This window comes from Notothenia coriiceps, unplaced genomic scaffold (assembly GCF_000735185.1).
Source record: "Notothenia coriiceps isolate Sejong01 unplaced genomic scaffold, NC01 NC01_scaffold00000339, whole genome shotgun sequence".
In the NCBI taxonomy this organism is placed as follows: Eukaryota; Metazoa; Chordata; class Actinopteri; order Perciformes; family Nototheniidae; genus Notothenia; species Notothenia coriiceps.
Genome location: NW_011333040.1, coordinates 19,842,983 through 19,905,521, shown reverse-complemented (window position 1 = coordinate 19,905,521; position 62,539 = coordinate 19,842,983). Strand labels below are relative to the sequence as shown.

The 62,539-nt window shown below is 40.3% G+C and overlaps 5 protein-coding genes across 7 annotated transcripts; 1 reads left to right on the top strand and 4 right to left on the bottom strand.

Moving 5' to 3' along the window:
* Positions 1-4,208: 4,208 nt before the first annotated feature.
* On the bottom strand, positions 4,209-11,332 carry LOC104952066 (interleukin-12 receptor subunit beta-2-like). The gene is made up of 10 exons (XM_010778825.1): positions 11,187-11,332; positions 10,785-10,907; positions 10,128-10,388; positions 9,198-9,321; positions 8,922-9,112; positions 8,024-8,166; positions 7,390-7,525; positions 5,437-5,510; positions 4,730-4,937; positions 4,209-4,408 (listed from the first exon to the last, which is right to left on the bottom strand). The coding sequence occupies exons 2-10, from the start codon at positions 10,855-10,857 to the stop codon at positions 4,209-4,211; spliced, it is 1,410 nt and encodes a 469-aa protein (XP_010777127.1). The 5' UTR covers positions 10,858-10,907; positions 11,187-11,332.
* Positions 11,333-16,977: 5,645 nt separating this feature from the next.
* On the top strand, positions 16,978-21,788 carry LOC104952055 (interleukin-12 receptor subunit beta-2-like). The gene is made up of 7 exons (XM_010778814.1): positions 16,978-16,981; positions 17,442-17,543; positions 17,643-17,795; positions 18,523-18,654; positions 19,655-19,751; positions 19,925-20,012; positions 20,536-21,788. The coding sequence occupies exons 1-7, from the start codon at positions 16,978-16,980 to the stop codon at positions 20,947-20,949; spliced, it is 990 nt and encodes a 329-aa protein (XP_010777116.1). The 3' UTR covers positions 20,950-21,788.
* A 1,522-nt stretch (positions 21,789-23,310) lies between these two features.
* serbp1a (SERPINE1 mRNA binding protein 1a) lies at positions 23,311-29,411 on the bottom strand. 3 transcript variants are annotated; one of them, XM_010774437.1, is made up of 9 exons: positions 29,043-29,411; positions 27,440-27,623; positions 26,779-26,931; positions 26,588-26,659; positions 26,049-26,123; positions 25,730-25,901; positions 25,243-25,287; positions 24,898-25,125; positions 23,311-24,647 (listed from the first exon to the last, which is right to left on the bottom strand). In XM_010774437.1, exons 1-9 carry the CDS (start codon positions 29,299-29,301, stop codon positions 24,591-24,593), a joined length of 1,245 nt encoding a protein of 414 aa, XP_010772739.1. In that variant the 5' UTR covers positions 29,302-29,411; the 3' UTR covers positions 23,311-24,590. The 3 variants fall into 3 exon arrangements, with proteins under 3 accessions (XP_010772739.1, XP_010772746.1, XP_010772755.1); XM_010774444.1 differs by having other exon boundaries at positions 26,588-26,656; XM_010774453.1 differs by having other exon boundaries at positions 25,730-25,898; positions 26,588-26,656.
* A 3,455-nt stretch (positions 29,412-32,866) lies between these two features.
* Positions 32,867-36,757, bottom strand: hsd17b7 (hydroxysteroid (17-beta) dehydrogenase 7). The gene is made up of 9 exons (XM_010774425.1): positions 36,600-36,757; positions 35,984-36,187; positions 35,458-35,550; positions 35,189-35,303; positions 33,917-34,111; positions 33,689-33,802; positions 33,540-33,596; positions 33,365-33,463; positions 32,867-33,276 (listed from the first exon to the last, which is right to left on the bottom strand). The coding sequence occupies exons 1-9, from the start codon at positions 36,632-36,634 to the stop codon at positions 33,181-33,183; spliced, it is 1,008 nt and encodes a 335-aa protein (XP_010772727.1). The 5' UTR covers positions 36,635-36,757; the 3' UTR covers positions 32,867-33,180.
* A 133-nt stretch (positions 36,758-36,890) lies between these two features.
* ddr2a (discoidin domain receptor tyrosine kinase 2a) lies at positions 36,891-48,023 on the bottom strand. The gene is made up of 15 exons (XM_010778804.1): positions 48,019-48,023; positions 47,231-47,462; positions 46,788-46,935; positions 45,256-45,358; positions 44,193-44,376; positions 43,443-43,683; positions 43,127-43,192; positions 42,322-42,458; positions 42,008-42,218; positions 40,705-40,937; positions 40,484-40,611; positions 40,157-40,354; positions 39,830-40,064; positions 39,038-39,187; positions 36,891-38,958 (listed from the first exon to the last, which is right to left on the bottom strand). Exons 1-15 carry the CDS (start codon positions 48,021-48,023, stop codon positions 38,827-38,829), a joined length of 2,403 nt encoding a protein of 800 aa, XP_010777106.1. The 3' UTR covers positions 36,891-38,826.
* Positions 48,024-62,539: the final 14,516 nt, after the last annotated feature.

Here is a 62,539-nt window from a genome sequence, read left to right as displayed (position 1 = left end):
TTAGTGGGTATCTGTCTTGCGAGAGTTCTCAAAAATTACTAGAATAGAAATATGTCTAAGACCTTTAATACGACACGAACACGAAAATCTAAAAGCGAGGACGACGAAAACCTGTGGTAACGGAGAGAGAGAAGGAGCGGACAACTTGACACACAACCTTGAAGGTGCGCAGAGAGAGAGAGTGTTGTTGTTAGCCGGCGCGCCGTGTGCGGCTGCGCTACTACCTGGAAATTAAGGGTGTGTGTCAAAGTTCCGCACTATTTTATTAAAACGCACCAGTGACCACATGTTTCGTCGTCTGTTTAATGTTTCTGTTCGTGTCGTCGTTAAAGCTTAGACATTAATTCTATTGCGAGTAATTTTGAGAAACCTCTCGTCTAAAGACACGATACCGCACTAAATTTTGGTCTGACTTTGAAGAGACTTACGTCAAATGGTTTGTTCCCAACGCTGACGCAACGCGATTGTGTGGGGGTGAAAGAGATCCTGAAATCTGTATGCATCTTTTCATCCAGTTTCAACACTCCTTGTCTACTATTCCAAGACAAAAAACTTATTCCCGCGTTATGTCGCACCAAATTTTTTCCGACACTTGCGTCCACTTCTCTGATGAAATGAGTTGTCAATGTTTAGTACTGGGTGTATCATCATTGTGTTGGCGGAAAGTTCGTCAGAGGTTATTTATTGACTATTGAACTGTATCTGGAAGTTGTCAGAAGTATATTATTTTGTTAAACTTAATGCTTGTGGTCTGTAAGTCAGGATCTATCAGAAAGGAAATGAGAGATTATGGGTGGACAATATGTGTTGTACCAAAAGATAACGCCAGGGTCAGGTCTGGGTAGACTCGAGCTAGGTATCACCGGGAACCCCTTGGTGAGGTGGTGTCGGCGGATGACGTCGCGTCCCGAAGAAGGTCCTCTCCACTGTGACTCCAACATGACGTTAAAACACCGGTAGAACCTCCCTCTAGATTTCGACGTCGAAGTGATTTTTCTCTCTTTTGTACGGCGGGGCAGGAATGAAGGCTAGGGGCTAGGACTATAAGATGGGGGAGTTAGGAGTTTCGGGTAAACCACAGTTTCTCTAAAAATGACCAATAGTAATCCGGTCCTCTTTTCCCTCTTTTCCATGAGAAGCTTCATTTTATCTAATAAGAATGGAAGAGCGGTCGTTCTTCAATGGTGTTCGAAGGTGATTTTCTCTCTTTGTACGTCGGAGTCATTAATGAGCGGAGGGCAGAGCTATAAATGGTTGAGGCAGGGTGTGCGGCCGAGCCGAGAAACGCCTATTAATGAATATGTTCCGAAGGAACAATAATGCAAGACCATTAAGTCTACATTGGATAACCACCTCCCCTGTGGAAACCTCAAAACGTCGGTAGTGACTGTAAGTGTAAGCGCGGTCTTTCCTGGCTTTATTGAAGACCGAAGCCGCGGATTGGCAATACTACAAGACGAGGTCTCAAACCCGACATTTGAGCACTGGAGGACAACTTTTCTCTAAAAGGGAAACCGCTGTCTTTACGAGCGAGACGTCAGTCTCCTACGAAATCATTCACCTCAATAAATGCAATGTAGTATTTGTCATAATTCATTGTTGGTACTCCAGTACGACGAAGCGAGAAGGGTCAGAAATGACTGCCGAGTGTGTGAGTGTGTTTTTCTCTCGTACAGTCTATACTCGGTGAGTAAAGGGACAAGTCGAGGAGAAAGGAACATGTGACTTTGAGCGAGTCGCAAAAGTGAGTAGGAGGGAGTAACCAGAGTACGCTAGCAATGTTGACGCGAGAGCACACACAGTATACACCAAACTCTCACCCTCGCTACACGTCACACAACACACTCCCACACTTCCCACAGTGGCGTAGTGCACCAGTTCCCCAACTGAAAATCACACATCGTCCTTCATGCCCTTCTAATGTTTCACAATGATACCGTTGTGTGGACTGTGGGGTGGCGTTCGTGTACTCGTGCTCTCCCTAGAGACTTGTGACGACATGTCAGAAGTACTCTAGGAGAGGCACGAATCAGGACCGCACCCACAGTCCACAACAACGGGTATCATTTGTGAAACATGAGAAGGCATGAAGGACGTGGTTGATTTTCCAGTTGGAACTGTGACTACGCCACTGTGAGTGTGGGAGTGTGAACGGGTAGGTGAGAGTGGGTGATACCTGTGGGGTGATTAAATTACTACTTCTGTTACTCTCTACTTCACTATTGACTGCACAAAGTCAACATGTCTTTCTCCTCGACTTTTTTCTTTTGTTACTTTTACACGTATAGACTGGTACGAGAGAAACACACCCTAAAACTCGGCAGCAATTTCGTTACCTTTTAGTTCTTCGTGTACTGGGAGTACAACGACAGATGAATATGAAATCATTACTACAAATTTGCATTATTAGTCGAAGATTCGTAGGAGACTGACGCCTCGACTCCGTAAAGACGACGGTTTCCTTTTAGGAAACGTATGTCTCAGCTCGAAATTCGGTCCCGGCGCTATTGGGGCGCGGCGCCCGCGGGGGCGCAGGTCGTGAGACCCGTCTTGTAGTGATTGCAAGCGCGCGCTTCTTCGGTCCTCAATAATTCCAGGGAAAAAGACACGCGCTTACACTTCACAGTCACACCCGAACGTTCGAGGTTTTCCCAGCAGGCGGAGGCGCGGTTATATATGTATGACTTTATGTGTCTTGTCCATTATTTTGTCCTTTACCGAAACATATTTTTCCATTATAGGGTTCTTCCCCGCCTCGAGAAAACCGACTGCCGTCACGAACCAGTCGTGGCGTAGTCATTTTCATGAGCTCCGACGTACACAAGGACGAAAATACTTCGCAACACATTGAAGAACGACACGAAATACACATTTTACTATGCTTATTAGATAAAAAATGAAGTTTATGGAAAAAGAGTAAAGGGACCGATTCTACTATTGTCACTTTTTAGAGAAACTGTGCGTTTCCCGAAACTTCTAAACTCCATTTATAGTCGTACGTAGTCATTTATGACTCCGACCGTACAAAGGAGGAGGAAAATCACTTCGACCGTCGTAAATCTAGGGGAGGTCTACACCCGTGTTTCAACGTCTGTTGGAGTCACAGTCGGGAGAGGACCTTCTTCGGATGCCCGACGCACTCCGCCAGACACCACCTCACCAAAGGCGGTTCCCCGGTGTACTACCTCCGAGTCTACCCAGCCCTGACCGGCGTACTTTGGTACAACAATATTCGTCCACCCATAATCGTGCTTCAATTTCCTTTTATGATTCCAGATATGATTTTTCTGTACAGCACACAAAGCATGTAACGTTTCACCACAGAATAATTACTTCCGACACTTCGCAGATACAGTTCAATGTAGTATTAAAATCACTCTGACGACTTTTCCGGCAGAAATGGATGATAGACCCACGTACATTAAATTGAAACTATTTATAGGTAAGAGAGTGGACGCTAAGGTCGAAAAAATTTGTGCGACTATCACGTCGGAGAATAGTTTTTTGCTCTTGCGAACCTTAGTAGAGACAAGAGGAGGTGAAATCTCGATAAAGATGGATACAGATTTTCACGGATCTCTTTCACCACAATCGCCGTGACGCAGCCGTGAACAAAAGATTTGACGTATACGTCCTTCTTCAGAAGTCAGACCAGAAATTAGTGCGGTATGTGCGTGTCTTTGACCGAGAGGGTTCTCAAAAATTACTAAATAGAATTAATGTCTAAGACCTTAAGACGACACGAACACGAAAATCTAAAACAGACGAGCGAAAAACTGTGTAACTGGGGGTGCGTTTTTAAAAAATAGTGCGAACTTGGGACACACAACCTTAATTTTCCAGCGTAGACTGAAACTTCTCTGATATGCAGTTTAAAACAAGGTGCGACTGCAGTTGCGCTAACACCACTTTCTCTAGGACTTTAGACATAGGTAGAAATAGGTCTAAAGTTGGAGAGAACAGAATGATCAAGGTTCTGTTTTTTGATAAGAGGCTGCACTACAGCGTGTTTAAAAAAGGCTGGAACGCAGGTGAGAGAGATATTTATCAAAGTTAAAATACATGACCCAATAGTAGTAAAAACGCCTTTCAGCAGTCTCATAAATATGATAACTTGACATAGACCTTCACAGCTTCATTAATAAACACCACTTTGAATGTACGAAACACACGACATTCAGTATAGACCTAGTATTTCCTTTAACTCTCTAATACCCACCTGTTATAACAACATGGTTTTCATTGCGGCCCAGTCCGACCCATCTGAGCTCCATCATGTGGCCCTTGGGGAACCACTCCACCACAGACCGCCTCACTGCAGCGTAGGGCTTCTTCCAGGAGAGGGTGACACTGAGGTTGTCTGCAACTTTGTGCACATCTTGGAGGGGATCTAAATGCTGCAGCTTCACTAAAAGAGAGAAACATGCAGCCTCAGTATTACTGATGCATCTGATATTTACCTCAAATCTCAAAGCCCATTTGGTGTCAAAGAGATTTTTCACTGGTTATCATTAGGCCAGGAGAAAAGGAGAAAAGGTATTTGAAGTAAAAAATAGATTATTCTATCATTTTACACATAAAGCACAGCAGAAGTTACACAAGCTTCACTAAAAGAGAGAAACATGCAGCCTCAGTATTACTGATGCGTCTGATATTTACAACACTGCTCACCAAAAGAGGCTGGCTTCTTGCGGATAATTACTTATACAAGGCATTCCTTTGTTATTACCTTTTGTGTATTCAGATGTAATATAGGCCGGAGGGGACGACCCTTTGGAGTTGCAAGCCCACACTGACACTTCACATTCGGCACAGAAAGGGACCGAATAACTCCTGGCTTCGGCGCTAACGTTAGTGATGTTCTGCCCAGAGTTTGGGCTGTAAACTCGGACTCTGTATGAAAGGATTTTCCCTTTGGCAGCAGAAATGCTCAGCTCCTGCAGTCAGAGGATGTTTAGAAGTGAGTTATTACGTTTAACATCATACAAAGTATAAGTAACAACAACATGAGGGTCATGTGCTTTTGATTTTCCAGTCTTTACTGACGGCTCAAAATCACCACACAAAGAGAGCATGTCAGATATGCACATCATTTCTGTTCAGCTCCTCTTTTCTTGTAAACTGAAACTGTCAGGTTTCACTCATCTCTCGTTGTCTTCATGCGATGTTAAATGAGTGTGTGTGTGTCCATATGTGGTTGAGAGTGGGGATGTGCAAGTGTGTGTGTGAGGGTGTGAGGGTGTCACCGCATCAGTGGTCAAGGGTTGACCTTTAGTGTGTGCAGGAAGTACGGGAAGATTACAAAGTGTTACTATGGCAACAACACCTGACACCCACGCAGACCTGAAGCACGAGAGGGATCTCATGAAACTGTACAGCAGTGTTCATGTGCATTCACAATCATATCAACTCACTTCGATAACATGTAAAACATACCTTCCAATAAACTGTCAGGGATCTAAAGTCAGAGGCCGGTTCAGCATACCACACATCCAACTCTTTGGCAGGAGCTAAAAACAAAAAACAATCTGTCACTGGACCATAAAACTAAAAGCATTCATAAAAAGGTTAATATTTGAGTCTTTGAATTTCCGAACGACTGTTTTTTTCAATGGCAAAGTTAAAGACATGTTTAGGATTTCTCAACGACTTCTTTAAAAGTTCCCAACTATAACTTTGCAGCTCTGTCACATTTTCCTACGTTAGCTGAAGTCAGACAACAATGAGTTACACTTCCAAGAAACCTCCATATCTATACACACTGTTGCCCATAAAGTTGGAATCATTTGGTTTACAGAAACATTCCTCTTTTTATTCCTATTTACACACACAATCATTTCATGAGAAGAGGTAACCAATATTTTATTCCAACTTTATGGGCAACAGTGTATAAAATAGAGAATCAAATACTTGAAGATAGCTTAAAGGGCCCCTATTTTGGTAGTTTACAAGTTCAAATGTATATTTTGAACATCTATGACATTGAACATCTAGATAACTCTCCTCAAACTAATCTATTACATTTTCTGCTGTTGGAGATTTAAAGCTGCATGTTCATGGGAGGCTAAAGTAGGAGTTAAACTTCAATGATGTCTAATAATTGAGTCTTAAAATACGTAACCTCCCGTTCATCAAATCCCAAAGCCCATTTTGTGTCAAAGAGATTTCTCACTGGTTATCATTAGGCCAGGAGTAAAGGAGAAAAGGTATTTTAAGCAAAATATCAATAGACTATTCTATAATTTTTACACATAAAGCAGTTGTGGGGAAATGCTTTTATTACTTTCCCAATAAATGTAATTGTTTAGAGGAGTAGATTAGCTTCCTTCTTTATTTTTTAAATCTCTGTAAGATGATTGCACATCAAGAAAAATAGCAATATAGTGTAATCATTTGTTCAATACATGCTTAAACAAAGAAAATGTTAATACCTTTTACCAAAAATGTAACTGCATTTGTTTCTACCTCGACCTCTGCAGCTGTTAGAAAGCTGATGGCTTGTAACTGCTGCACATTCATATCTCATACATCAGACCTTCATATCTTCACACCATCAGTATTAAAAGTGTTGAACGATATTTCCAAGGAAGCATCACTCCCCTTATTGCTACTTCACTTTCCTTTGCTCTTGCTTAATGTTACTACTTCTGTAAGCCACCGCCTATACTGTGTTATCGATAATGAATGGTTTTGCTCAACACACACAAACCCATAAGGACTGTTTCAGTGGCTTATAGGTATCCTGCAGACAGTGAGTGGTGACCTGATAACTGCCTCAAAAAACCCAAAGAAACGGAAACATCATCTGATAGCTTTCATAGATAAAGTGCCACAGAGAGACTGTAAATAATCCGTTCGGATATAATTGCTTGCACACAGACAGAAACAGAGGTTCTTTCATTCAGGAAGTGCAAAAGTAATCAGCAGGTTAGTGTAGTGAAAACAGGCCACTTCAACTTTAACCCCCAAAAGTTTCTAAATGATACATTTGTGGGCGCTCCTGTCGCAAAAGACAACCGGATTGCTTTCGGTTTCCCTCAGAGCCTAGCAACCACCAACAACACACTGCATTCATTTTTATAAATGTTTTCCACATCATTTCTGTTCCTGAGCATTATAACTGTAAATAAGTCACATTGATACTCTTTGATCACTAACCAAAGTGCTATCCTCTTCCTGTTTTGACTGCACAATGGTTGACGTACTTCCTTTGTGCCTTAACTCAAGCCTTCTATTTCCCAGGATATTGTACCAAGTGTCAGACAGAAGTGCATTGTGAAGGTGATGCTTACAGGCAAACAATCTACCCTGATTATTACATTTTGAAATCAACTTTACTCCACAATAAATGAAAGCAAACAGGTTTTCTTCTGCCAGTGCTCTGCTTACCTTCCTCTTCAGTCCAGTTGGAAATGCTAGCGCTCCACAGACTCCACAGGCCGGTGCTGAATTTGGATCTAACTCTGAAGTGGTACAACGTGTAAGGCTCCAGAGAGGCAACCTGCACTGATCTCATCTGCACACCCTGTGAGCAAAAACACATGTGGTTTTAATCTTATTGTAATTGATATCAACTCACTCATCTATGTTCCAATAAAGATTTCTCGCTGCCATGAAGTACCATTTAGGGTCATACTGCAAAAACACCAAATAGATTCAAATGTTGTTTGTTTTTAAACATTTGGCAACATTATAAGTGTACTGTACCTTTGTGCACATCCACCTGACACATATGTTTATTTTATATCTTTGAATTAGCAGAAGAGCTATGAGTTCTCAGCATGCAGTGACTTTATGTCTTCAAAGACTTTGAGAAATCTTCCTCAGCAAACATCTTATTGAAAGTCCGTACATTTTCAAAATCTGCTCTAATCTGAACAGTTATAAGGCTTCAAGGTTCAAGGTTCTTTATTGTCAAACTAACATAGCTACAGAGTAATTATGTCGTTGACAATCTTAGGTCACAGGCTTCTCCAACAATGCAACACAATAATACAGATAAGCAGACAATATGACTTCTCACTGAGTGTGGAGAAGATGTCCATGTCTGTGTGTCCGCTCTGTATTGGATCTCCAGGTGCTGAGTCATCACAGGCTGCTCCACTGTGATGATGCACTCTTGGGAAGAGCAATCCGGTTGGCGAAGAACAGGAGTCGATGGCATCTCTGCTCAGATTAACACAGAATGATCAGATAAATTAGACAAATTAAGACAGCCTTATAATACCAGTACATCAGCAACAGACTTCAACTAACTTACAAATGTCATAGTATTTAATCACATAAAAAATCATGTTAAGTCAGACTATGCAGAAAAAAATTGTTATGTAAAAGGTCCTATAAAAAGTCCAGAACCAGAGCTAGCACCTCGTTTGTTTATGCCTATGCAAACCAGTCAAGATGCAGATACATCTATTCCTGTCCAAAATATATTTGTTCAGGATTTTATCCTATTTATAAATTGTCATAATAAGCATATTAGTTTTTTAGTCCAAGTGGACTTTGTTAAAAAAAGGTCCACTTAGTTATCGCATTTATGAGGATTGCACTACTTGAATATTGGCACAGACTTATGGAAAACTCACACAAAATGTAAATAAAGCCTTAACATTTTTAACGTTTGATTTCTTTAAAATCTGAAGTGATGAAAAGATACGATTCATCAGCTCAAACTACCATAAGACGCATTGATTGCCTAGTTCAAAGAAGGGTGGAGGGAGTTTATAAACTATCATAACCTTGAAGATAAGTGCATCAAAGAAGGACATATTACAAAGAAGCTTTTAAGTTCCAATCATTGAGTCTTTATCTCTTAAAAGCAACTAGAACTGTCATGAGAAATAACACGCTATTTATGCAGAAGTTGCCAAGAACATCTCCAAATACTTGGCTGTATGAATGAAAATATGCTGGTGTCTTACTAATGTCACTCAGTGTGTAGTTCTTGTGGATGGAAGTTGCAGAGCCCAATGCATTTTTGGCGTGGACCCACACAGCGATCATCAGGACGGAGCGGGGCACACGGACGCTAGCTGACCCATCAGTTTTTGCCTTACTGGGGAAGCTGTCCAGCATTGGTGCATGTGTATGCTTTTTTGATAAAATTCTCATCCTGAAACACACAAAGCCACATTTTATTTGACTGTAGATCCACCAGTATGATATTATTGTTGTACTTCTAAATCAGTTGAACTCACCCCAGTGTTAAATTATTCTCCAGAAAAGTATCCCGTCCTCTGTCCCAACTGCAGGACACATCTCCACTATCACTATTATTTACTTTGTAGGTGCATGAAATGTTTTTAGGGCACTCTGGTGGATCTGATGGACAAACAGGACGTACAATTAAGTGTTGAGCATAGAACATGAACCCATTACTGTAGGACTGTCAAATAATGAAGTCATATTATATTTGAAAACAGTGGTACATGAAGGAACACACATTTTGAGTATTTATGTTGATAACATTGTGTGCATGTTTGGTGTAAGACAACTGCTATGCTGCATGTGTCAAGCTTGTTTTTAGTCCTCATTTAGCAAAAGGTCTGTGGTCAGAACTTATCACATTTTAATCTTTGACACTTCGCTGCGCCTTGCTTGCAAAATGCGAACCGTTTAGGAAAAAGCAGAACCAACCCTACCCCTTTTTTTAACAGCTCTTGTAGCTTGAAAAGTTACAGTAATGTCTTAAGATATGAAAGCCTCATCTCTAAGCCCCATTCAGGGTCACATTCCCTGCAGGATTTCTGTGTAAATTCACAGAGTTTTGAATAAGAATAAAGTATAAATGTGTAAAATCATCACAATAATCAGTCATTTCATTTGAGGTAAAATAGCATGACATTCCCTAAATATGCTAACTTTACTGCAGTTAACGTCAGTATTATCGTTATTAAAAGAAAATTAGACTATAATAAGCAAAGTTGTTTAAATCTCCTTATGGATTTTAGTGTAATGCATCTCAATTTGTAAAACCAAGCTTCTGGTAAAACCTCTAATAGGGGAGGTATCCTAATTTACATTTTGGATTCTTAACTCCCCGCCCTTTTTTCATTATGTACATATTTGCAAATAAACTAAACTTGTTTCAGAAAGGGATGCTTTTCCTGCTTTTCCTCCTTACTCACATCCAGTTGAGAAGTCCTGTCCACAGGAGTCACAGCTAGAGGAAAGACACTTACAGCTATATGTTTTCTTCTCCGTTATGTTAACCACGTCGTAATATATAGTTGTAGAATTCAATACTTTGTGGGGCAGTGGTGCGTTATTTTGGCCGTAGAAGTTTTTTTTTCTGCAGGTAACCGTTAAACTGGTGCAGTAAATCCTAAAACTGGAGCCTAGCCGCACATCAATTCCAGCACTGGACGTGAGGTTACAGCACCTTGTACCTGAAAGTAGAAATGTTAACTTTGATTAACTTCATGTTCATAAAATATAGTGATGAGAAGTTAAGAAAGCCACTGATCATGGATTTGTTGAATTTGGAACAGATAAGGAAGAGTATTTCTGCATATATGCCTTTCACATAAACCTCATGCAGATGCAAGTTTTACAAAACACACACACACACACACACACACACACACACACACACACACACACACACACACACACACACACACACACACACACACACACACACACACACATGATTTAAAGTTTTTTTATAGAAAGGATCTTAGTTTTTTATAGCTTTTAACTCCATAACATATTTAGAATGTACATTGAAATGTTACGTGAAAACGAAATGTTAGAAAATGATTTGCACAATAGTCTGAATTTACCCTCGCATAGCTGCACAGTCAACACAGTGACAGCAGTGAGGATGGTCCATGTGTGGGACAGTGTCGCCATCATTAACTGCTTTCTTTATGTCTTTTACATTGCCGTGAGGACTGCTAAGTTACCTTAAAACATAAAAAACACACAACATATATGAGGTCTATCATGATTTAGGATAGAGCAGTTTTAAAGTTATTTACTGAGGAATAATGATTGATAGTAATGATCCAATGTTTTACTCAGTAAAATACATTTGCTTCTTTATGATCATCCTGGTCTCTGGCGCTTATATAGTTACTGTAAAAGCATATTAAAGAGTTCAGGCAGAGCCCTATAGCGACACATATGGCAGCTGCATGCAGTCAATAATGCCGGACGGTAATCAAACAGAAAGTCATACTCACCAAGGCATCACATCTCAGCATCATATCAACCTTTATTGCCAAAGGAGCCTTTCAAAGCCATATCATTAAGTCTTCCTCACATATTTCATCAGAGCAGAGTGTCCAAACTGTGGTGAGCTGACGGCAGACACTCCGTGGTGACTGACTGCTGCCTCTGGTGTGTAGTGACACACTTCACTCACACACATCAGTCACACACTACTTCACCAAGGAAACTAGACTCAAAAAGGCTGTGCAGATTCAGGAGATTCATCGTTAGGTAAAAGCAATAGTGGAAAAGAGGTGGAAGAAGTACTCAGGTGGAAGAAGTACTCAGATGTTGTAGGTAAAAGTAAAAGTAACAGAGTGTAGGAGTACTCTGTTAAGGGAAAGTCCTGCTTTCAAAATGTTACAGAAGTAAAAGTACAAAAGTATTAGCATCTCAATATACTTAAAAAAACAAAAGTAAAAGTACTCATTGTGTAGAACACCATATGATTTGATAACAATTATTAATGCATTTAAGTTTATCAAAGCTGGTAAAGGTGGAGCTAATTTTAATTACCGTGTGGGATAGCTTGTGAATTTACTCCAGGTGTAACTCAAGTCTTATTTAAGTGTCGTTTATATTTCACATAATTAATCAAAATCTGCTAAGTAACTAAAAGTATTACATAAATATAGTGCAGTAAAAGTACACTAATTACCTTTGAATTGTAATAGGGTAAAGGAACAAAGAAGCAAAAGTCAATTACAAGTCTATCAAATGTTCAGTAAAGTACATGAGAAAAAATACTTTACACCACTGGTTACTAAAGAGCTCTCCTGAACTTGACTAGTACTTATGTTGCAGTCATTGCAACTATATACTCAATTACATATTTGAAGCACATAATGTAGGCTACCTGTCTAACAGCTTTGGTCGCTATTTACTTTTCAGATCACAATGTCTTCATACCCTTCCTGTCCAGTAAAGACCATTAATCTACAGATTGGGTGATTTCAGATTAACAGAAGGATCAAGTGGTCATCATCACCACAAGCCTTTAACAACTCCAGCAGTAACGTCACACACATTAATAATCTAAACACATCACACGTCTTAGTAAAACACTGACAGGGAACATTTTACTGCAACATTACTTTGACTATTAATGCTTAAAGTATATTATTTTACTGCTAATTCTTATTTACTTTGACTTTAAATGTGTTGAATACTTCTTTCATCACTTGGCACTACAATGACAGATTATTATTTCCTGTAATTTTCCAACGTCTGGACATTGAAATAAATAACGTAGTCTTTAGGTTTTCTCCAGCATTTTCAAAGCTTCCTTATAAATCTGTCCATGAATCACTACCAAAATGAAGAAGACGGGGATTCAGGTTTAATCCCATAAATGCCTGATTCCCACATGGAAGATTGAGAGGATTTATTTGTATTCTGACCTGAGGAGGAAAGTCTGCAGGTTGATGTTCATAATCACTTTTAGAGTCTGACACCTGTGAGAGGTGGAGCTGCTGAGCACAACAAGCTGCAAGATGCATTTTCATCATCACATTTTCCACGCCAACCAAAGTCTCTCTCTCCATCGTATCTTTGTATGATATATTTTGGGGACTTTCCCTTAAAACTGCACTAACCACCTTAAGGTGTATAAGCACAATACTAGTTTATAATAATGTATCGACTGCAGTGTTGCACACAAAGCATCAGAAAAAGGGATGAGAGAATACTTTTTTAGATGCAGCCCCCTGAATATATACTTATTCTTAAACTTCTCTTAGGGAACAAAAGACCCCTGAAATTTTACATTTTCAATAAGGAAGTGAAACAACTCTCAGGAAGTGTTAAAAAAACGGTGTTTGACTGCAGGTGGTACATGTGAAATGTTCAGGGGCACATTTTAATACCGCAAAACTGAGCCATTATATGTAACAGGAAAACCCCACAACTGACTTTTGTCTGGATGTGTTTTGGAAAGAGTTAAACTCAGTGTCACTTCAGCGTCGGATCATTAACAATGGCTAACAATAGAATCATACAGTGGTCACACCTTAATACTGAAATAAAACAAACACGTTCAGTAGTAAATAGAGATCAGCTGTGTATGACTTAATTGTGACATGTGCAGGATGAGTTACATCTCTATAATTACAGCTGTGTATTTACGTAACATGCGGTTCAAAATGCTGTGACCATGGTTCTATTAATTACTTATAAATAATGTATTAATTGTACAGCTGAAAAAACACATTTTGGTTGCCAGGTTGTGCAAAGTGCACTTGGCAGGGCGACCAGACCACAATATATTCAATTATATCTTAAAATAGCAGACTTCAATAATGATTATAGAGAATAAAAAATTACTTAATAACGTTCATAATTGATAACTATGTACTGTCTTTGTAGTAAGTCAGGAAAAAAAACTATTCTTTTTTTTTTTTTAAATAGTCAACTGAGATGAAAAATAAATGGAGAAATATTGTAATTTTCTCATAGACTTCTATACAAACAGACCTCATATTGCAACCAGTGGAGTCGCCCCCTGTTGGCCATTAGAGGAATGCAAGTTTTAGGGATTCCTATTGAGGCTTGACAAAATAAACTTTTCTTATTCATTTATTTACTTAGTTTTGAACAGAGCTGCTCATTACATTACATTTAGCTGACACTTTTATCCAAAGCGACTTACAATAAGTGCATTCGACCAAGAAGATACACACTTGAAGAAAACAGAATCATATAAGTACATCAGGTTTCATAGAGCCAAAACATTTCAAGTGCTACTGAACTGGCTTTAGATAAGCCAGTCCATTGTTAGTATAAGTGCTTTGTTAGTATATAAGTACATCGCTCATCATTACAGATCACCTGAAACATGATTAAACAAAGGGATAGTTGTCTTCACTTCAAGTAAAGTGGTGCTTGAACATAATGCTTTCTTAAAAATCAGTTAAGTAGTGCAGATTGTCCTGTGTGTGTCGTTCCCATTGGCCCTGATATCTATGACAGTGTGTCGCAGCGTGCAGGGCTGCTCACGGCAGCTCCTTGAGGGAAATAACCACCAGTCAGGGTTATCTCATCTGTAGACTGAGATAAACAAGTGTCCGTAGTGTGAGGAGTCATTTTTTCACTTTCTTGTAAATCAAGGGTTGACTCTCCTTCCACATTGTTCTCAGTCCCCCTCCTCCCCAGTAAAAAGCCTTCATTCAAGACATTTGTTTTTTCAGGAGTTTTGGGCCACAAAAGAGCACCAACTGAGCTGAGATTCGGCTCCAGAGGTGGATCAGTGGGCTCCACTTCCACTCTGGACAGAAAGCCTCCAAGTAATCCTTCAAACACACAACTGTCTTCATCTAAACTTGATGATATGGCCCTTTGCTCTTCCTCTGTCTCCTTTACCTCCTCTTGTTGTGGAGTCAATGTGGCAATCTGGGGTTTGTAGCCATGCTCCTGCTGGCTGTCAAAAAGCACTGTCCCGCGGTCTGACATTAGCACGGGTGTGTCCTCTGTGGGTTCTCCTGATGTATCCTGGGATGATTCGACGTGGATGGTGGGATACACGTCGTCCCTCTCCTCGTGATAGATAAAACTGATGGCCGACAGCGGAGGGTCGTCTTGAGTGGAGGAAAAGGAAGGTTCACTTCCAAACTCCTGTGACGAAAACAACAACAACAAAAGTAAAGCCATAGAAAGATTTAAAATGATGAATATACTGCAATCATGTTGTCCAAGCGTGTGTTATCAAATGTCTGGTGTTCATTTCAAGCAGCAAGTGGCACGTTGTCAGAGTGAAGCAGAAAATTACAACAATATGAATAACTAGAGAATGCAATTCCTGAAGAAATTGCTAGTGGGAATGCTTTATGCTGAAAGGCTGAAGCTAAACTGCTATGCTGAAATGTAATGTGTAAGAAGAAAGTGAATAATTTAGATTGAAATGATACATGAACACTGGGGGCTTGAATGTGTGATAAGAGAAGAAAATAAAGTAAAAAGGCTTGGAAAAGCAGCAGAATATTTGAACTGCAAACTTTTGAACTAACTTGATGGCGAATGATCTGTCGCCATGCCAACGGCATTTGATGACATCCCATAATACGCTTAGATGCACTGATGGCTGCATCGTTACCAAACCTGTGAAGTTTTGGGCCGTTTGGTTTTCACTGAAGTTATGAGAAAACCGTGTTTCATGGTGAGCATTGTGTTGCCATGGCAACGGCATTTGAAGAAATCTCAAAACTGTCCTGTAGATGTCTTCACGGCTGGACTGTTTAGCACACAGGTGAATTGTGAGCACTTTTTGAACATTTTCATAGGAGTTATAGCCACATCGTCTTTTATGGCGAGGGATGCGTTTCCATGGAAACGGNTTAATTCTTTAATTTAATAATCTTGCTGGGAGATTTCAACGCACATGTGGGCAATGATGGAGACACTTGGAGGGGAGTGATTGGGAGGAACGGCCCCCCTGATCAGGGGGGCCGTTCCTCCCAATCACTCCCCTCCAAGTGTCTCCATCATTGCCCACATGTGCGTTGAAATCTCCCAGCAAGATTATTAAATTAAAGAATTAAAGGTAATGTCCTAAAATGATTTCAATCATATATGTCAGAAAGGACCTTTTCTGTGCATCTTGGCCAGTATTCTTCAGCTGTAGCCCCACTGGGATATGGGGCCGCTCAAGGTTCTATCCTTGGCCCCATTCTGTTCAGTCTGTATTTACTACCTCTGGGGTCAATTTTTTAAAAGCATAACATTTCGTAACATTGCTTTGCAGATGATTTGCAGGTATACCTGCCTATAAAAGCAAAAAAGGAATCTAGGATTACCTTGCTTAGCTGTCTGAAAGACATACAGTCATGGATGGAAATCAACTTCTTGACTCTCAACGAAAACAAGACAGAGATTTTAATATTTGGACAGTCTGAACCCCTGGATGGCTTTAATAGTGTACTCGGCCCCTTAGCCTCCTACAGCCGTCCCTCTGTCAGAAATCTTGGAGTTATCTTTGACAAACAAACAAATAAGCTCAGTTGTCAAGACAAACTTCTTCCAGCTGCGGCTTCTGGGGAAGGTAAAAGCCTATCTTCCTAGTAAGGATTTTGAACAGCTAATCAACCTATTTATAACGTCTCGTTTAGACTATTGTAACTCCGTCGCCTGCAGCTGGTCCAAAATGCGGCTGCACGCCTTCTTACTGGGAAAAGACGTTATGAGCACATCACACCCGTTTTGGCAGATCTTCATTGGCTTCCTGTCAGTTACAGGATCCAGTTCAAGTACTTACTTGTTGTTTTTAAATCATTGCATGGACTGGCACCACGTTACCTGTCTGAGTTGTTCCACCCCCATGCTCCAGCTAGAGCATTGCGATCAGCTCAGCAAAATATGTTGGTGGTTCCTCGGTGCAGGAAAAAAAAACGAGGTCACAGGGCTTTCAGTGTTGCAGCTCCCAGACTGTGGAACAGCCTCCCAGTACATATCCAGACTGCTGAGTCTATTGAACTTTTAAAATCTCAGCTAAAAACTCACCTCTTTGCACTGGCGTTTAATACTAGTTGAACATTACATTTTTACATTTGTATGTGTTTTTTATATTTTTATATTTATTGTGCTTTTTATCATGTTTTTAATTATTGTTCTATTATTGTACTCCCATTTTGTTATTTAATATTGTAGTTATTGCCTGTACAGCATTTTGGTCCACTGAAGGTTGTTTTAAATGTGCTATATAAATAAATAAAGATTGAGATTATGACACTGAAAAAACTTCAGAGAAAAATCCTACATTTAGAAATACCATATATGGGTAAAATGGTTGTTTTTAAATAATGAACCGTTTCAGTGTTACATTTTTTTTTTAAAGGCTAAATGCCAGCTCATATTGATAAAAGGAGTATTTTTTTTTCAAAGATAAAACCTTGTTGTTAAATGTTGAAGCTTTTTCAAAAAATGCTGAAATTGTAACGCTCTGGAATTATTGGAGATATTTGGAACAAACAAGTCAGAATCAAACACACAGCCTCCAATATAATCTAAATCTACAATTACTATAATACTAATATTAGTTCAGAATATATATAGCCTTTATTTGCAACTGTGAGAATTACAGGTGAAAAAAAAGCAAGGGAATGAATGAAAAGGTTTCCAATATAAACATAACGTTATGAATGAGCTTTAAGCTACGCAGTACAGCCCCAGTAAACACTACTCTATGTACCTCCACTGTATTTTCCTCTGTTGCTATATCTATGTCTTTCTTTACGCAGATGTCAAGCCATTTGAGTGCTACGAGGGAGCAGTGTATGTTTTCTATAATGAGAGCTCAGTGAGAAGGACCAGATTTACAGGGGTCACTACTCTGGAATCAGGTAAAGTCTAAGTGTTACATAAGTGCAGAAACATATCTGGCAGAAAAGAAAGCTAGTAAAACAGTTTTTTTAAGTGTTTCTTTCTGCGTGTGTTTGCAGCCCCAGCAGCTGTTCCATCAGTCCAGGAGAAGGTTGAGGGGAAGCAGGTGAGAGTGACCTGGGCAGAGATTCCCAGGGGTCAGCGCGGAGGTTGTCTCACAAACTACAACATCTATTTAGAGAACCATGACAACCGAGGACACAGGAAGCATTGTAAGAACCATTTATCTGTACTGAGAAGCCTGGTACATTTAGGTGATGCTGTTTTGTTTTGTTTTTTTAAGCATTCTTTTTAATTCATTATTGTGGTTTTAACTATTTGAAGAAATAGCTACTGAATAAAATGAAAATAAAGTAAACAGATAACAAAGACAAAGAAACAACTGTGTGTATCTGAAAAGGTCCTGTCTGAATTCGGTTTCTACAATTTAATAAATGTAAAAAATGTAATATTATATTATAAGTGTGAACAAATAGTGGGAAACTCACAGTGCGGATGGTGTTGTATATCATACAATACAATATAATACAGCTTTATTTATAAAGCACTTTAAAACCTCCAGACCAAAGTGCTGTACAGTCAAACATACAAAACATCACACAGCACAGCTCACACGCAATAAAACAAGTACAAGTAAAAACAATAGACAATTTAAAAGCAATAAAAGCAACAATCTAAAAGATGTCAATATGCTAAGGAGAAGAGGTGGGTTTTAAGAAGCGATTTAAAGGCAGACAGTGTGGAGGCCTGTCTGATATGTAACATTTGTGATATTGGGCTATATAAATAAACATTGATTGATTGATATGCATAGGCAGATCATTCCACAGTGTGGGATCATTTCTTCTCTTCTCTCATCCAAATGTTAGCATGTAGTCTTTGATACAGCCAATCACGTGTAACTTCCCTCTGCTGTGTGCATGTGAATGTGTGTTGCAGACTCCATAGAGGCATCGCAGCGTGAGCACGTCATCAAGGACCTGTCTTCACCCCGCTACACACTGTGGATGACGGCCTCCACCGCTAAAGGAGAAGGACCTGTAGGGCCACCGATAACGTTCTTCCTGCAGCGTAAGTTCCTTTATAAGTTTTATTTAAAGAAAAATTGTGACATTTTGGAGGCTATGCTTATTTGCTTTATTGCCTAGACGAGTAACATAAGAAGACGATCAATACTACTGTTTTGTCTGTACTGTAAATTAAAAGTTCAAGTCCTGGTTACAGTCACAATTCGAGAGCCATTATTATTCCAATACGGGGTTAAGAGAGGAAATTCAAATAATACGTGGTGCCCATGTGACCACACTAAAGGAATGCAGTAAGTGGAAACCTAATGGCATGCTTGAACACAATTGTATACAAAACAAACCCTAAACTCATATACATAATTCATTAATGAGACCACATGCCGCAACAAAAATATTGTATAATGTCCTCCCTTCAAAATGCAACAATAGAAAAAGCTATATAAATCAGGATGAAACAATTCTTTGCAAACAAAATCCTTAAGGAATCAGCACTCACCACAAAATCTATCTAGCCTCGGCTTGATTTGTTGCCAAATCTTTGTTGTCCCAAGTACTCACTGGTTTCGCTGTGGTTTATTTTCCAAGGAAGGGCTTCCCAAGTCCAACCTAACTTCTTCGTCTCTCCTCACAAACAAAACCAATTATTTTCTCCCCAAACAGCGTCACCATGGCAACACTTTTACCATTAAACCCTCTATTGTTTGCTGTTGTACAGATAAGCAGCATGGTAAAAACACAGATGGACAGCGTAAACTATAGTGTGACAAGTGGATATTTAGAAATCATAAATATGCTTATACTACTTATAAAGAAGATAGCAGTGTAATTTTGACCAACTCTTGTAGTTTAAGCAGTTTGGTGAATTGTACGTGTTGTTTCCCAGCTATTATTTAGTCGTTGCCTTTTCTTCATCACTAATGACTAGTGAATTTAGACTTATTGGACACAGTGGTCGGTTCTTCACATTGCATCTTTAACTGACTGTACCATATAAGTGAATTGTATGTACTGCTATCTTACTTCTCCCTGTTTCACTGTTGCAGAGGAGAGCCAACTCTCCCCTCTACTGGTGTGTGCAGTGGCCGCCCCGATCGTAGTAGTCCTGGTGTGTCTGTACCACAGCTCAGCAGTCAAGCAGAGGTATGTGAGCAACAGCAGCTCTAAAGGGATATTTCTAAGCGGTTTTGCAGAAAATACACAATGGTTGTCATAAATGATAAATACAAAAATCAATGATGAAGCTAGAAAAAGAATAATTGAATATATGCCATTACATTTTCCATGCCATATTGTTCTCCACCCTCTCTCTTTAGGTTGTGGGTGTATTTCCAGTGCCTCATGCTCGACGTTGTGCCAGATCCTGCTAACAGCAAGTGGGCAAAAGAGTGTATTCAGGATAAGGTAAATGTTTAGAAGTGGAAAAAATACACAATACTATAACAAGCCAGAGGTGTTAGGTAACTTAGTTCATTTACATGTACTTCAGATGAGTATTTCCATTTGCTGCTACTTTGTACTTCTACCCTACTCCAATTCAAAGGTTAATAGTGTACTTTTACTTCCACTTTCCATACCCTAGCTACTTTTCTATTTTTATGAGTGATTTGAATTATAATCAACACTTAAATAAGACTTAAGGTACACCTGAAGTAACATTCATAAGCTAACCTTCAGCATGAAGTGATTCAAACTTTTACTTGTAACAAAGTATTCCTACTCTCTGCTAGTTCTACCTCTTTTTTTTAATCTTTTTTTTTAATATATTCTATTGAGCATTAAAGCTCCCCCCCCCCCCCCCCGCATCCCCAGCCCGCCTCGACTGCTAGTTCTACTTCTAGCAAGTACACAATCTGAGTATTTCGCCCACCTCTGTAAAAAGCTGATCATTGTTCATAGTTTAAGCCTCTTTCTCCCTTCAAAACAGGGCAAGATGAACCTCCAGCTGCAGCTGAGTAACTCCAGTGGAGCAGAGGAGGAAGAGGAGCCCATCCTGGTGGACGTGGAGGAGCTTCCTCGTCCCACCAGCCCGAGTCCTGAGACGGAGACGGTCACAGTCCTCTATCCTCGGACCACCTACATCAAGAGCTTCTCCCACGACTCAGACAGCTCCGACCTGCGGCAGACGTCCATGGACACCAACAGCACCGTCGACTACATCTCATCACACGGAGCGGGAATAATGGATGAGGAGGATGAGGAGGATGAGGAGGAAGAGGAAATGCTGGGTTTCTTCCCCAGTCACAACATCTTCATCGAGCCGCTGGAGTTTGGAGGGAAGTTGACTTTGAATGCGGTCAAAATCGACTGCGGTGACTTCTTTCAGAACAGTGCGTGTTGACCTGAAACCAAAACTCTTTGGTGAGATGAGTGAAAGCCATCTTTAGAGGAAGAGGATGGCTACACAAAAAGACATTGGTCACAATGACCGGAGCTGGTGACCAAGTTCCTCTTTATTCCTGTTCCCGTGTCTATGTTGTCACACATCTTGTTGTGATGTGCATGAACTACCTCCTTGCTTGTTGAAATCAGAAGAAGCTTTCAATAGTCTTTCATTATGTTTCAACAGTAATACTTTTTATTTTCATTTCGTGCATTACCATGGATTTGTCTTAAGAGCTTTGGACACACCGTCACCAACACTTGCGAGTGTAACAATCCATCGATCTGGATCCATATACTGTATAATAACTCACTGATTTACAATACAAAAAAAATCATTTTAACGGCATAACTGAGTTTACACTGGTTGAGGAATTTCAGAGCATTGCCTGTTTTTCTCTCGACGCCTGATGTATTTGTTCCTAGTGTTAATAAATATGGTAAAATGGCACAGTGATAATCTTAAATTAATATTAAGAATATGAATGGTATTTTGTGTTTGATATAAATAATCTGGTTCTGATAAATGATAAAATAATGCCTCATGCTTTTGTCTTTTCTCCCCTTCTTGATGTTTCCCAGCATTTGAATTTCCCAAATTCCTCTGACACAATCACCCCAAAACCATACCAAATATGACACACCTCGTTTTATTTATTGGACTTTCTATTTAATAAGAATTGAATAAGAACTACTCCCCTTCTGAAGCAGTAGGTCAGTGTGTTTGATTTCTACACAGTGAATTTACCATCTCAGTCTGTTCTTGGGAATCAAACTCTCCCTTCCAGTCCGCTAGTCATGGGTTAATAAAAGAAAATAACAAAATGTCTACTATACAAAAATCTAACTGTAGTGCTTTTTGTTCCTCACCTAGATCTGTGTGTAAAGACAAGTAACACTCCTGCATGCCCATTCAAACACAATTTTCAAACACCACAAACTAGTGTATGTAATCTGCCCGTCCTGAGTCCTGTTCCCTTGTGAATAATGTTTTAAATCAAGTGATGCCTGGTATCTGACAAAACAAACAGAAGTGTCTTTTTTTTCCTTTCTCGTATCAACACCCTCTGATAGTTGACCTGCAGTAAGCAGAGCTGCCAGTAAAGCCCCTGTCACACTGTCCCGAAATTGACACCCGATGGACACACGATTAAGGAAATGTTCAAATTCGGCTCTGATCGTAAACATCGGGCCATTCGTGAGGGCATCTTAAGCCATCGTATGACCGCCGGTGGAGTTTCTCAGGCTCCGGCAGCAACTTCGGGAGCGGTGGCAACATCTTTGGCAAGCCAAAGATGGCTTAAGATGCCCTCACGAATGTCCCGATGTTGTTACGATCAGAGCTGAATTTGAACATTTCCTTTATCGTGTGTCCATCGGGTTGTTTTATTGCACAACAAAATCATGTAAACATATTATGTAAATAACCCAATTTGTGTTCTGTGAAAATGAAAAGGATATATTATTTTGAAGGAGAGTTGACAGGAAGTTGTTGTTGCTATGGAAACAACATTACGGAGAAAACTTAATATCTTCTACATATAAAGACGGATAAAGTAAAGAACAAAGTCTGAAAATATCAGTACATCATAGTACTTTAACATAATCGTTTTTGTTACTTTAGTTGCAGTTGTATGTCTTAAATGTAATGTAAATGTTGCCTTCGTGTGTGGTTCGGGTCATCTTCGTGCGAAATTCACAATTCCATGTGTCCATCGGGTGTCAATTTCGGGGCAGTGTGACAGGGGCTTAAAGGGCCAATACAAAACTATTGACATTCAAAGGGAACAAGACTTGCCTGGACAGCAGGAAGTGAATGCTACATATGATAAGTGGGTTAGGTCTTGTGTCAATCAAATGAAGTGCTTTCTGGAGCTGCAAGAAATCTAGGAGATGGTAAGAATCATTACCGTGGGTCAAGTTGGGCAGTCCTAGACCGGGTAGGATTTGTCATAAGACTGGGGTCCCATGGCTGGACTAACACTTCCTCTCTTTGGGAACACCGCCGGCTTGGGCCTTGTAAATGTTCAACGAGAGCTTAAGATGCTCATTTCACAAAGGTTTTGAAGACAAGCAATAGAAAACTGCAAATCAAAAAGAAAAATGGCAGTACTGCTATTTTTGGTTTTAAATGAAAAACAAATAACAGTGACTGGGTCTACTGGTTTACAGGCTACAAGAAGGAACTACGACATAAGAGTGAGAGATACGTTTAATCTGTTTGTATAGTAGTAAAGTGTGGTTGTAAGCAAAATCAAAAAAGGTAAGTACTGTACAGTGTTTGCATGTATTGAGGCAGGATTAAATGAGTGACAATGCAAAAGATTTACCGACCATCTTTATTTACCGACAGAGGTCTCTAATAGCAGGGCTAGAATTCACACATTTGTAGAGCACTTCAGTTGTTCCACACAATGAACGACTGTATTTCTTTCAGAGCAATTATGCAGTGGTGCCACAGTGGAAGCTACAGGGCAAGTCAACAGTGGAGGAAAAGATATGCACAGTACAGGCTGCAAAAACAAACTGAAACTGGGCTGAGGGATGCTTGGAGTGGAGTGTGTAAACAGTCGGACAAGGTCTGAAGGCTTCCAGAAGACTACAGCCGCGTCTCAACTGTGTAAAGACACTTCCTCTACGTATCACTCTTTAAAGTAAAACAAAAAAGGCATTCATTGACTTGCACATGGCTGTAACCAAAGATGAAATGGGCAGGTAGGAACAGATATTAAGATGGTGACTAGTGCCCCGAAAACCTCAGAAATCGGAAAGCATGGAATAACTTTGGGCTTCAAATTGATCCGTCTGACATCTCAGGATCAATGCAAATTTGGGAGAGTAATCAGCAATGTGTTCCTCAAGAATGACCAAATATTCCTCCATTAGAACATCAGTACAAAAGAACCTTAATACAGATTTAGGCGTCATTTCCTCGATGCAATCAAATGTGGTTAGCAACGCTCGATCAAAGATCAAGGTGTGTCCTGTTTGCACCGTATGAAAATAGTCAAGATTTACAGGTCAAACATCATAGAAGAATAGACCTCCTGTATAAAATATAAAACAATATCCCAGTGCTAAAGAAAAAAAAATTCATATCCGTGAAGCTCTAACTTCATCAGAAAGACTTGGTGTGGCAGAGCTTATGAGCTTGGGTTGGAGCCCTACAGTGCCTATTTTAAAGCGAGCAAGCGATGGCTCACACCAAGCGAAAAACACCCTTCTTATGCTTACATTTCGAAATGCATATATTCAAGCAGCAATTACAAATATTCATCAATGGACAATGCATAACCTCTGAAAAAAATACTGTATGAAAACATCCCTGCTACTTTGTTTCCAAGTACAAAACCTCTACCAATAAGTTGCTCCAGAGTAGCAAGAAGTCCTTTTCTTTTTTTGTTTTTTTTTTGTTAATTTCTGTTTTTTTTTCCATCTTCGTTTTGTTTTTATTGGGTAAAACTCAGTCCTCACTTTGAGTGCCATAGTTAATGACAGTCTTCTCCATCATTTTACTTTGCTGAAGGATCCAGGAACATGCAAGCCTCGTAGTGGAGGTGCTCAGGGGGCTCCTGTGGGCCTGAGGGGCCGCAGCCGGGCTTAAGCCAGAGCTGGGAAGGCTTCTGGGTCGTCCACGTTGGGCACAGACGCAGATGACTGAGGAAAAGCAAACAAAACAGAAGTTAGAAAATTGAAACATTTAAAGATGTACCTCAAGAGTATGAAGGGGATGAGAGGAGTTTCAGGTCGTGGGCTGACTGATCAAATTCAAAATTAGTCAATTTTTGTTTTGTTGGCAACTTTGTCTTTTAATCTTACATAAACTAAACACACAATGCATTTTTAATGGAAGTACTTTAGGTGCTAATGACATGTCAGACCAGCTGAGAGCTAGAAGGTTATCTACCTTGTCAGTCCTTCCTCCGCGGATTGGCCTGGGGGCCTCGGCTCCAGGAGGGGGAGGGCCGGGGGGTCCGCCGGGCCCGCCGCGTCCACGACCGCCCCGACCACCACCACCACCACCACCACGTGGTCCACCGCGTCCGCGGCTTGGGCGTCCCAGATCTCCGAAATTGATCTCCAGCTGGGACGTGATGTCATTGGCTGGCTTCCGGAAGTGGTGCTCATCATCGAGCTGAATTAGAAAGCAAGTGAAAAGACAATTTATGACTTAAATGTTTTGTAGGTTTAAATGTTTTGTTTATTTTGTTCGCATTTGATTAGCAATCAGATAATGGACTAAAGATTTTACCTTGAGCTCCTCAATTTCAGGGTCAATAACCTCCTCTTTCTTTTCCTGTGATGGAGAAAAGAAACACATTAACAAATCTAACAGGCAAAATAAAGTTTGAAATATATGATCATAAATCAATAACAATGTAAAACTCCATATACATTTTCTGCACGACATCGCTGTCAAGTATACTTGAGCAAACCAAAAAAAGGTCAAATCAAGTTACACCAAGTTCTGTGGCATGATAGAAGCATGGGGCTATAAACGAGCTTTTGCTCTTTTATTTATCAGTTAATCGAGTGATGCTCCTGCAACGTCCGAACCCTTGGTGTATCATTTATTAATAAATATAGTCTCTATGAAATGACTACATCGTAGAGCCTGTTTTTCTAAACGGATGTCTTGTTGCATTATTAAAAAACAAACTGTCTCAGTCTACTTAACTCAACAGCTAAATTGAATGTGACATATTGTGTTGAGAATGAGCAGAGGGGGCTTGACTCACTTCTGCCTTGGACTTGTGCAGCACGAAGCCTTTGTTCCAATCAGCGCCCTCGTTGGCCTTGCGGATGTTGAACTCCACCTTGGCTCGCTCCTTGTCCTGCACGGCCTTCCATTCGTCCAGAGTCATCTCCTTGGGGCCTTCTTCCTTCACTTCCTCAACCTCATTCTCCCTTCAACACAAACAGACGCACAGTGTCACAGCGTTAATGTCTAATACAAGTCAGGGTTGGTGGATTGCTTGGAACACAAGTAGTGTTGAAATGTATCTCATGAAAACCTTTATCAATTACAGTAAAACTACAACAAAACCAAGAACTTACTTGTTCTCAGAGTCAGCAGGTGGATGTTCCTCGCCTTCAGGGTTCTCCTCAGTGACGTTTGATTGGTCGAGCTCGCTGTGAAGGAAAACAAATGTCATACGGTTTAGTACTGAGAATGGAAGTACTATAAATTACTTTTTTGTGCTCAACTGGATCCTTCTTGCCATCTTCATGTATGATGTGTCATAATATAATCAACGTTTAACTAAAACCATTATAATATTCTGAGTTTGGACTGGTGGCAGGAGAACTACCCATTCACTTTTGAGTGGAACAAAACTAAAACAAAATGTCCCCATGTGATTATCAAAATAAAGTATTTTTAATCAATTACTTATAAGTAAATAGTATCTTTTACTATTTAGCTTTTTAGAGTGTTTATTTTCCCATTCAAATAATTGTTGAAAGGATAATTTGCCTCCAAATACAACAACGACAAGTGGGTTTGTCTAAAACAAACATGACAGAAGGATATTTCTGCAGGTGCTCACTCAGGAAGTGTTATGGTTGCTGATTATGTTGCGTGCGTGACAACTTACTTAACATCATCCTTGACGGTGCCCCAGTTGTGAGATCCACTTCCTCCACGCTTCTCCTCACCTTTCAGACTACTGAGAGAAAATGAGCTTTAGCCAGGGTCGTGACACATTTACTGCATGCTTTCACACAACCTCTTTAACAAACATGTTTTAAGGGGGTTATATCTAAGAGTGGGTAGATCTAAAAGTACCTAGTTCGGTCACTGCCACTGTGTCGGTCAAATTCACGTTTTCCTCGGGAGTCAAAGCCATCGGTGCGACCCATGCCTCTGCCTCTGCTGCCGCCACGGGGGGCCCCTCTTGGTCCGCCGCCGCGTCCTCGCATCGGCCGATCACCAATGGGTCTAAGAAGAACAGACATGGTCAAAATTAAAACAAGCACAGGTTTCTCAAACCAATTGAAGTTAAATCTATGGAGGGTCCTTCACAGGCTTCCTTTTCATCCTTGAAGTATCAAAGTGGACAAAGAATGACAGCAGGAAACCTAAATGCATTCAACAGGTGCTATTCATTGACAGTTAGTTAGGATAAGTCCGCCTAAAACTTGATCTTGGCCTTTAACTTCACCTAGGCTGACTGATGTTTAAAATTGGTCATAATCTACACTTTCTCATTTAGATCTACAGAAGTAAACTGATAAGATGAAGAGCCACATGTGCCTATTAGTTTAAGGGAAAAATCTAACATACTAAGCCTTATCATTGTTAGCAACGCCTTAACAGCTACCCCGCCCCATAGTGCGTTCTACTATTGCCTCATGTTGAGCTAGAATAGCAAAAAGTAGTGGTAAATGTAATCTTCTCCTCTCATATATTTCAATCAATATGTCTGTTGATAAGAGTATAAACTCACTTTTCCACTGAGAATTCGCCTCCCTCTGGCTTCTCTCCAGCATCACCAGCAGGCCTCTCGAAGCGGCGTGGGGGCCGCCTGTCCACAGGCCTTCTGTCTGTGGGGGGGCGCCCCTCTCCCTGACCGACCTGGGGTCTGAAGCCTTCACCCTCCGGCTTGCGGCCCATTCTCCTGATCGCAGGACCTAGGATTGACCACAACAGGAGGATTAGAGGACCAATAGCACTGATAGAACAGGACCCACTGCAGAGCCCCAGACAAGAGAAAGGAGAGGGGGCGATTGTTCTGTTTAAATGGAGCAAATAATTTCAAATCATGTGCAGAGTTAAAGAGCTAAAACAGTCGCTAGTAGCCATTTATTAAAATACTGATTAACCTCATGTTGGTCTGAAAAAAATAAGATTATTAAAAGTAAACATTAAAAACAATTGAGTTTACAAAAAAATTAATAGAGGCAGAGTCTTACTTTATAATGAAAAAAGTCAGGACAATAATCGTTCATTATTGCCTTTTCTAAAAAGTATGCAGATCAGTTAAAAATCACCCTCCAACTGTGAGTGAAATTAATGCCTACACAGTGTGTACCCCCCATGACACATGGTTGATGGCCACTGTCCCAGTGTGACACAACAAGTCCCACCCATTGCCTAAATCACCAGCTACAAAAATAGACACTCTACTACACAGCAGCAGCTGGGGCACCATAGTCTGCGCACCTGTCTCATCTTCTCTTAGTAAAAGGATATGAGCAAGCTCGGCAGATTTACGTGATGATAATGGTCAACTTACTGCCTGTGCGTGGGTACCTGGATGCTTCAATCCAGCATGCTAAATCTAGAGGTCAAATTAAATATGACAGCCAGCAGAGATTTTGTATTTCTTTGTGTAAGAAATAAGAAATTAAGTGATTTGAGTTTGGATGACCGCATGCACTGAGCGTGTATTATGCGCTAATGGGAAGTAGCATTTTGAGACTGTGCTTTATTCAACACGCCCCACTACAACCACGAGGTTCATCACCGTGAAGGCGCTGCTGCTCCTAATGTGACAAATACACCTGCAAACACACCACGATAAAATCAACGCATTCAAACCACATTCATTTGATTAGTCGTTCTTCCATGTGGCACATTTTAAATCAACCACTTTAATTAATAATTTAAAAAATGCAATAAAAAAAGTCCCACTTTTTTGTTGATGCTAATTACAGGTAACCGAAGCAGCACTTTTGCGCGCTGAAAATCATGACTTTGAGAAATTACAAACACCTTTAGGAGACTTTCTATAGTAAGCCAGGCTTTCGGGTTCTGCCTGTCCAACAAGGCCGATGGGGGTTGGGGACAAGCCAAAACAAGTTGGCCTGCAAACTGTTTATCTCCGGATCGGTGGAGCACCACGCACCACACTAATTTACACGTTTTAATGGATGTCACCTTGCAGCCACTGACAGCAAACAGCGACACAAAAGCAGCCATGCGGACCTCATGTCATGGGGGCTTATGAACCGCTGCTAGCTAGTAAGCAAGCCACTTAGCATGTTAGCCTAAAACCCTTTACCTGCAGCCTGGCTAATTTAGACCTAAAATGCAGAAATATATCTCACCATCTTTCTTAAGTGGGACAGGTGCCTGGCTCTCCTCCTTCTTATCACCCAATGGGACTTTTCTGTCTTTTTGGGACTCCTTTTTCGGCTGCTTGGCAGCCTGGGCTGCTGAAGTCTTGGCGGCACCAGGAACAGGAGCCTCCTTCTTCTTTGCTTCGGCTTGCTTTAGCAGCTCGAAAGGATCCGACTCATCGTCAAATAACTGGTCGAACCGATTGGCAATGGCACAGCCAAAACCTTCTTGCATTTGTCCGGGCATGATGGAGCCCCTTCAGCAGGATTTTACTCCGATTCTACGAGGCTTGGTGCGAACACTTCGCTAGATGAAGCCACAAGATGGCTGGGAAAAGGACCTTCTTCTCTTCCGGCGCGGTAGACATCCGGGACCTCGGGGTTAGCGCGGGTGGGGTGTGTAGTTTTTTTAGACTTGAGCGGCAGTTGACGTAGTAGCGCAGTCAACCAATTTAGAACTACACTACCCACAATGCTACTTTCTCCAGTGTTGCTACCCTCTGTAAAAGACAAGCATGGGTGCTCCCACACACACAGTGTTGTTTTGATTGCTCAGGAAAAAAACTCCCCAGGCCTCAAAACTGTGGATTACAACATTTTGACAGTTTTGAACTACAGAGGGGTTTACTGCTGCGTCACATAGGATTTATACTAACATAAATATCCTTATAAACCTCCAATATATACACAGGTGCATCTGTTTGCAGCAAATATGTTTTAGTTAAAAGGGAGGAGAGGAAAGGTAAACTTATCATTTATTTACTACTGACAAAATCTTTAGTAAAACTCATCAAAGAGTGACAAACTCTATACTCCTGGTCTGTTCAGTCATTTCAATTTGGCTCAGAACAAGTATTCACACTACTCTGAGCTGGGGCCCTCTTTAAACATTGCATGTGTTGCTATAGTGTAAACAATATTTCACACTTGTACTTTGTTATTTAGCACCTCTCCTCAGGGCAATAAAACCTGATGCCTAACAAATGTAGTTCAGTTCTAAAAACAACAGCTAAAAATTGTGATTTTAAAAAGCATAAGTAAATTAGAAAACAAAGATTAATTTCCTCAGCCACAATAAGGAAAGGACGAGTTAACAACAAAAGGTGTTGTGTTTTTTAAGTGTGTTAATGCGTACATCCGTCTTTATTCGTAATACCTGTAGATATATTCTCCAAATCTGGGTTTCATGGTGGAAGAGTGGTTTGAAATGCTGACAAATTAATTTGAATCTTCCTAGTTTTATTCTGTCTGTGGACCTTTGTTGCATGTTATCACCCTGTCCCACTTTCTACCCTTTCATCTCTGCAATTTCTCTGCAAAAATAAAGGAAAGCATGTTAGAGAAGTCAGAAGTCTAGTTTGGTATAGTAAACACAGTGAGGATTATTTTAGGGGCTGGTCTAAGGTAAACATCATTTTGCAATCAGGTGCTATTGGAAAAATAAATATTAACACTTTTTGTTTATTTAAAGATCATTGCATTTGCATGTGGTAGGTTGGTTTGTTGGAAGAAGTGCATGTACTAATCAACAAGTTGATCATGATCAGGAAACACAAAATGTCGATTGTCATCGTTAGTTCCTCTCTTCCTTTTTACATGCTGAGGTAAATCATTAAAGCAGTATAAGACATTTTTAAATAATGTTTGTCAAAACGTACATTAATTTTAATGTTAATCAGCTGAAACTGGCAGAATGCAACTATATAATTTAGTTTGAAGATAACTCAAAAGTATAAAGAGTTTCAGACTAAAATAAAGGCAAAATATATTATCAAAACACATTTTTACATAAATGGCTGCTTGTGTAAATATTTGTTCAAAGACTAAACATGCTAAAATATCTGTCTCAATATTTTATGATATCAGAATGTCGTTGTTTCTTCAATTCAAATAGTAGGATGTTACAGTCTAGTTGTGGTATTAAAAAATAAAAGGTTTATACATCTTTACACAAAGGCCAGTTTTTTACTCAGTGGTTAAAACGTTGTACAACATCTTCATACACAGCTCTCATTGATCACTGATGGTATTTTGGGAGCTGCATTTTAACCTTATAAGGAAAGTGAAACCCTGGCAGCTGATGGCCTTGTTAGTGAACACTGTGATGAACAGAGTCAAATGCACTTCAGCTCTGCCACAAACAAGATTCCTGCTGTTTATTTATTCACACTGCAGGTGTTTCCACTTCAGTAAAGACATCCAAACACAAACAAGACTAAGAGGTAACCTTACAAAAATTACATTGGTGTGGTTCTAAGTGATTTGCAGGGTGTGCTCATTGTGTTCCAGTTAATCTGTTTTTCTCAAAGTCTTTACAGAGTGGCTTCAATCAAAAGTCCAACAAGTTCCCATTAGCAGCTTAAGTCAGAAGGTTTTTGTCTGGACAATGTTTAAACTGAATACAACTACGTATGTGCAATATTACCGTAAATAGCTGTTCCACCTTAAATACTTTCACCTGGCTGCTCCAAACTGTTATATGTACTGGATGTGTATTTTGTAAATTGTGTCATTTCTATGTTTGTGCATGCTTCTTGAGTGATATTAAGCTCTTTGGCTCTTTGCTCTAACAATTGTACATTTCCCCACGGTGGGACGAATAAAGGTGTTCTGATTCAGATTATTATTTTACAGGATTTATAATATTTTATGATACACATCAAGTTTCTAGTAATTTAATATAAATATGATTTTGAAATGGACAATTATGCCCCAAATACTTTTACTTAAGTATATATCTTGAGGCCAATCCTTTTTAAATTATATTAAGTAAGATTTTGAATGCATGAGTTCTGCTTGTAACAAGTAACATTTAAAATGTGGTATCAACACTTTTACTTAAGGGAAAAGAGTACTTCTTCCACCTCTGTCAATAAGAAATGTGGCAACAAAATCGGTCATTTATTTTCTTTCTCCTCCTCACGTTACTGAACTGATGGTGCTAAAGTGCAGAGGTGGAAGAAGTATTCAGGTGCTTTACTTGAGTAAAAGTACCAATACATTACTATCAATATACTTCATCACAGTTAAAAGTCCTGCATTAAAAGTCTTACTTGCGTAAAAGTACAAAAGTATTATCAACTAAATGCAGGCTACTTAAAGTATAACAAGTAAAAGTATCATTGTGCACAAAATGCCTTTATGTGTGTCAATAACTATTATTTATACAAGTGACATTTGTAGATAATATTCTTAAATTGTATTTAAGTACAGTAAATGTAGTTAGTTACTTCCCACCTCTGTTGAAGAGGTCCAACCCTCCGGGTACAGCCAGTCCCTCCTGAACACACTTAGGCAACTCAGTCGATTATTGTGATTGCGCAGCCGAAGATGACTTCTCCAGTCACCAAAGCAATGATAGAGTCCTACGCGCTCATGGTCATGGTAATGGGCTCGTTTTTCGTCTATTTCTGCGGGATGGTCTGGGCTTTTTGCAACCCGAAACTGAGCGGAGCAGAGGAGGAGTGTGTGGTCGTGAAACAAGCAGCGGAACCCGGGGACGACTGTTGGTTTAGCGCTCCAAATCCTCCGGAGAGGAATTTCAGGTGCGTCTGTACGCATCTGCCGGCACCGCCGTACACCGCAGAGGGGCTCACACAGACCACTTATGTCAACTTTTGGGATGATACCGATAGTCTGATGTCAGACTGCAATGCATTTTGCCGTGAGGATCATGGCATTAACAACCACATTGGACACAGTCCCTCCTGGACAGCAAAGGATAGACAGATTGTGACCTAGCCTACCATCCATGCACACCCACTGCACACGTGTCGTTATCCTCATATGTTATAGTGCTTTATGGAATGAATTGACTTGCAAGAAGTTGGACAAGAACAGGCAAAAGTGAGTTTATTGTTAAACCATCATAACATAGGCTCCATAATTCTTTGTCCATAACAGACATTTCATTTAGAGAGTAGAGTCACTGTAACTTGTTGATTTGAACTGTAAATTCATTCTTGTATGTTGCAGTGTCAGGCAAAGGACAAAGCTATTTCTGTTAGCGTACATGCTGGTCCCAAATCACCAGACCGAAATACAATAGTCTCCATCCCAGAATCGTGTCATCCTGTAAGCACCATGATGATCCAGATCCTGCAGGACGGCTGTGAACTTTCCAGGATTATTTTTGTTTCCCTTTTAGTTTCTTTCTTACTTCACTTTCTAGTTGCAGTAGTTGCTCATACAATGCCTCGGATGTTTCCAAATCAATATCCATCTGCAGAGGGGAACAGACAACACACAACATTAACTATTTTACAAGATTGTTTTAAATGAAATGTACTGTATAGTATTCTTTGCCATACCTTGCGTGGCTGTATGTAGTTGTTGCCTAGCCCAGATGTTGAGCTGTGGTACTTAGCTTGAGGGTCCAGTGATTCAGGCTTTTGCTTAAAGAGCCAGAACTACAAGAAAGAGCAGCAATCATGATTTAATTTGTACACAATTGTGCATGAAATCAGAAATATTTGATTTACCTACCAGGGCTTCAGATCCATTATAAGGGTTCAGGGTGAAGTTGTTGCAGAATATCCTTATCTGAGATCACGAAAGAAAAATGCATTCAGAAACAACCAAAATCATTTCTGATGTGTGTGTGTCTGACATTTTACTGTCAGAGATGCACTCACAAGCCAAAAGACAGGCATGAGCAGGGTCCAGAGGAAAGCTGGGAATGAGGGCAGGATACCGTAGGTCATATTGGTCATCACGAAACCAGGACAAATTACAGATGAGTATAAACCCTGGAGAGCAGAATGAACACGTGATCACATTTATAGACATCATTGGAGTTAAAAGAAAAAAGTTAATTTTGCAAGTATGGGTACACAGCATGTGAGGTGTGTTTCTGAGTCGACCTGTTTGTTGTGGTGTGTGTTGAGCGCGAGGCTGAGCAGGTCCGAGGCATATTTGGAGGAGCTGTAAGGTTGTGTGCCTCTCTGGTGCTGCATGTCTTCGAGGTTAAAAGCCGGGCGGTGAGCGTTACTTGAGGAGGTCCAGATCAGCTGGGATGTGTGGCCGGCATCACACAGAACTGGTTCCAGCTCCCTGATCTGGACATAGAAAAACAACACAACATTATAATAATCATCAAAAAATAGATCTTAGCAATTCATTGATGCTCAGTTTCAGCCAGGTGATACTATTTCATGAAACAATGAGGAACTTCTTCATTGTTTCCCCAGCAGTTTGTCTTGAAACAAGGCAGAATGGAAAACATTTTGTGTGGGAAACAGATGATATTACTGTATCTTACTAATATCTCTTACAATGCAATTTACACACCTTTATGTTAAGATTGTAGAAGCAAATTCCTTATTCCCTCGTACATTTGTCGCTCCATTCGGAATTTAGTTTATTATATTTTTTGTGCTTTAGGTTTAGTAAATTGTTGTAGGCCCCAGGACGAGCGGTAACATATGTTTATTTTACAAAACCCTTTTTGTTTGTTTCTAACCATAGCAAGCTATTTGAGCTGATGTGTAAATCATACTTACAATGTTGTTCAAATATATCTATCATCTTTGTTAAGACTACAATATAAAGTGTGTGTAACTGCATAGGCCTCAAGAAATTAGTACATAACACTTCTTTTAAAAAGATAATAGAGATTTTAAGTTGCAACGACAATGGCATCTCCTTTCGTATCTAGTATCACTAAAGTCATTTCAGATTCCTAAAACTGATCAGGGAAGTTCAATTCCTCCCAAATGTGGTTAAATGTTTCAAAAATACCATCTAAAAAAAAAAAATGTATGTCTCTGAGCTGTAATGAAAAGTTTTTTTAATACAGCTGCAAAGGCAGATTTTTACTAGAGAGGAGCTTTGAGGACGTTTGTCTGTGATGGAAACTTAATACGAGTCAGAATGAATCTTTAATCTGCTAATGCACAGTAAGCTCGATACGCTCCGCAGCGTCCTCCAGCCCAGGACAGTCCTGTTAATTTTTAATGAGCATCGTTGCTAAGTGACAGACGGATCCAGTGTCACCTATACTGATCCCATCAAGGGGAAACAGTTAAAGTATTACTGTCATTCAGAAAACTAAAGGAAATCTGGTTTTGTATTAGATTCTTTGTTGTTCAAAACATATACCAGATAATTCAGGAGGCATAAGAGTAAGTACTCACTAATAAAAAGTGACCAAAGAGGTTTGTTGCAAAAACTTCCTGCAGGCTGTCAGCGGTGACGCAGTCCTTCTGTGTAAGGATCCCCTGACCTGTCGTAAACATCGTGATGATACCACTGCAAAAAATAACAAAGTTAGAGAAGCTTTGAAAGGCATCATAGGAAAGGTTTTAAATACATTCATTTTAAATCTTGATATAGACTGGACATGTTAAGCATATAAATATTACGCAGCTTATCAATTTGGAGAATCTTTAAACGTAAAAAGTACCTGGAGAAAACACCTTTGAAAAATGCATTTACATCGAATTGTGGTTTTGGCATGATGCCTGCATTCAGGTAGAGGCAGTCCAGCCGGTTATACCTGCAGGAGACAATTCACACAGATTTCTGAAACACACATATAGCACATTGTCTATGGATGAACATGTACTATAATGATGTCTTTTTGATTTGAATGCGTATTGTGTACCATGCTGTTGTGTGTATATCTGTTGAAGTAATGACATAATTGCTTTACTGTCTATGTATTCATTCAGTTTATACAGGCTAATCTTTGCATCCTGGCTGTATTTCTGTTATGAGTGATGGTCCAAATTGAGGCACATTGATATGCAAATGCTTACTTTGTGTGACAGAAAGTATAAAAAACATCTTTCTCAGTCTTAATAAGACCAACATTTATTCTGTCTCTTTTACTGTTGTATTACCTTAGCTTTAAGCACCACCAGTGTGTTCATTTGTGTGCTTTTATGCGAATCTCCTGAGTGTTTAAGTGTTTATTTATGACCTCCCACCTGAGCTTGACCTCCTGTGCAGCAGCAAGGACGGAGGAGATGCTGCTGGTGTCCATCTGCAGGAGAGCCACCTGAGCTGAGGGGTGAGAGGTCAGCAGGGCGGAGCGGGCAGCCTGAGCCCGCTGCATGTTCCTGCAGGCCAGACACAGCTGGAGGCTCTCATTGTCCTGCAGGAGCCGCTCACACAGACCCAGGCCGATGCCACTGCAGGGAGACGCACAAACAATGTAATGAAAAACATATGATGAAGGCATTTACAGATTGCATTTATAAGCAAAATACTTTAATGTACAAAATGATACAGGTAGTTGGGCTAGATATTTCTTGACAGGGAGGTTTCAAAAGTTGACATAAAGATCAGTTTCCTACACGTCCTAGGAAAATATGGTCTTTAATGATAACAACAGTCTTTAAAATAGTTTTCTTTTCAAATAGTTTCTTCAGTAGTATTATATTATCTTATTTTGTCTGTGTCTTTGTAGGCACCATTTCCTTGTTTGTGTAAGACTACTTTATAATAATAAAACCGGTTCTGCTTCTGATCAAAAACAACAGCTACAAATAAACTAGAAGACTCATATCATGAATTCATCACACCTAAGATGCCAGACATTACCTATTAGCGCCAGTCACCAACACCACCTTATTCATCTTCTCTTGTACAAACTAGAAACAAAACTGCAAACCAAAAACACAAAATGTACGACCAAATGTTGTTAAAAAGTTACACAAGGCAACAAGTCCGGTTTTTCCGAGGATGTGGACTCATGCCCTTTACCCCTCCCCATTGATGTGATTGGACACTGCAGCAGCGATCAGCCAATGAGAGGTTGACTCCATGTTGCTCAGCAGGAAGCACCGCCCACTCAGCGTCAAGATAGGAATGAAGCAATACTTCTTAAAGAGATAGAGTTCCCAGTTTAATTTTTATTTGTGTTTTTTCAACCAATGTACAACATATTTAGAATCATTTTCACTGAAAAGCGTTGAGTACAAATGTGTAATTAAACCAATTGTGAAATCTGTTGGGGTGCCACTACACTTTTACAACTATACATCTGCTATAGTCATTTAATTCAAAAAAGAGAAAATAAAACATTTAGTGAAGATATTAATTTATCCAATGGGAATCACCAAATGCTTCACATCGATCAAATGGGTATCCAAAATGCATATCATGGTTAACTTAGACATAAAGATTATTTCACCTCACACAGAGAGATATGGAGGACACATAAAAGTTGAAACACATAACGGCAGATATGAGTCTCTTTTATGGAGAAGGTGAGTGGGACAAAGGCCTCTGATAAGAGGGGAGAGCCTGTAAAATACAGCTGAAGTGGCTGAAAAACAACAGTGGTATGCAGTATTAAATTCAAGCTAGTAGATAGTTATACACAGAAGTATGAGGAAATAAGAGAAACGACTCCAGTATACATCAACAAAAGAAAGAACAAACTATAACTAAAATTGCAGATGAGTCTTCGGCTGGTTGTATTTCTACATTTTCTTCACCTTTCTCATTTAAAAAGGAAATACACTTTCTTTGTCAACGTAATCGAACCATAAGCAGGCATTCACTTCTTCAACACTCACAACACATTCGCTAGCACCTTCCTAATGACACATAGCCTATTATTAAAAGGGGCCCCATTATGCTACTTTTCAGTTTCCATGCTTTAATGTTGAAAAGGGTCTTTATTTTTCCTATTGTGCCTGTGCTGCAGCACCTCTTTTCACCCTCTGTCTGAAACCAGAGCAGAGTCTGCTCTGATTGGTTAGCTGGCCGACTCTGTTGTGATTCGTCAACCACTTAGAGATGTCCCGCCCCTTAGCCTGTCAAGTACAATGTGAGTGAACTTTGGGATATTAGCCTTTGCAGACCATTTACATGCAGAAAAACCTATATAACATACTACAGGAAAGGGACATCTCAGAAAAAGCATAACAGGGCCCCTTTAAACCAACATATCAAAACACAGCCTGTGTTCAAAATAAGCATGTTGCAACATCTGATCACCTATCAAATTGTGATATTAGTTTGTGATGAATGCAAAATGATAACAGTTGAAAGTAGAAAAGAACAAATGTTTGGTAGATCCCAAAAGTGAGCAGGAAAGTTACAGAACCACATAAAATATGATGCTCCAAACACGTCAATTTAAAGAGAATATTAATTTACAAATATAGCGACGAAAGATGAACAGAAAAACAAATTTAAACATATAAATATCAATACAAAATATTGTTATTTGAGATTAAGACGTATCTTTTAAACAAACACAGTCATGTACAGTTCATGTTCAAATCACAGATGAAAGACTGCAGGGAGATGAGAAACACTGAGATACTTGATGATATTCTCAATGAGTGGAGCTTTAAAACTGAGATGAAATGTTTGAAATGCAACCGTAATGGTTGGCTCCACCTTTCACTCTCTACATTCAAGCAGTCTTCCAAAGAAAACACAAGTTTTTCAACAGTGTAATCAAACACTGTTACATGGGAAATTTGAAATGATAAAATGAAAATAAAATACATTTTTAAAAGTGCCGAATGTCAATTGCTACATTTAATTTTTGGCTTCATCAACACACCTCACAACCTTGAGAATACTTGTATGTCTATAAAACACCTTAGCTAACGTGATTGTGCCGATTAAACTCAAACTGAGACACATCAAAAGTCTTTGGTAGTCCATGTTTGTAGAGTCCATGAAACAGTCGTAGCAGGAGGCTCTCATCATATTTCTCTACTGAAATATGATAGCTCTAACCTGGATTGTGTTTGAATCATAGTTTACTCTTGTCTTGCACCAACACTGTCTTAAATATTGCCCCAGATTAAGGCTGTATATCCAGGAGGGCTCGGTGTATTTCCTGGAAGGAGGGCCTTTCCTTTGTGTTCCTCCTCCAGCAGCTCAGCATGATCTTGTAGAGCGAGTCCGGACACAGCACAGGCTGAGGCAGGTAGATCTGCATGAAGGAGTCAACAAGTTAAGCCACAGATACGCAGACCTTTATATGTATGTGAAATGTTTGGAACAACACTCACCTGTCTTTTTTGGTCCCTGAAAAACTCCCCTGTGTTTTCTATCACCTGCTCGTCAGTGAGCTGAGAGTAGGGTTGCTCCTTGCAGAAGTTCAGTATCTCCCACAGAGTCACCCCGAAGGCCCACACATCACTGGCTGTGGTGAACTTACCCTGCACAACAAAAGGTGTTGATATGTCCATGAGATTGGCAAGAAAAAAGTATTTTTAGTGTGTGATAAAAGTCATATCCTTAAAATGTACCCCCATTATTCATCCCATGTTACTTTTCATTCTTAAAGAAAACATGTTTTTCTCACCTCCAACGGGAATGAAGAATCATAAATATTGGAGACATTTCTTGATAAATGTAAGTAAATGGCCATCTTCAACAACTGAAAACTACACCAAACTTTTGTTTATAAACTCACACACAACTCGTGCATTATAGTCCAAGTCTTGTTGCCCACTACTTCCCAATCACAGGCATGTTTGCTTGACTTTTCAATTTTGTACATAGTATTGCTTAAGCGATAAGGTCAACAAAAACTAGTAAGCATGAGAGTGAATAAATGACTAAATTATTCTGCAGTGTGAGTTTGTAAACAGATGTTGTGATATATTTTCGCTTTTGTTAAACCGTGTCCCCGTTTCCTTCCTTTATCAAATATATTCTCTGTTTTCAGACTATTCATTTACTGTTGAGCCATGCGAGAAAAACAGTTTCTTCAAGAATCAAGGGTAACTGAGGTTGATTGATTGGTAAACAAATGGTCATTTTTGTGGTGAAATATTCCTTTAAGTAGTGGTGCTCACCAGCAGGATGCTCTCCCATGACATCCAGCGTATCGGCAGCACGGCTCGGCCCTGGATGCGGTAGTAGTCCCCACTGTACAGGTTTCTGCTCATGCCAAAGTCAGCAATCTTTATCGTGTAGTTTTTACCAACCAGGCAATTCCGCGTGGCCAAGTCTCGATGGACAAAGTTCAGAGAGGAGAGGTACTTCATCCCCGTTGCTATCTGAGCCGCCATATAGCACAGATTACTGAAACTGGAGAAAAAAGAGAGGAAACAGGGTTGTGTGTTGTGGATTGAAAAAAATAGACCTACATATAGAGATCTAGTGTGTTCACCACCACTCACCTGACAGTAGGTGCGTTGCTGAGCAGAGCGAGTTGTCCCTCGGGCTCGTGGCGGGACAGAAACTGGTTGAGATCTCCGTTCTCCATGTACTCTGTGATCATACAGAGAGGGTCGCTGTGGATGCACACAGCCAGCAGGCGGATGATGTTGGGATCCTTCAAACGTGACATGATCTTTATCTCCTTCAGGAAGTCATTCCTACCAAAAGACAAAAAGTACTGTAAACAACTTATTTCACAAAGAAATACATCAGAATGTTATTACTTCAACATGTTGATTTCAAGATATATTTTCAGTTTCAGTACAGGCTAATCCTGAAATCAATACCTTGCATTTTTGCTGGCGTCTGAACGGAGCATCTTCACAGCCACTAAAACTGGCTGATCCACGGGGATGTCAAATAAAAACTCTTTATTCATGAACTCCTGCATCCCGTCTGCTTCACACAGGTGCACCTGAGAGAAAGAGGAAGCAGAGGAAAGCATCATATATAACTAAGCATCTAGATCTGTCAGAAAACTTGCAGCAAACTGATAAAGGGTTCAAACCTCTCCAAACTGGCCCTCTCCCAGCTTCTCTTTGAACGTGAGCATCTTTCGGGGGAACTCCTCCACGGCAACGTCCTTCCCTGACAGCAGGTCCATAGTCAGCGCAGGGATGGCGTACGTGTTGCTTCCTGTCACACCCTGCAGGTTCACAATGTCGGCCTCTGCGTAGTGAGGGGCGCCATCTTGCACTGCAGTCGTTGAGGTGGATTTAGACGCTGCTGTGCTGGAAGAAGCTGGAACACAGCATGGAAAATGTAACTAAGAGGAACAAGATAATGTTGATAATGTATTTAACCTTCAACATATCAACTGGGGAAACCGCAGACCCTTTAAGCGATATTGTTTTTCTAATCTTTATATAACTTTTTCCAGCAATTTGTTACTGATGACTTTCCATCATTGTTTTGATAAAGAGAAGCTGTTAACAGATGGAAAGATGTATCCAGTTTATGTTTGCCATCTTTCCTAATTTTGGGGGCAGGGTTGGTCAAGGAGACAGACAGAGGCCGTTTCTCAATCTCGAGGATACTGGCTTCCAAGCCAATGTTTCAAGGATGCTACGTCATCGAGTGCCGCCGAAGGACTGTTCCAATCTCCAGCATACTTGGAATTCCACCGAGGCCGCGTCCTTGGTTTGGGGGAAATTTCTCGAGGCTGCACATGGGTAGACTTCGTGTCCTTAAAATCCCCACAATGCTTTGCGCACGGACCAATTTCAAAAACCCTTGCGGAGAATGGCTGAACCGACGCAGCACACATTTAAGTAGTATGTAGTGGCGTAGAACATGTGTTGGTAAAAATGTTACTTTGTTACATTTGTTATCATCAAAAATGTGTTCCGTGAGAGTAAAGCAAGTTCATAATTAGATAGACATCGTGAGGTATTTATTTTCGGTACATTTTATGTTGAAACCGTTAGAGAGAGTGGCACACTTGTTAGCCTGTTCCATTCTTCTTCTTTTTCCGAAGCCGTGGCTTGGAAGCATACTTGCTTCATTTCTGAAGGAAGTGACTTGGAAGTACGCGACTACCAAGCCAGCATCCTCGAGATTGAGAAACGGCCACAGTTCCTCATATACTTTGTCTAATTACGTTCAACACAATATGAAAATCAACTGAAACTTTCCTAAAATGTTTTTTTAGATAACATCAATTACATTAGTTAGAATGTTTGAGAATTGGTTTTTATACCAGAATTTAAAGCAAAACTCACCATACACAGCACAAAATACAGTTTAACACTCGACAGGATGAGGTTTATCTGAGTTTATACGTAAGCAAGCAGTCCCATCCGTCCACCTACCAGACTCCTCTGAGCTCTGAGAAAACTCCGGCAGTTTACATATGATGCGTGAAGGCTCCTGGTAGTCCGGGCCGAGCGGGAAGATACGTTCGTAGGTGGCGTTAGACTCCTCCTCGCTGATTGTGCTCGACTGGTTGTGGTTGTAGGCGAACGTTTCACTCTGTATTGACAAACTAGCAGTTAGTTCATCGTCCAGCATCCGGCGAGAGGCCTAGAATAAAGGATGTGGGGGGTGAAGGAACAGATCTGACCACCTCCCGAAAGAAGATTCAATGGAATTTTGATATATTTTGCATCATCAGTGATTGGCTCACCTTCTCCAACATCTTCTGCCACACCTGCCTCCACAGGATAATGACAATGATGACCAAGAGGATGAGGATGATGGCCACTAAACAGCCAATCAGGATCCGGGTGTTGCTGTCATCGATTTTGTGGGTGGGGTCGTCCTCTGGGGAGGGAACAGGAGGAGATACATTATATAATATGCATGCGTGAACATTCGAGATGATAATGAACCTTTCAATACATCAGTCCTTATATACATATATATGTATATATATTTACTAATCAATATGACTGAACGAAGTGATATTAAAGTAAGTAAATGTTCAAAGGACTTTTGTGAAACACAGAATATGTGTCAGCAGGTAGTGTGACTTAAAAATACTGGATTCATTTTATTTAGATGAGCCAAATCATGGACAAGGCTATTTATGAATGCTGAGTGGAAAAGAGACAATGATGGGATTAGTTCCACCTGTGCTTTCCCTGCTGTGACAAATTCAAATGCCTGCGGTGATAAAACCTCTATCAAGGCCATTAGGATTTTCATAAAAAAGGTAGATTACTATTTACAAAGGGAAGGTTATCTCCATTTATTGTATTTTGCATTCGAACACCTAAACATTAACTATGTAATGTTTTCATTTAATTTAAATTTGGTCTCTTGTTTTTTGTCTTCATACTCTCCTGCATTTTCAGGATAACAACTTCAGTGCTTATTTGTTGTGTCTGCATGTTGTCAACAATATGTCATATTGTTATATTAGCCATGCATGTCACGTAATGGTTAATGAAGGCCTTCATAAAGTGTGTGAGTGTGGAGCGATCACTGACCTGGTAGTATGTTAGGAGGCAGTCCTGTCTTGGTTGTAGTCAGCGTTGTGTTGTACATGGCTGTATCTGAAGGACAGACAATACATGTTTCATCATACATCTGAAGGCCACAAAATGGACCTTAATAATAATATTCTTAGCAATAACATCATAATAAAAATAATAAGTAATGAAATATTTTTATACAGAAAATATTTCCAAATACATTTTTATTTTGCATAAGTATATAAACTTAGGGGTGTCAAAGAAGATATATATATATATATAAAGGAAAAATACTTTCTTACTACAGCAACAGATAATACACACAGTATACCTGACTGGAAGGTGATCTCGCTGAACATCATCCAGGCGTCTGCAAAGTAGAACTGGCACTTGATGGCGCTGGCCATGTTATTGAACAGGTTGACGGTGATGAAGCGAGCGCTGGGATTCTTCTCGTCCTCCACGGGGATGAAGGAGAGCGGCGAGGCCTCCCAGTCTGCCTCAGAGCGGAAGAAACACAACAACTGGCGGAAAGCCTTCACGTGCCGCGAGTACATGTTGTTGCAGTGGACCTGACACAAGACAGGAAAGGTGGGAGGAAGACCAGTAAGGAAGGGGTAAAACAGATTAATAGAGTCAGTCATACAACAAACTATAAAGAAAGGAACATAAGGGAGGATATGGTCATAACTAGACTCAGAGTTAATCTCACAGGATTAAATGGCACTTTATATGTACAGTAGTAAGTATCAAAACTTCAATCATTTGACATACATCAACTCAAAGAAATGTATACTGTAAAAACCGGTCTACACATCACAACCATCAGTAAGGCTCTATTTACAGTACTTTCTCAGGTGACACAGGGTTTCTTAGGGCACATCTAAAATGTTGATCTATACATGAATGTCTAAGATGTTGAAATGACACGATGTTTCACTCTTGTACAGTAGGTGGCAGTATGCACCTTAAAGATGTTTGCAATCCGTCATTAAACTTAGAGAAGAAGAAGATAAAGCCACATGTGGGGAGACTTTTACTTCAGATGAAAGATGTAAACTTGTATGTTCAGGATTCTCACCTTCATGGTAGTGAAGTTGCGTATGCGGTCAAACTCAAACATGATTTCAACATATCCACTGGGGAAGCTCTCGTTGGTCCAACCCACGTAGTCATAGCCGGGCCAGACATTGTAGACGTGACTGAGTGTGAAGTCATCCAGGCCACACACTCCATCAGTCAGCTGGCCCAAGCCCTCCGTCATACTGAGAAACAAGGGAAGGTTAAAAGAGATGCATAAAATACAACAGCGGGACTAGGTGCATTTACTCAATTACTGTACTTAGTTTTACATTTAAGGTACTCGTACTTTACTTGAGTATTCCATTTTCAGGCTCTCTTCTACTTCACTACTGTCATTCTGGACTCTAAAAAGTTGTGCTTTATCTGTCAGTGTTAGCAATGCTTGGTAATATTGATAGAATATGATGAATCACTGTAGACCCAAAACTATAAAAAGCAACCTTAAATATGTACAGCAGTAACAGGCAACATATACGTTTATGCAACAATATTTACTGTATATTTACTGTTTATGTCTATTTTCAAGCTTATTTCAATATTCAGTCTTGAGCAATGCCTTATTTATATAATGCTCTGACAAAAAAAATCCAAATTGAGAAAAATGCTTGGTGCTATCATTTACCACTAGATGGCAGCATTGTAAAACCAATTCCTCACATCTGCTGCTGGCCATTTTATTTCCCCTCTGCCCTGTTGCCACCTCAGAAAGAAGGAGGCCTTATTGTGTTGTGGAGGACTTTATTCACAATGCTATAATGTAAACACTTCTGTCAAAAAAAGTGTGATTAATTTGATCCAGTGTCTAAAGTTCATAAAGAGGGTTGACTCAGTCATTCCTATGAGGTGTTGCCTAACTAAGAAAACCACAATGACCCACCAACGCCTGCTGTCTCTTTGCTTTCACCATGGAGACAGGGCATCAACAATGTGAGGAGAAAACGCACTGACTCAGAATGAGAGCAATGGTGAAGCAGTGCAGTGGTGTGTGAAAGAGGAAGTATGGAATAATATACACACACACACACACACACACACACACACACACACACACACACACACACCTGTGGATGACCGCTCCATCATAGACAGAGTCGTTGAGAGACGCAGGATGAATCGGCAAGTTCATCTGTTCTCCTGCTGGAGCGTTGTACGACACGAGACCATCTGTAGAGCAAAGAAAATTGCTAAAATGATGTTTACAATGAGTCCATCATTCCCTACGCTGTGCAAGGAAATTACTATGTTGACCCAAAGAAGGTTTTTATTCTTCGAAACCGTGGTGGAAATTATGTTTTTAAAGATATCTACGGCGACATATATTTACAAAACGATGCACAGAGAAAAGGTATAATTTTTCCATTAAAGGTGGGGTAGGTAATTTTGGAGAAACCAGCCCGTGTGCGCTAGAATTTGAAAATACACATCTGGAAAAAATCTGCCACTTCCTTACAGAGCCCCTCCTCCAACACACACGAACGCGCACATGACCAATGAGGGCACGAGATAGATTTGTGCACGAGATGGAAGGCTGACAGGCAGGTAGGCCATCCAGTTACTTTAGCCGGGCCGGCTAAAATGATTGGTCGTGCTTTTTACAGCGCCACGGCTTCCACAGATGAAATATTTGTATTTTATTGTCGAAGCATTTAAGATATTCATTGCTATCGGGATGTTAAGATCATTCCATGGACTATAACAAAAAGTGTTTCTGAAATAAATTACATGATATACATATACAGAATATGCAAACTATGTGATGTTTTCAGACAGTATGAAGAACAGTTGATTAGAGGGCCTGGTGACACTAGTATTGGACTGACAATCTGCCCACAAAGCTTCAGCTTTCAGGGAATAATTTCAAGACGTCTGCTTTTTTCAAAACTTACGCCACGCTTTTACACCACTGACAGTTTTTGTTCCATCTCTTCTGCTTTGATTGAAGTTTCATTTTTACCAGGTTTCTATACCCAAAATCATATGATATTTTCTGTTTCATGTGATTTTCTGATAATACCTAAAAAGCAACCAACGTCCTTTTTCCTTTGTACTCAAATAAACTTACCAAAGCATGCAATATTTTTGTAATCATCACTCAAATTGTTACTTGCTGAATATCATAATTTTTGTCGGCATGGGTTCATTTCAGTTTTCAGCTATAGAGCGCTTTACAACGCAACTTTTGGGACTCTATGGGTTATTGTGCTGTTTGTTCAAAAATGTTATCAAAATGCTGTATGTTTCAAATAAATCTCAGTAACTTTAAAAAGGTGATTCAATATGTAGTCAGGAGAAAGATTATTATTGTTTCTATTCATACATTTGTTGTATTTTTGTATTTTGTATGTATTTTTATTTCATTTCTTTGTGTTATATTGATAAAGTTATGTAAGGCTTATGTTTCTGGGAAATCTAGAAACGAAAGTGTAATGTATGCAGCTGTAAAGGGTATAGAGGATCAGCTGATCCCTTATATCTTTATGGGCTCAAAGGTAGACTGGGGCTCAGGTGTCATCTTTGCTCTCCTCCTCCTCCTCCTCACTTATAATCTTTTTAATCTCCTGTCTTTTTATATATTTTCCTTTCCTCCTCTTACCCAGCCATTCACAGCCGTAGAGCTCCACTCTCATGCAGACGTTCATGGAGTGATCGGTGACGGGCATGAAGCGGACGAAGCGAGCGATGATTGGCGGCTCGAGGTCCTTCAGCACGATGTCGTACGCGTTCCTGTTTCCTTCAATCACCTGCAGGAGGACAAACACACCTTGACCTCATGCAGAAGCTCCCTAATGATTAAGAATGAATCATGACCTCCTCATATCATTTATAGGTAGTGAAGAATTAATGAATCTCTATTGCGACCATAAACACAGTGATACCAGGCAAAAACAATGACAAGCTATAAAAGCAACGGACGGATGATGAGTATCAGTACACCGTGGCATCTTTATCGGAAGTTTGTTTTAAAGGTCAAATTGATTAAAGAGTGATATCAAAGCCAGGAAAACTCTTGTTTTACCTCTGACTGATAGGACTCACCTGCTTGCCCTGCCTGTTTCTCCACGAGATCCAGCGGCTTCCATCGCGGCTGTACTTAATCTTGTACATCTGGGAGAACTCGTTTCCGATGCCGCCCGCATGACGCCCCTGGGTGCCCACGAGGGTGATGAAGTGGAGCGAGCGCAGGTCGATCTGGAGAAACTCCTTCAGGCTGTCTGGCTCCACTGTTATCTCTGGACACCAAGCGCCATCGCCCTCCTCAAAGTCCAACCTGAGAGAAACGGAGGGTGGATGTTCATATTAGAATTACAGCAGGGGAAGAAAGCTGGAAGAAGAATTAGGACAGAATGGAGGGGGAAAGGTGAGAGGAAAGTTAAAGTGAGTGCGGTTGTGGATTTCAGGACTTAAAGCCGGTTATAAAAACATCTGCGCCTTAAATTCATCTTAAAGTGTTAATTTTGGGAAGGGGACTTAAGAGTGAGTCGAGACGGAACACACAGCCAGATGGATGGGGAAAGTGTATTACATCATTATACTGATACTCACTGAAGGCCACCCAAGTTAACACACACACACACACACACACACACACACACACACGCCTCCTTAATGATGTGGCTGTAAGTAGAACCCCAGTTTGTGGCTTATTGCAAATAAACCTTGAAGGATAAGCCACCCACACACACACTAACTCATTATCAGGTTAAACAAACCATGAAGCACGTGTGTGTGTGTGTGTGTGTGTGTGTGTGTGTGTGTGTGTGTGTGTGTGTGTGTGTGTGTGTGTGTGTGCGTGTGTGTGCGTGTGTGTGCGTGTGTGTGTGTACATCATTTCTGTTCAGCTCCTCTTTTCTTGTAAACTGAAACTGTCAGGTTTCACTCATCTCTCGTTGTCTTCATGTGATGTTAAATGAGTGTGTGTGTGTGTGTGTGTGTGTGTGTGTGTATNTGATACGATAACGAAATCAATCATGGACCTTCTGCCTAGGGTGCTCTGGTACCACGTACACTTATGAGCATCCTTATGTTCGAACATGGTGTTTGTTATGGCCAATCCATGACTAGCACAGAAGTCCAGTAACAAACCACCACTCCGGTTCAATCCCAATCACTCCCCTCCAAGTGTCTCCATCATTGCCCACATGTGCGTTGAAGTCTCCCAGCAAGATTGAAGAGTCCCCTTCAGGAGCCCCATACAGGACTCTTTCCAGGGTCTCCAAGAAGGCTGAATACTCTGAACTGATGTATGAAGCACACACAACAGTCAGAGTTTTCCCCCCCATAACCCGCAGGCATAGGGAGGCGACCCTCTCGTCCACTGGGGTAAACTCCAACAAAGAAGCACCCAACCGGGGGTTTGTGAGTATCCCCACACCCGCCCGGCGCCTCACACCTTGGAGCGTTAGCCAATAGAAGCGCAAGTTTTACATAGTGATGTCATTATGTACTGTTATTAAACAAAGGAGTCCAATGGAAGCGTTTCAGGCAGGGGGGGAGTGTGTGGGAGAGAAACTCCCTCTGGAGGGAACTTTGGGATTTTAGCCTTTGCCGACCATTTATATGCACAAAAACCTATATAACACACTACAGGGAAAACCCCAAAAAGTATAACAGGGCTTCTTATGAAGCAAACTAAGTGGAAGTTGTTTTGATAATGTTGGTGACTATACACATGAGATGTTCCTTAGGGTGTATGCAGGTCATTCTTATTCTTTTTTTTCTTAACTTTACTCTTGTGAAAGTAAATGTTTTGCTGAGTTGTTGGACTAAGTGGTCAGTTTGGTTGTTGGAGGCGGCTGGTTGGCGCTGCGTCCCTTCGGCTGAAGTCATGTCTGTGACTCAGTGTCTCTACTTCTCTTTCTCTCCGTCATTCATAATTGATTTATTCATAATTTCTTCCTTTAATTACTTTGTCATGTGTCAAATAATGAGGCTTCATTTTAATTACATATGAACTATTCTTTCTTGTATGGTTATTATTAAAATATCTCCACTGTTAGAATTTAATAGGCCGTCTCTCATAGAGTGAGAAAGCACTAAATAAATGGAAAATTCAGATTGGTGGCAATTACTGTGCCTTTTATTGTGTGGAATAAAAAAGCGTGCTTCCAATTAAACTCCTTCTTTCCTCTTGTATATGCAAACAAATGTGTGGTTCCCATGAACACAGAGGAGTGAGGAGAAAATAAAGTGTTCCTCTTGCCAACAAACTGAGATATCTCTCACTGTTTTAGCCTTTCAGTCAACTTTATAATAAACCATTCTTCACACATGTCTGTAACCTGTTGTTTCCATCTTGTCTTTCAGATTGTAGGCCTGTCTCTGTGCATGTGTTTGGGATGAAGCACCTGTGGGACGTCCACTTCCTCCTCCTCATCCTCCTCTACCTGTTAGCAGCTGTCACATCACAGGTCAACCCAGGTCTGTGCTGAAACTGCTTCTTATATTTCTCGGCGCTACGATTTAGGTGTTTGTCTTCAAGTCTCCAGCTGCAATGAGCTCATATTTAAGAGTTTGTGAGTACTGTAAAATTGGTTTTGTGTCCAGACTGTGACTGATTCAGTTTTTGGATAAGTGCTGCTTTGTGGGAGCCATGTGGTCCCCTAGCCTCTTTGATCCCAGCATGCACGCCTTTCTCCAGCTCTCCCTCCACTGCAAGGGTGGTTTGTGTGATGTCAATTTCATTTTCAACAAGGAAATGGAGTAGCAACATTTGGTGGGCAGAGACAGAGTTGAAATTGTAGAAATGACAGCAGATATTTGCCAGTATAAACCCTGTTTATGACTTCAGTCTCAAAGCTTCTGTCATCACGCTGAGCTTTCTTCATTGCTGAAAGGATAATAAATGTGATGGGCTCAATGGTAATAATTAATGATGGTTTTTTCAGAAAGGTTCAACACAGAGGTCACACTGACCAAACTCTGCCAAGCAATGTTTAAAAAAATAAGCGGAAAAAATTCCCATCACTTCCACATCCTCCCGCCTCAATCCACCCCCGCTTGTACATACAAAGTTAAACTTATGACATATTCTTCACTGTTATCCTCTAAACACAACTTCTTTTTGAGAGTGTAAACAAGCAAGAGGTCTTGATGAGAGCATGAGGGTTTTCTCAGTCAACAGTGCTGAAGAGAAATTACATTTTTCAAACCAAAAAGAAAACAAACAAAAAGTGATGTTAAACATTATTTGTTTTCCAGAACGTCCCCTAAATCATTTTTTATTTTCACAGAGTGAGCTGCACAGACAGACATGAACACACAAATCAGTTTTTGCAACACACAAACACATTTGTTCTTTGTGCCAAAGCTAACAGAATAAAAGAGAGCGGAGAGTTTTATATGGAGTTTTAAAAAAGCGAGGAAAGACACAGAGAGGGTGAGTGAGATAGAGATCATAGAGCGCGTTTATAGAAAGAGTTTCAAGCAAAACACTGTGTGCACGCTGTGGTTACTTTCATGCATATGTCTTCTTACACATAAGCCTATATATTAATAGCTACATGTCTTTCCCATTTAACCAGATGGGAATGCAACTTTGGATGCTGGAAACATTTTCCAGCATCCATTTTGAACTCGGCAAAAACTTTTAACAGTGGATAGTTTCTGAGGCATCTCCTCAAATACACTTAATTATTTCTGTGTTAGACCCTTGTGGGAGTGACTTTCTATACGTGTCTCTCTTTTGTGTGTGTGTGTGTGTGTGTGTGTGTGTGTGTGTGTGTGTGTGTGTGTGTGTGTGTGTGTGTGTGTGTGTGTGTGTGTGTGTATACTGTGGATCCAGCTATCCCACTGGAGTCTGTGGCTAATGCATACCAGACATTCTGACAGCAGGAAAGTCCATTCAAATAGGCTCTGACTTTCTCTCCAGTGTGGGGGGGTGTGTGTGTGTGCGTGTGTGTGTTTTCGAGTATTTGACCACTCATAAGTCATGGAAAGCTCTGTTTGTGAATCTGATCATTTTAAAAGTTCAACAAGTTCTGAATTCAAGACAAAGTTTTGTATCCATCATCTGACCCAAGGGATTTCCTCACTTGAAAACCACCAGCGAATATTTAAAAAAAATCACCTCCAGGGTCACAAAAAGCTTGAAACTCAACCTGCTCTGATATATGGAAGCAGGATACATCCACCTATAATTCTGTCAAAAGCTTTAGTTCTGCTGCATTGAGAAGAGGGTCATTTTTCCACAGCCTGGAAATATTCATGGCTGAATTTAGTAGAGCTGAGATGTTGAGTGGTGCCAACTTTCCCCTGTTTAAAATTCCCCAGCAATGAAGTTATACCATCCCTGTCTTTCCCATTTTACTCGTGAGTGGGCGAACTTTATTTCACTGTTGAGGGGGAGGAGGTGTGGACATGAGCCGAGGAACAGAGGCCATGGCAGAGCAGCCACAAATCAAGCAGTATTATTATTGTGTGGGCTTTTCTCTGGATGTTTACATTAAACATTGAGTCAATAAATTAAAGGATTAGGACTTTCATCAAAATCACATGTCACTGTTTTAACTTTTTAGAATATGTCACACTTTTCAAACAAATGCTACTACTAAGGTTTCAGCATGTCACTAATAAATATTTTAACGCCAGAGTTTCTCCTTGTTTAGAAACAACTCTGAAACAATCGTGATTGAAGAATGGTCTGAAAGATGATCTGTCCGAAATATCCTGAGTATGAGAGGTTTTATGAGAGGACATAATATTAATGTCACCAACTGGATTGGAGTCCCCTCGATTAAGATAATAAAATCCCACAAATGTGTGTCACAAACACGTAAACTCAATGTAAAGCATTTTTAAAATAATTTGAAAAAGGTATGGGCTAGGTTTGAGAGAAAGGAGAGAGTAAACCAAAACAGTAAAATGGTGGATTGTGAAACCACTCACAGGGTGAAAAGATGTGCTGCAGCACAGACAGTATGAGGAAAATAAATACCTTTTGTATGTAAACATGTCACAGCAGAGGCACAAAAGACTTATATTTCCACTTTTTGCTACCAGGTTGCCATAGTGTAATTGATGTTATGAAGCAGGGAGTACTTTTATAAATAGGACACCAGAACGGGCTTTGACGGACCGCTGTGTGTGTGTGTGTGTGTGTGTGTGTGTGTGTGTGTGTGTGTGTGTGTGTGTGTGTGTGTGTGTGTGTGTGGCCAGCAGGCAGCAAACACTGCAGAACAGACCTGCCTTTCAGTCCTCGGGTGCGGTAAAAATCAAGAGGTGAGAGAGTTGGTCTATCTCTCCCTCACCTCTCTCTCCCTCTCTCCACCACACGAGGCTGGTATTTTTCCACCTTTTTCCTGGGTTGATCATTTTAGATGCTGTGGCTAAATGTTAAACCTGAAGTGTGTGTGTCCAAAGCAACACACTCGCCTGCCCCCATAGCTCACCCCTGGGGTCACCTCTGAGTGGGTCGGGTAGATAAATAAACACAGCAAAAACCAACATTTGGAAGAGCGGTCACACATCCGGCTCCATATAATGACGCCGTCTCTCTGACTCTCTCGAGGATGTGGTTAAAGTCTCTGATAATGACTCCTATTTCCATCAATTATGTCCAAGGCGATAGCTAAATGTTTTCCCCAACTAGTGATGTTGCATAGTTTGTGTGTGTTTCACTGTAATGTTATGATTTTTGGTTTTAAAATGACTTTCTGTTACTATTACTGTTATTTTCCCTCATTTCAGAGTAGAAAAACTCTGGGTGTCATTTAGAAAACAGTACCAAAACCAGTACCCTCTATTTGCTACAGGTACAAATTGAGTTTTTGATCCTCTACTTTATTCAATACAATACAAAGGTGAAAGACACTCATCACCATCCAAATAATTTGTACAGAAATTCTTATCAAATGGAAGTATTTTTTGCAGATTTAAAAAAATGTCATGAAATATACACACTCAACTTCACAACACTACAGTATGTAAGGGTGAGAAAGGCTGCATTAGTGGGCCAATCACATGTCACATTCAATTGAAGAACATTTGTGGTGATTGGCTGTGCGCAAACCCACAAAAATTCAAATCAAATACAGCTATCGTTAAACTGTAGATGTTCTTTTCAATCAAAAACCCTAACCCCACCCTTTTCACACAATCATGAAGCATTTGAATCAAGATTTATTTTAGTTTTGCCAACATTTCATCCCAATGTGGAGACAGTAGGCGTAAAAGAAGCGAGGCTGCAATTAAGTCCTCTCTTTCTTTGTCTCGATGTCTGTTCGCCCTCTTTACCTCTGTGTGAATAGAGCTCATGTGCTGCTTTCCTGGCTTTCTAAAGGAGGCAAGAGCGCCAACCACCTAAAAACCCAGAAACCTCGGGAACACGCCACACCAAGGACAAATACAACATTTCAGCTACTTGATGCCAGTGATTATCATCCCAGATTCTGCATTTTTTGTTTTAACATTGACGTGCCTCGTCATCTTATCCTGCGCCTGATTGGATTTAAAATAATGTATTGGATATCTCTGCTGTTTCTCTTGAAGCCGGTTGTGTTATACTTCATCTATCATACATGCAGTTTGAGCACCGCACCTATCATTAAAAAAATACTTTTTAAAAGATGCAGCCAAGGATACCGCTAATATGCTGAGAATGTGAGAAGACGCTTTTGGTTGGTGTGGTCTGCTTATAGGAGAGAAATAGGAGTGGAATGGAGGGGTGTCAATATTTCTGTTATTAGCTATAAAGTGGAGAGGACAGCATGCAGCAGAGGTCAGAAAGGACAAGATGCAGTGAGAAAAGTGGAGGCGAGTGTAGACATCTGGAAGAGTTTTTGTTTGTTCCTCCTGTAAGCTGTCACTGTGTCACTGCCAAGACGAGGCCTGCATGCGTGTGTGTGGTTGCCTCCATGGTTTTGTGTGCACACAGACAGTCATGTGAGCAGAGTATCAGGTCATCGGTCCCAAACCTCCAGGGGATTTTCACATCTTGACTTTTGAGCAAATATTTGGAGGAGATCAAGAAAGAGAAGAAGGGAGAATCACAGAGAGAGAAAAAGAGGGAGAAGGCCTTGAACCTCGAGCTCTGCTGTTGCTGGCATCTTCTCAAAGGCTTTTCTGAGAGACAAGGGGCCAGGCTAACAGAGTCCGTCTTCCTTTAACTTCCGCCTCTTTTTTCCCCTGAAAGCCAACGCTCTCACATATGCAGAAATTTCGTTTTCCAAAGTCTCTTTTATCCATAAATGAGGCTAACTAGCGGTCACATCCTGCTAGGTGGATTTATCAATGTTAGGCCAAGAAAACACGACCGACTCGACCCGACCCGACCCTCTGCACATTATCACGCTTATTACACAACTTCCTACTAAATAAACCAACGACCTCATCCATCCATCCATCTTCTCCCGCTTATCCGTGGTCGGGTCGCGCGGGTAGCAGTTCCAGCAGAGAGCCCCACACACTAATCTATCTAACCCTAACCCTAACTAAACCAACGACTTAATTCACTATATTGAAAAAAAGGATTTTATTGATTTAAAAATGATTTATTTTTTTGCTTCTTTTATGGAAAGAATAGTAGTTCCACGGCTGGAACTGCAGTGATTTTTTTCAGTTTCCTGTTACTGTCCAAGTTTGTTGAAGTTTTTGACTTCCATTAACCAGTCTTTAAACACAGAGCTCATTCTCTTTATATTATTTTTTACATGGATCATACCGTGTTCCCATTAGTGTTTACTTCCTGTCTCTCTTCTCTGATGTCCAGCGCTCTGTCTTTCGACTTCTTTTCTTATCTCTCTCTTTTTCTCTTTTTATGATGGATGAAAACTAATGTTTGTCAACTTCAGCTAATGTTACATTTACCAGACATCTTTCTGCAAATTGATTTGACTGCACATAGTCCCTTGAAACCTCCTTAGCAGCGGTATGACAGCGAGAATTAACATGAACTAAGTAATAACTAAATTGACCAATCAAAGTCAACAGAATTCAACTAAGCCGTGCAATAAAGGTAGATAGCCCACAATGAAACATCACCCTTCGTTTTTGCTTTTGGAAACACCCTGAATAAGTTGATTCATTCAGAACCTTGTAAAAGTTAATAGATACCATGTTGGCTGGGTCACGCTCAGTTTGACACTAGCTAGCTGACTCTAAATGCAATTAATCTTTTCTAAATTGCGCTGTTAAGTTTTATCACCTTTCGCCACTGAATGGGACAAATGAAAAGAGAGAGGGGTGAGACCACACAGGAGGAGTGAGGCGAGACGTGAGGGGGAGGACGGACATGCAGGAAACAGAGGGCAAACTGCGTCTATTGACCGCACAGTGGGGGCGTGATGGGCTCAAACCTGCCAGCTTGACCACACACACACACACACACACACACACACACACACACACACACACACACACACACACACACACACACACACAGTAACTAACTCCTTTGCATGTGCTTGATACCACGGTGTTTGGACTGGCAGAAACACCGAATGGATCCAGCTTATTATTTCAAAAAGGCAACCTTGATTTGAGTGCGAGGAGTGTGTAGTAGCTTGGATATATATGTGTGTGTGTTTATATGTGTGTGTGTGTGCAGGCCTCTCACATCACCACGCCACACCTTCATACAACAGCATCCATCACATTTTGCAGGTTTCCTGACAGGACCTGAGGTTTAAGTGGTTCGGTCTTAAAAATGTCTGGTGAATGTTGGAGGCCGGTTTCAAATTTTCAACGCCGTCCAGCGCTGTGGTTTTTCTGAGAGAAGTGAGGGTGAGTCGCGTGTTTCAGGGTGTGATAATTCACGTAGACTTAAATACCATGAGTGGAAAGAATATCCTGCTTAAATACAGACACTGTTAGAGATTTAGGGAAGTCGATTTTAGAGTAAATGTAAACTGTTTAAATTGTTGTATAAATAAACCTTAAACTGTAAAACTATTTTCCAAATGCAGCAGATATAAACGTACAATATTTCCATCTGAAAAGGGGTAGCCTACAGTTGCAGAAAAAGTTACTTTAAAAGGGGCAAAACTTAGTTATCATGAACCACTTCCAAACAGATTCAGTCAAACTTGGAAGCAATCTTTCTAAAATCATTCTTACAAGTTGCTTGGAGGGAAAAGAAAAACCAGAGTAAATATTATTTGTAATATCTTCCTGAAAGATTAAGCAATATAATGGCCTAATCTTAGGAGTTACTGTAATTTCTGGGCTTTCCAAAACTACACACTTGTCATCAAAAATGAGCTCACAATAAGTTAAAATAGAAAAATTGCTTAACTCACTAGTAAAGCACCGGTAAACAAAAAAAGCTACTCATTGACAATGTCGCCTCTAATTACTCACTTCCCTCTCTACAATACAGGATGGGTGTTTCTAAACAAACATCAGGGTACAGTTTTGACCTTATTTCTTCTTTAAAGAGGCCCTTTTATGCTTTTTGGGGTTTTCCCTTTTCTGTAGTACGTTATATGTCCTCTTTAATCAAACGTGTTGTTGTGTTTCAGGTGTGTGTCGGTATCCTCTGGGCATGTCCGGAGGGAAGATACAGGACGAGGACATCTCTGCCTCCAGCCAGTGGTCCGAATCCACAGCTGCTAGACATGGCAGGTAGGTTTTACACACACAAACACGCACATATNAAGCAACACATTAAGTTGACTCGAATGTAATTAAAGTCAGATCTCGTGTCTTAGATGGGGCAGTACAGTGTTTGAATGCGTACAACAGTTTTATGATATCACTGCCCCATCTAAGACACGAGATCTGACTTTAATTACATTCGAGTCAACTTAATGTGTTGCTTAAAATAATACTTCTTCATACAGTATGTGACCATGTAAGTGTTGCACGGCCAGAGATATGGCTCGAGAAGCTGACTCAGATAAGGAAATATTGTGATATTATATGATCGATGATCTGATTGATGATGTGAAATGAATGATAAGTGCGACACGTCGGCGTCTTCTCTGCATACGGCAGTTTAAACTGAATTTCCTTTAACCTGTAATATGACTTGATAGATTTAAACTCTGCACATTGTGCTCTGATTGGTCAACAGGTGGTGCTTTCACTGAGTTGATCTCTTTTCTATAGACGCCGGAGGCGGGCAGCGTCAGGTAAAAAAAGTTATTTAGCCTTCCCAAACCTGAGCCTCACGCGCCGCCTATGTATGACCCAATCAGAAACTTCACTATCAGAAACAATGCGCTACGTTTTGGAGGTAATATGGTCTTTGTGGCGTAGAACATGTGTTGGTAAATATGTTACTTTGTTAAATTTGTTACCACCATAAATGTGTTCCGTGAAAGTAAAGCAAGTTCATAATTAGATAGACATCGTGAGGTATTTATTTTCGGTACAGTTTATGTTGAAACCGTTAGAGAGAATGGCACACTTGTTAGCCTGTTCCATTCTTCTTCGTTTTCCGAAGCCGTGGCTTGGAAGCATACTTGCTTCGTTTCTGAAGGAAGTGACTTGGAAGTACGCGACTACCCAGCCAGTATCATCGAGATTGAGAAACGGCCATAGTGTTTCATCACGGCAGCTTTTAGCTGAGTATCTCTGTAGAATTCTGAGCAGGCATTAGCTCCCACCCCCTTTTTTTTAAGCTAAGGACCCATAATCAGTGTTTCTCCAACAGGGCTGAAATAGAGGGATATGAGGGATGTCTAAAATGCATGATCGGTTTGGTATTTTGAGCAAAACACATCATAGACATGTCTTTTATATTTGTTTCTATATCTGAGACCCATAATATATGCCTAAAAATAGTATGATAGAAAACCTTTAAAGATCAAACTGGCAAATATGAATAATTGATGAACTGAGTTACGTCGTATCACTAGTTGAAGCTCTAGTTTGTACAACGTACAGAACTGAGTAGCATGCTTGCCGAGCCCAGTCACAGTGTATGGATGACTGTCGGAGATCGAGGATTTGTGGACCATAAAAAAGGCTGAGTCAGCAATCTAGTAAAGAAAAGAAAACCTGCTAAAGTCCAACAGTACATTTGATGGATGTTGGCATAATAACATACATATTTTCCTATTTTAATATATATTCCTTCTTCTCTTTATGAGGTTTTTTTATTTTTACCCAGCAAGAATAACAGGCAAGTGCGTGGTTAGTCTCACTATCAGAAACTACTGTGGTTTATTCTTGACAGCGGATGTAATCTGTAAACTTTAACTTCTCTTAAAGGACCACTTTCCTTGTTTATAGTACGGTAAAAAATCCAATCACTCATGTACTTGTGTAAACATCCAAGACTTTATGAGAAACACTACTTATTGTAATTAAGTCGATATAACACTGCTGTCAGCACGAATGGAGGATTTCAACTCAAAGCACCAGCATGTAGCCTAGATAAGAATGGTGGTTCACAAATCTTTCCCAACAATATCCCAAGTTTGAACCTAACTAGTTTAAAACCTGTTAAGCCCGGAAGCCCCCGCTCACGAAACTGTGTCTCAGGGCTTCTTAACCTGTTAAGTCCAAGCCTGTTTTTCAGGTCTCAGGCTCGGTTTTTTTTTTTCTAAACCTCTCTAAAAAGGTCAAATTGCACTTGTTTTGCATCAATCTTGATACAGGGTACTTATTATATGTTGTAGTTTGGATTCCTAAAGCTTTTAGTCTACTATCCCATCATTCAAGGGTGGTTTTCACTATAAGTAATGTGTTTTTTGGACGGACACTATAATTTACATTTGTTTACTATATGTTAAATCTGAATTTACTTTAAAATAAAAATTCTATATTCTATATTGATTCTGACTTCTCTATATCCAACTCACAGGTTTATCATTGCTTTGAGAAAAAAGATCATTTATGTACCCCTTTTAGAATTGAAGTTATTGTCATCTGTTCTGGGAATGTCATTTTTCGAGCCTGAGACCTGAAAAACAGGCTCAGGGCTTGACAGGCTAAACCCTTTTTGGAAAGGAAAGTAAAAGCCTGTACAGAGGTAGCGCGCAATTAGTATCCAATTAACTAAACAATAACTATGCACTGTAAAAATATTTCAATCAGGAGAGACTTGTTTTGATGTAACAATAACAATATACGTATATGTATTGCCAAGAATACACAGATGAATGTAATGGTGTTTGGAGATTAGACCCAGGGAGTATCATCCGGGAGGGGAATACCGAGCCGATTCCTGGTTGAACTTGCGCTGAGCTTCATTTAGCATTCATAAATGTTATACACTAAATATACTGCTGGCTACTTTCTCCCCACTTCTAAAGCACAAGGCATTGGGAGGGTTGCAGCGCCTTGAGGAACAATTCTATTAACATATTATATTCTTCCTGTTAAGGATAGTATTTTATCTTGGATTTATTTTTTACTTTGGGTTTTCAGCTATATTGCTGCGATGTTACAACCACAAATCCATTTTCATTGGAAAACTCCCGATCTCCCTAGTGATGTTGAGTTATATGTAGGCTATGTAAGCTCCGGATTGTGAAAATCTGTGTTCGACATCTCGCTGAAACCACTTCTGCCAGATTACCCTGTACATACTGGACCATCAAAAGATTTGTTCAAAAAGATTTGTTATTTTGTTTTTGAACATAATAACTGACAAATATAATAGAAATTGAATTTGTTTGCGACAGTGGACGAATGCTATGAAAATGGGCAATATGAAATATGGTTTATTAAACTCACATTTACATTTGTATTGAATGCATGAAAGTATAATTGTATTCGGCACCATAAATAACTTTTTATTTTTAAAAGGTCCCCTATTATACTCTTTTTCAACAATAAATTATAGGTCTCAGATATATACAAAACATGTCTCAAACACCAAACAGTGCATTGCAGCATCCCATAATCCCCTCTGTTTCAGCCCTGTTTCAAAAGTGCTGATTCTGTGTCTGTAGCTTTAAATGCCAATTAGCTGCTGCTGGCCACGCCCCTCTGAGAGATGATTGGTTTAAAAAAACACAATGGTGCTCTAGGATGAGATTTAGGTGATAAGGTTGGGGGTGTTACCTTGGATGGTTATTGGCTAATGGTAGCACAACCCATAAAAACATTATGACATCAAAAAGTGGCCAAAATCTGATCAGCTCATTTTCAGACAGGTTTTTATATAAATGTATCAGGACAAAAAAAGAGAGAATCTTTTTTCCTGGAACTTTCCAAATCTCTTACCACAGCACGGACACATATTTATGGATAAAAGATATGAAAAAGTGTATTTTGCATAATAGGTGACCTTTAAATTAACCTCTTCAAACAAATTAACTTAATAATGCCCCTAGGGGTTATAGCAAAGACCTACCATAATTAGGTAAGCTCGAAATCGTCGGAATTAGTCATATATCGAGTGTCTCGCTGATAGACTTCTGTCTGACACTGTGTCACACTGCTGGAGAATAACCCATGACAGGTTAAAGGCGTGCTCATTTAGTGAAAACATTCCAATGAAGGACCAGAAACGGTGAACAAGAGGGTTTCAGGATGACCTTACGAGCAGGGTATATAAACTGTAGTGAAGCTGCAGCGCGGTGTACAGCTCTAGGATCGGTCCTCCTCTACAGCTCAAAGCACTGTAATCCATGATTATGTTTATCCTCTCTTTTGCAGAGGTTGTTATACTTCCTGTCACTGCGACTGACTTTAAGGAAAGAGTATTTCATTTATTTAATTGTTTATTTGGCAAGGACAATGCACAGTGATGAACACTTAAAACATAAAAAATGTGTAATGCGTAACAGTGCCAGATTTAGCTTTGAGCTAATTTCGATCCGCAGTCCCTCACATAAAACATTTAAGAAATTTACATTTTACAAAAATAGCAAAAACAAAATGCATGATATGCAAAAAGTGCAAAAGAGCAAGAGCAGCACATAATTATTTACCACATGGCAGTAGAATATAGCAGCAAGCAACGACATATAATGTGCAAGAGAAGATAAAAGAGCTACCTAAAGTGCAAGAGAAGATACCCCTGTGTTAAAGTGCATTTCGCGGTGATCGCACGTCTGTTTGTTTCTCAACCATTCTTTGAGTTGACCTTTGAAGCTATTGAGAGTGGGACAATCCCGTATCTCAGTNGGATAGACCTGGTAAGCCCAAACGTGTAATTCGGGTGAACTGGGAACGTCTGGAGGAGGCCCAAGTTCAGGAGGCCTTCAACTCACACCTCAGGGGGAGCTTTTCGGGGGAATGCTCCGGTTTTTGGACACAATTAACATGGGATCACTCCGGTCAATGGACGTACTTCGTCTCACTGGAATATTAATGGCCAGATTGAATACAACATCGACCCAATTTCTCGGTCAATGACAGGAGAGTTTTGAAAGTGACAAAACACTGTTCCACACATTTAAAAACACTTAATCAATGATTACCAGGGGTCCATGCACCTTCCCTGGCTTGTAAAATGTGGTGATGCGCCCTGGAGGTATCCTACTATTTAAAACATGTATACACTCATGTACACCCTTCATAGGGTTCCCTAACACAATGCACACAGACTGGAGCAGCGACTCGCCCATTTTCCCCCGCTTGTCGATTTGCCCATCAGTTTGTTAACGAAGTGGACGCAGCCACTGTTTTCCCCCTAAAAGTGCTTTTTAATGCTGGCTTTTGCGTTTAAATGATGGGTGTTATCATGAACCAGGCCCCCCGACACAATGCACATAGTCTGGAGCTCACTGGGGTCCCGCAAACACTTTAATCACACTTTTGTCCATTTGCCCATCAGTTTGTTAACGAAGTGGACGCGGCCACTGTTTTGCCCCTAAAAGTGCTTTCTAATGCCGGCTTTTGCGTTTATGTCACAAAACAGTGGAAAGTTTTGAGAGACAGTAACTGGCCTTCTTTTAACCCAGAATACAACCATAAAAGTTAGATCCGGTAATATAAGGTCACTCTGCCTTCATTGCAAGGTAACTGGCCTCAATAAGGGTACAAATTAACACAGGTTTTGTTTGGCCTCCGTAAGGGACGGGTCGCTCGAAGGTGCTGGCAACGTAACAGCAATTCCCTGGGACACTTACTATGTGGAGTAAATTTGCGTCTTCGGCCGTAATCTTTCGGTGAAATCCCCGTTTGCACCGGCGCAGGTGAAGCATTGTTTGACTACCACCGTTTTACCTGGTTCACACTAATTCGCAAACGCCCTTGGGGTCGCTCGGAGGTCTGGGCACACGTAACACAGCCCACCGCGGCCAAGTACTACCATTGGGGTATGTAAGATCTGGCGTCTTCGCCGTAATCTTTCGTAGAAAAATCCCCGCTTTGTCACCTGGCGCAGTGAGCCAATTGTTGACTACCCTTTTACCCTGGTTTACACCTAACTCGCACGCCCCTGGGGTCGCTCGAGGTCTGGCACACGTAACACCACAGCCCCGGGGCCAAGTACTAGCCATGGGTAGT

Bases quoted from the DNA above. Each gene is read 5' to 3' on its own strand.
- LOC104952066 (XM_010778825.1), bottom strand. From the start codon at position 10,857: ATGATGGCGACACTGTCCCACACATGGACCATCCTCACTGCTGTCACT. The intron at 9,113-9,197 runs GTGAGTTCAACT...TGTGTGTTTCAG, and splicing joins GAGAATAATTTAACACTGGG to GATGAGAATTTTATCAAAAA. The intron at 5,511-7,389 runs GTAAGCAGAGCA...TTTTGTTTTTAG, and splicing joins CAACTGGACTGAAGAGGAAG to CTCCTGCCAAAGAGTTGGAT.
- LOC104952055 (XM_010778814.1), top strand. The intron at 18,655-19,654 runs GTAAGTTCCTTT...TCACTGTTGCAG, and splicing joins GATAACGTTCTTCCTGCAGC to AGGAGAGCCAACTCTCCCCT. The intron at 19,752-19,924 runs GTATGTGAGCAA...CTCTCTCTTTAG, and splicing joins AGCTCAGCAGTCAAGCAGAG to GTTGTGGGTGTATTTCCAGT.
- serbp1a (XM_010774437.1), bottom strand. From the start codon at position 29,301: ATGCCCGGACAAATGCAAGAAGGTTTTGGCTGTGCCATTGCCAATCGG. The intron at 27,624-29,042 runs GTGAGATATATT...GGTCAATCCTAG, and splicing joins TGTCCCACTTAAGAAAGATG to GTCCTGCGATCAGGAGAATG. The intron at 25,288-25,729 runs GTGAGTCAAGCC...TCTCCATCACAG, and splicing joins TGCACAAGTCCAAGGCAGAA to GAAAAGAAAGAGGAGGTTAT.
- hsd17b7 (XM_010774425.1), bottom strand. From the start codon at position 36,634: ATGAATAAGGTGGTGTTGGTGACTGGCGCTAATAG. The intron at 36,188-36,599 runs GTAATGTCTGGC...GTCTCCCTGCAG, and splicing joins TTGGTGACTGGCGCTAATAG to TGGCATCGGCCTGGGTCTGT. The intron at 33,277-33,364 runs GTATGGCAAAGA...TCCCCTCTGCAG, and splicing joins ACTACATACAGCCACGCAAG to ATGGATATTGATTTGGAAAC.
- ddr2a (XM_010778804.1), bottom strand. The intron at 42,219-42,321 runs GTGAGCCAATCA...CCTTTATTCTAG, and splicing joins GGCAGAAGATGTTGGAGAAG to GCCTCTCGCCGGATGCTGGA. The intron at 40,938-42,007 runs GTAGGTGGACGG...GCTGTGTTCCAG, and splicing joins TCAGAGCTCAGAGGAGTCTG to CTTCTTCCAGCACAGCAGCG.